Source organism: Saccopteryx bilineata, chromosome 1 (assembly GCF_036850765.1).
Source record: "Saccopteryx bilineata isolate mSacBil1 chromosome 1, mSacBil1_pri_phased_curated, whole genome shotgun sequence".
NCBI lineage: Eukaryota > Metazoa > Chordata > Mammalia > Chiroptera > Emballonuridae > Saccopteryx > Saccopteryx bilineata.
The window spans coordinates 117,139,706-117,211,794 of NC_089490.1; positions in this window are offsets into that span (position 1 = coordinate 117,139,706).

The following is a 72,089-nucleotide window of genomic DNA, read 5'->3' on the forward strand; positions in this document are numbered from 1 at the left end:
ATTTCAACTTAGGTCCTAGGCCAGTTCATTCACTACCCTACAGCTGAAATTTTCTGAAAAACAATAGGCATTCTTTTATCGTGAGAACTTTGCCCTTGCTTTTATTCCATACTGGACCTCTTCCTCATAAAAAAGTTTCCATATGGACAACTCCTTCACTTCAAAATAACAGTTCGTTGGCTCTTGAATAATCTGGAAAACCTCCTCCAACACAAGGCACTCTCTAAATGAATACTCCTCTTCAGTTAGTCTCAAGCTTTCTCTTTTTGCTTTATTTTTCTTTATAGCACTTTACCACACTGCTTATATTGGTGTGTTATCAGTTTCGTCCACTAGAATGTAAACCCCATTAATCTGAGGCTTTATTGTATTCCAAACTGGTGTCTGGCATATGATAACTCTTCAATTAATATTTGTAGCAGGAATGAATGATCTAAATTGAGAAAGAAAGAGAGAGAGAAGAGAGAGATTTGCTTTGTAAGTAATTGGCTCACAGATTGTTCAGGAGAAGTCAGTCTTTGTTTTATTGATTTGTCAGCTAATTTAAATGAGGGCCACCTGTGTATGGAGTGTAATCTGCTTTATTTAAAATCCACCTATTTAAATATAAATGTCAGACAAAAACACCTTCACTGGAACATTCATAATTATATTTGACCAACTAGCTGAGCACTGTGGCCAATCCATGTTGACACATAAAATTAATCATCACAGTAGGCTTGGAGAAGTAGCCATAATAAAATTGGTAAGGACCCAGAATATGAAATAAAATAAGCTTTAAAAACACAAGACTCTATGGTTTGGCAAAGCATTAGTAGTAGGCAATTGTAGTCCTCTAATATAATGCTAGTGTTATGTGGATTTAAGTAAAAACTTGGTTGTTATAACAAAAATACAGTTAACATGCAGTGGCTTAAATAAAATAAGAATATTCTACCATTTTCTTTTCCTTTTTTTTTTTTTGTATTTTTCTGAAGTTGGAAATGGGAGGCAGTCAGACAGACTCCTGCATGTGCCTGATTCACCCAGCACGCCCACCAGGGGCCGATGCTCTGCCCATCTGGGGCATTGCTCTGTTGCAACCAGAGCCATTCTAGCACCTGAGGCAGAGGCCATGGAGCCATCCTCAGCGCCCGGGACAACTTTGCTCCAATGGAGCCTCGGCTGCGGGAGGGGAAGAGAGAGACAGAGAGGAAGGAGAGGAGGAGGGGTGGAGAAGCAGATGGGCGCTTCTCCTGTGTGCCCTGGCCGGGAATTGAACCCAGGACTCCTGCACGCCAGGCCAATGCTCTACCACTGAGCCAACTGGCCAGGGCCCCATTTTCTATAACAGTTCAGGAAAGGGAAGTAGATTCTGTTCTAAAAGTTCATTAAGGAACCTAGGCTTCTAGGTTGAGGTACTTAACTTCCATTGTCAACATGCAGTTTCCATTTATGGACTTAAGATTTCTTATCTTCCTGTATACATTAGCATGTTAAAAAGAAACTCACCAAGACCACCTTCTTCTAGCCCAAGGGAAGGGAATAGAAAGAAACTGAAGAGTAGAAGCTTCTGCTTTAAGATAAATAACCTGGAAACTGAACACATAAATTCTATTCAAATCTCATTTTTCTCAACTTAGTCATATATACACTTAGCTTCAAGGAACGCTGGGAAATATAGTCTTAGGTTGCGCATATATGTGCTCCATTGAAAATAAGTGGGGAGGATTAATTATGAAAGGGATGAGTGGAAAAAATGCAACCAGAGAATGGCTTACAATTACCACTCTCTGTTCTCTTTGGTCTTAAAAATGTTGGTGCTCACTTTATTCCCCCCATATGCAATCACTCCACTGAGCAAGAGTAGTATATGAGAAATGCAGAACAGCTTACCATTTGACAAAGAAAAATATAGGAGACATGGCAGATACTAATTCATGTCAATGATAATATCATACATAACAAATATCGCACAAATTCTATGGGAACAAGTTCTTTTTTTTTTTTTTTTTTGAGGGGAGAAAGACCTTGGTCCATTGTTCTTTTTGACTCTTTACCTATTCTGTTAAATAGGTCTGTCTTGTTCATTATCATCTGGGACTGTACTTTTGCAGCCCACTTCTGCTAGTGCAGAAATAAACTTAGGACTCAAACAATCATATGTGTTTTGAAGGTTTGCCTGGATGTTTCTTTGACAATGTAATTTCCTTAAAACCTTCATGTTAATTTAGTTTCAATATAGTATGTATTATCAACCATACTGTAAAGCCAGTAGCCACGGCCACCATCACAGCCATCTGGCCAGTGCAGGTTTGCATTAGATTCGGAGAGGCAGTAATGAAACAACAGAGCCAAAAACTGGTGGGCCATTACCTTTAATCCTAGCTTGCACCCTGCTGGCAAGTAAAAACACACACTGGGCTCCAAAACCCATTCACATTCAGTGCTCACAAAGCTACTGACTTATCCGAATTTCCTAGAATCAAAGGTTTCTAGCTCACCAGACTTATTCACCTTTGTTCCCCATCTCCTTCTCTTTGCACAAACTGCTTTCTCCTTCAGCACTCTGCCATCTTGGCTGCTTCTTCTCTCCTCCACGTGGCCTTTTTCTGCTTCCCTCTCTGCTCTCCTCCTAGAACATAATCCTTCTTCTCCTGGAACAATGTAATCTCTATTCCTTTTAAAACCTTTTGGCGTGAAAGCCTTCCCCCAACACATATTAACATAATCACGCCCATCCCAAGCAATCACCTGGGTATGGTCTTCCACATGGGCAGTGCCATTTTTAACAAAGTGAGCACAATATATTTTATCTGCCCAACACATACCAAAGTTAATTTGTGGAGATAGTCTCTAAACCTGTATTAAATCCTAGCTTCTATTTCAGGATCATTTTCTTTCTCCTTTGATTTAATGGTCAAAAATAAAAATAAAATAAAACTGTAATGGGTTAAGAGCTCCTTAATCTCATCTTTACCACTAAGTTAGCTTCCATTTTTCTAGTTGAGAAGTCATAATGAGAGCTATTTGAGCAATGTCTGGACATTATTTTTTACTATTTGAGTTGAACAGGCAAAAGACTTTTTAACTCTGCCTTCTAAAATTACTGGACTGTCAACTGTGGCCAAAAGTAAATAAAATCTTCCTTATAGAATTCTAGCTTGTTCCATTTCTGCATGCAAAATTGTCAAATTTCGATGGGGCTCATCTCTTTCCTATAATACCTTGCTAAAAGCAGTAAAGTACATTCAACACACTGCAGCATTCTGCTTTTATCTCCAAGCCCCAAAATTACATTCTCTTTAAGACATGTAATCTGCTTTCCAAGTTATTGCAGATGACGGTTTAAGTATTTGGCCATGACATAACAAGGCCTGTAGCCTTCCAGTTTGCAGTATATGATTTTTTTTACTACCCTCTAAGCCAAAGCCCTGTATTTTAATTTAATTTTTATTTATTTATTTTTTTTTCCCTGCCTAGAGTGACTAGAAGACAATGGTCTGGAATAGAAAATGCAACAGAATATAAACAGGAGAGAATTGAACAGGGGCCATTGGGTTAACAGAAAAAAGCATACAGATGGTGCTTCAGAAAGGAATTTTAATAGAAGGGTAGAAGTGTAAGTAGAAGGTCAGAGAACTTGTGAGAGAGTGAGAGAACCTGTGGGTGGAAACAGTTTTTCAGGGAATCTGATTTTAAAAAGAGGGCGTGAGTGAAAGTGGCTCATAATTTGGATAGCCATTTTTGGTATGTTTCTTTTGGGCTATCTGTGTTAAAATTGAGCAAACCCAAAAGAAACGAAGCAATAGTTATTTAAAAACGTTCACTCGCCAATGTCTTCCAGAGTTATGCACTAGATGAATTTAAAGATTTTTTTTATCTCTAATATTTTTTTCAAGTTTCTGATTCATATGCTGACTTATTATGTTTTCCATAGACAAAGAGCAGGAAGAAGGTAGAAAATCCAAAGACCAAAGTAATTCACAATTTGGAAAATAGGTGCCTAAAAATTGTATCCATGGTTTAAGAACATTAGAAAGAAATTATAGCTGTCTTTTCTCAGGAGTGAAGTTACCTAAAATAAATTTATACAATGTTGGGCGTATATATCTGAATATAATAGATTTTTTAAAATCTTTGTCTTTCTTTATTTTTTCCTCCCTCCCTTCCTCCCTCCCTCCCTCCCTCCTTCCCTCCCTCCCTCCCTCCCTCCCTCCCTCCCTCCCTTCCTTCCTTCCTTCCTTCCTTCCTTCCTTCCTTCCTTCCTTCCTTCCTTCCTTCCTTCCCTCCCTCCCTCCCTCCCTCCCTCTCTCCCTCCCTCCCTATGTATGTATGTATGTATGTATGTATGTATGTATCTATCTATCTATCTATCTATCTATCTATCTATCTATCTACCATCTATCTATCATCTATCTATCTATCTATCTATCTATCTATCTATCATCTATCTATCTATCATCTATCTATCTATCATCTATCTATCTATCTATCATCTATCCCTATCTACTTAAACACAAACACATTCTATGTGGTATGTGTAGGTATATACATATATATGTATATATGTGTAGAAAGAGAGGACAGTAGAGACAGAGACTTTGATAACTATCACCATATTTTCAAGTTTGTATTTAACTGATGACTGACAGAATAATAGCATAAAAGTAAAAGAAGACATATAGTAAAGTATTTTACTGAATGGTCTGATGAAGATACCATAAAAGTGTTAATTATTGTAATATTGCAGTGTTACATTTTTGTCATCACTTTAGATTGCAATGCCTACTTGAAACATAGGATCAGCATAAAAATGATAAATTATGGACATTTTTTCTAAGACAATATAAACTTACTGTCACCATTCTTTTTGGTATATCAAGATGATCAGGCTATTATAGACTAATTTGTGGTCTCATAAGAGCATTTAAGACAAGATGGGGCGTGGTAAATTGAGCATTTATTATATTCTATTTAAATGGCATTTTCAGGTTTACATTACACTATAGCAGTAACCCAGTTTAATATATCATCAAGGATGTCTTTGCTGTCAGATCAACATCTTTGCAGAGGGTTTTATTATTTATTTTCCCAAAGAGGACCTAGAAGTTGTAAACTCTTAGATAATAGATTTTTTTTGTTTTGTTTTGTGTATCTCCCAAATAGTTGAACACACTGTTCTGCCCATAGGAGTTGCATAGTAGAAACTTATTTAGTGAGGGATAAATGAGTGAATAAATGAATGAATGAATGAATGAAAATATTTCTCAATAAATTTCCATAATAAAATATAAATAACAGTATAATTTAAAATCTTAAAAGAAAAGCTAGTGATCAAATTTCCATAACTTCTTTGGTCATACTATGTATTTCTGCATCTTTGATTCATGCATAGAAAATGTTACACATTTCTACAGTCTTACACTGAGTGATTGATTAATACCAAGTCTACATTTTTTTCTAGCCATTTTCTTGGTGCCAGTTTTACCAAGACAAACTTTACCTGTCATGTTACCACCTGGTGTACTCAGAATTCTTAATAAAAATCTTTAACTGCATTGTCTTCTGTGTTTCTAAAGGTACATTTAAACATTTTTTTTTACCAATGTTTGAGAAATAGTTACTTCTTTTCCCACATTTGATATACAGCTACACAAAACAGGAAATTTTCTGATTCCTTTTGATATTCTCTGTAGCACTTTGCATTGAACAAAATATTTATGTCTTCTCTAGTCTACCCATTCAAACATGCATCAGCTATGAATGATTTCCAATTTCCTAGTTTTTACTCTAAGAACTAGATGTAGTTAGGGTACATGATACAGGCACTTTGATGGGAGTTTCAGTGGTTTTTTTTTTAGCTTGTTCTCAAGACCTTCTCACCATAATATGTAGTGTAGCATTTTCTATTTAAATAGAAGATCCTGATACTCCACTTGAGAATTTATAAACAAATGTCATTAATTCTTTTGATATAATTGGTGATACTCTGACATGCCCACAGGACTACAGGTGATATTGACGTATGTAGGATATTGCTATTCTACCCCTACTCCCCTCGTTCCTGCCCGAGAAAGGGCTAGATTCAGGTAGTGATTTTCAGCAGGGGGTGCTACAGCTGTTTTGGTTGAGACAATTCATAACTTTACTAGAGAATTTTAAATGGCCCCACTAACACCCTTTCAAATGTCTCTAATGAGGTGAAAGTTGGAAGCCATTCAGCTAAAGTTTGATTATGGGATAATTGTGACAATGAAATGGGGACTGATGGTGTAGTTATGTTTGATTGAACATTTTAAACAGTTGATGATGGATTATGGTTGTGTTTCAAATTCTCTGTTCAATTTATGTTGCTCAGATGCCTTTAGGGTAAAAGATTTTAAAATCATAACAGAATTTCAACATATTAAAGTTATTGCAAATATAACTTTAGTTTTTTCTCACAATGTCAGTAAACAGTAGGGGGTTGCAAACCAGAATCTAGGTACTGGTTCCATTGGAGACATATTAATTTAATTAATAGAAATAAATACTTTAATAATATCCAAATCCAGAGCAGGGAAAAATTCACATAACAGTTTAGAGCACTTGAATGATTTTTAGAAAATATTGGGGAACATTCAAGGCCCCAGGATGTCTAATATCAAATAAAATATATATGCATTTTAAAAATTATAGTTGTTTCCTTTTCTTTTATAACCTCATTACAAAATATTTTTATTTATTTAATATACCTGTTTACGTACTTGCATGCTATGAGCTTTCTTTTCACCAGTTTTGTTCTTTATTTCTCCCTCAGTAAAAATGAGTCACTATGTTTTCCTTGTCTTATACCTCCTTTTATCTGTGTCTGTAGACTGTGATTGCCTGGGTTGACTTTACTCCCTCTCCTAGTGGGACATCACAGTCAATAACTTTAATGAGAACATTCAATGCATAAATATTACAAAGCTGGGATTTAAGTGATGAGATGGTAGAAAAATAAATAAATAGTGTAATTGAAGAAAGTAGGATGTTAATGGAGCTGCCGAAGCTGCTGTCTAGTTAAGGAAAACAGCAATCTATGCTGAAAGTTTAGTTTTCCTGATCAAAATGGAAGGTTTTTCAAGGAAATAAACTGTTTCCGGCAGCACATAAAGGAAGAAAGGTTGCTGTTTGATACATACTCTTCTTTGATTATTGGTACATTGCCTATTAAGCATAGAGTAGCCTGAAGAAAGAATTAAAAAGAGAAGAGCCATCAAAAACTTAAAATAATTACAAAATAGAAACTAGCACAAACATTTTACATGTATCTTGACAGACTTTTCAAACAATATGTGGACCAAAAAAGCAAACAGAGCTCCCAACCGTGTTGGAACAGATCTGATCCACATTTCTCCTTTAGTGAGCACAAAATATATCAACTCATGTGGGTAGACTTTCTTGGAAGTAAGCCCTTTTCTGCTACATTATGTGTAATGTTTTTGCACCTGTTTTTTGCTGTAATTTTACCAACAAGGGGTCTAGGAAAGCACTGCTTTATAGTTGGTCTACCGCCAAACCAATAAACAAAAATGTCATTAATCACTGTCACTTGTCAATTCTCCATTTAAGAAATTGTCTCTTTTCATTGTTGCTACTAAAAACACAAGGGAGATTGATAAATTTTGTTTTGTAGAATTAGGTAAGTTTTCAAAAGTGAAAATGTTTTTTCAAAAAGAAAATGTAGTATTTAAAGGTAGATTACAGCTGAAACTGAGTATATCTGTGAGAACACAACTATGCACGTGTATGTGGCTGGTCATGGAAGACATTGTGCTGAAAAGAATCTGCATTTAAACAGAGTGGTCTTCCTGCAGGCCATTTCTTCTAGGTGTTGAGTGAAAGATCAGGACAGCATTGTATACATGCTCCCCTGCCCCTCCTCTTACATTTAAAAATATAAAGGGATCACTGCTAAGAACAGAATAATCATAAGGTCTTCATAATTTCTACTACATAGCTTAGATCAACAGTCCCTGCCTCACTTTAAACAGAATAGTCATGTTAACATATATGCAAATATATTAATCCATATATAGGACAAAATGATAGAGCAAACAAGTACTATCTTCTCCAGTTTATCATGTTAGTAATTATATAGGAACTAGGAGACTTGAAAGGATGTTAATATGAAATATTCAAGTACTACCCCACATTTCATGGTATAGGTTTCAAGTGACTTCATAGTGGTTTAGACCTGTGGTCCAGTAAGGATGGAAGTAAAATAGTTAAGAGGTAAATAGGCACACAGTCTGCAGGCAGTATGATAAAGTGACTGAGAGTGTGGGCTCAAAAATCAAACCTTTCTGAGTTTGAATCCTGGTTCTCTTACCTAAGAGCTTAGTTAGTTTGGGCCAGTTATTAAATCTCTGTGTTTTAATTATTAAGTAATACTTTGCAACACACATACAAAATCACACACATATGCACATGTAACTCATAAAGCACAATGTCTCTGGTCAATAGTATATGTACAATAATGATACAAATAAATGCTACACACTCTCTCACACACACATATACATGTGCATTTTCTTAAATATAAGGACCGCTGACCTGTGGTGGCGCAGTGGATAAAGCATTGACCTGGAATGCTGAGGTCGCTGGTTCAAAACCCTGGGCTTGCCTGGTCAAGGCACATATGGGAGTTGATGCTTCCAGCTCCTCCCCCCCTTCTCTCTCTCTGTCTCTCCTCTCTCTCTCTCTGTCTCTCCCTCTCCTCTCTAAAATGAATAAATTAAAAAAAAAAAAAAAGGTGAGTTAAATATAAGGACCACAGGATTAAGGTTTAAATTTTTTTTCATTTTTTTACTGTTTATAAACATCAGTTTTGCAACTGTAAAATAAAGATAATGATAGTACATTTAAGAACTTTTATAAGAATTAAGTTAAATACATATTTTAGTATTAGGACCTAGCAAAGCACCTTGTACATAGATTTTGTTCAATCAACATTCACTGAATTTGAACTTGACAGAGTCTATGAAAGCATCTTTACAATGTATGCCACAAACTGTCAGGCACTTTGGGAAACAAAAACCAACATGTTAAACATAACTTGATAATGGATTACCTGGCCCTGGTGACACCAATAGGATTTCAGTGCTTGAATATTATGAAACACCCAGTTCATAACATTCTCATCAGTTTGGGACCTGGAAATGATGGTACAATCAAAATACTTGACAAATTTTAGTCAAGTGAACCTTTCCAAGATGGTAAAGTTTTTGGACTTCTCAGGTCATTATGGATCTGGGACTTTTTCTATGACATGTGATGCTGACAATCATATTCACCTTTTTGATAACCAGATGAGCTAATTAAACACAATGGGAGGGAAAATCTACGGGTTTTAAGAAGGAGTGGCTCAATAAGAAAAGCTTTTTATTTTTTTAATAATCATTCATTGAGATAATCATAACATACTGTGTTTTAAACAGAGGTCATATAATAAGTCCTTGAAAAAATAAGACAGTGGTAGTTCTTTTTTTGCTTTAACATATCTTTTGAAGAAAAAGTTTTTCAAATAAAAAAATGAATTTTATCCCATGTTTTCTGGTCATTATGCCACACTCAATAGATCTTGGCCCGATATCTATGGCACTATTATTATTGTATTTTTAATCATTTAACTAATCAATTAAGCTGTGTTGCTACAAGGTGTGGGAAGAATGAATACATTAGTGCAGTACCAAGAACATTTTTTAAATGAAACTCATTTTTTAATAAAGTGTGTACACATGACAATTTATGCCCAGGAAACTACAATCAACTATATTTTCATTGGTATTTATCTTAAAGTGAAATGTTTCCTTTGAGTTCATTTCAATCTCTTTCCAGTACTTCTGTTGTGGTGCCAGGATATTGATGTCCATTAACTAGTAGGGCAAATCAGCAGTAGAAGTACGTTAGAAATATTCCCAAAAGCAGTAAGTACCCTGATTCTTTATTTTTTTTCTTCTAGATATAAAGATGACAATCAGTTCTTTGGAGAAGCCAGCTATTAACTACCTGCTGAGTTTATTTGCACATGTCCTTCTCTGTTATATTCAGGCATCTTGAAATTAATTTGTTGCTAGATTACTTTTTGTATATATGATTATATTGAATAATATGAGATTTTGACAAAAAAAAAAGGGCTATTCTAAAGCATTATTTTAGGTCATTCAGTCTCTAATCTTTTGTAAGGCTCTTTTGCATGTAAAGTGTCTTTTTATTAAGTTATGGAAATTGGAACCCATCTCCTAGTTTCTAAAAACAATTATTATTTGTGTGTGTATACGAGAGGTATTTATGCGCTCTCCTTTTCCCATTATGATGCCTTTCTTATTATTATAGTGAATGTTCTGCTCTCTGACTGAAAATATCTGTTTTTTCAGATCTTGCTTTTATGTTTGTATTCTTTCATTTTCTCAGGTGCTTATGCTTTAATAAGGTTCTCTTGATCTGTGCTGCTTCAGTTAAAAGATTTTTCCTGCTTACTTCTCTGAAATGGTTCTTCCACTAAAGATAATATATGCTACATTAACATATTTACTTTGACCCTCATAAATATCTTTATTTTTCAACTTTTCAAATGTATGCCGTTGTACAATTTTATAGTATAAAACACTTTTTGAGAGAACAGTGAATGTTGGTAATTGCACTGGAAGGCAGTTGAAATTTTCTCCAGCTGCCCATAATTGTGATATACACAAAAATCCTTTTATTTGGCTAGACTAAGAGGTAAGAACTTTTGTGTTAGACTCCAAGGCTAGAAACAGAAGAGAGACTTTTTAAAAATTATTTTTGGTGCAATAATAGTGTCTCTGATAGAATTAATGAAATAATATGACTGTAATGTCTTCCTTTGATTTTGTTATTTTTTCCTATTACCTGAAAAACACATTCACCCCTTTGTGACTTTATTATTGAAACACATTTCTCAATGATTACTCTCCTTTTTATCTTTTTAAAATTTAGTCCATTCTATATACTGCTATTATATTAATTATCTTAAAACACTCTTTTATACAAACTATTTTTCTAGTGGAGTCTTCATTGACACTTCATTGCTTAGAGAAAAATATTCAAAATAGTTAGCCAGGCATTCTGAAGCCTGCAAAATGTAGCTCCAACTTTCCCCCCTGCCTAAATGGTATACTTACTCACCTGTGGGACGTAGCAGAGTGTTAAAAACACTGGCTCTGTAGACTATTTTGCTTCAAAGCCTGCATAAATATGGGCAAGTAATGTCTCTCTCTAAGCGTTATTCTCCTCAGAGCTATAATGGAGATAATGAGTATTTATCTCATAGGATTGTTAAGTTTTAAATGTGTTAATACATGTGAAGTTCCTAGAACAGAACAGGCATAGTGCTTAGTGTAGGTTATTTTAAAACATATTTTTTAAATTATTTATTTGGTTCAAAATTTCTTTCTTGCATAATATGTCTCTTATTCCCAAATCATTCTATGACAGATCCTAACTAAGCAAGAACACTTTTGTTGCATAAGATAGTGATTTCTCCCTTCTGTGAACTTGGAACAATCATAAATTTGTGCTAGTTACTTGATTTTTAATACTATTCTCCCTTTAATTGCTAGTACAATATTAAGATCTGTGTTTTTGTTTCCCTAAGCCACCTTATTATCATCATAGTAACTAGAGTGCCTAGCATACAGTATATATTCAACAAATAATTTTTGTTGATGATAATCATTATAAAAGTAACTAAGGAAACTGTAGTAGAATTATTATGTAATAAATTGTACCTTAATTTTTCCTCTGTATGGAGCCAAGGGTCTTGAAATAAGACACCAATATATAAAATGTGATTGAAATTTTGTTTAAAAAGTACATGTGCACATCTGTGTACTTTATATAAAAGTCAGAAAAGATAGACACTAAACAGAAAATAATAATTTTCCCTGAGTAGGGTGAAGTAAAAATGCTAATAGTTTGACTAGATGGAAGCACTCCATTTTTTATTTTATATAATTCAGATATAATAAGGATAAAATTATACTTGAATATTATATTTATATTCTACAAAATTTTAAAATAAAGCTATATAAGTGAATATATGTATATAAAGATCAGTTCTCTGTCATAAGAATAAAAACAATATTAAAAATAATACTTAGGACTTGTAGTTTCAGTTCTAATATGTAAACAGTGTGGCAGTCATCAATTTAAATTTAACAATAAGAAAAATGTTAAATAAGCTGAAAATCAATGACTACTCTTGGATTTATCAGATAATTAAGGTCAAGAACAAACTGCATTTGAAACCTAGAGAGACAGTTAACGACAGAACTATAGCAGAGATCTGCCTACTTGGAATAGCAGTATTGAGCCAGAAATTGGTAGGAATACTTAAATGTTCCTATTACCAGACACACTATATCATCACAAGCTTGCAGGATAAAATTACAAAAAATCCTAGAAGCACAATCTGAAAAGACAGTACAAACATCAAGGCCAAATTTAGATCTGACACATATTTTAGAGTTATCAGATATAAAATTTAAAATAATTGTACTAATATGTTAAGGCATTAATGTAAAATGTAGACTGTGTAAGAGCAGATGGACAATATTAGCAGAAAGATGAAAACTAGAATAGGAAATGCTGTAAAAAATATAACCAGATGGAGATTGTCTTTAATGGACTCATCAGTAGGTTGGACATAAGAAAGAATAAGTGAGCTTAAAGATATGTCTTAGAAGTTCCTGAATAAATAAAAGGAAGAAAAAAATAAACAAAATGGAACAGACTATTCAAAAACAGTGATGTGATTGCAAAAGATGTGAATGGAATGGGAATACTAGAAGAAGAACGAGAGAAAGGAGCAGGAAAAATATTTGTAGTAATTGCTGAGAATTTTCCAAAATTAGTGATAGAAACAAAACTACAAATCCAGGTGGCTTAGAGAATACCATATAAGAAATATATCTATATATATATCTATATATCTATATATATATATATTAAATATACACCTAGGAACATCATGTTCAGATGACAAAAAAACAAAGACAAGGATAAAATGCTGAAACTACCCAGAAGGAAAAAAAACACCTTAATTATAAAAGAACAAGTATAAGAATTATAGAAGAGACTCTTTTTCAGAAACAACACTAGAATAGAGTAGAATAAGACATATAAACTATTAAAAGAAAAAAATGCCAACCTACAATTTTGTACCAGTAAAATCATCTTTTAAGAATGAAGGAGACATCCCCACTGAAATGACTATTGGGTTGGGGAATAAGTTCGTAGCGTTTTTACCAAAGACTTTTATTTAAACAAAAAACAGGCCCTGGCCGGTTGGCTCAGCGGTAGAGCGTCGGCCTGGCATGCGGGGGACCCGGGTTCGATTCCCGGCCAGGGCACATAGGAGAAGCTCCCATTTGCTTCTCCACCCCCCACCCCCTCCTTCCTCTCTGTCTCTCTCTTCCCCTCCCGCAGCCAAGGTTCCATTGGAGCAAGGATGGCCCAGGCGCTGGAGTGGCTCTGGTCACGGCAGGGCGACGCCCGGGGGAGGGGGGCAGAGCATCGCCCCCTGGTGGGCGTGCCAGGTGGATCCCGGTCCAGCTCATGCGGGAGTCTGTCTGACTGTCTCTCCCCGTTTCCAGCTTCAGAAAAATACAAAATAAAATAAAATAAAATAAAATAAACAAAAAATAATTATATCAATAAGTTAATCAATTATATATTCGCTGTTGCTGTTTACAACCTCTTCCCACCTCTCGACCAATTTGTTGATGCCGTTCTGCCAAAAATTGCCTGGTCTGGAGTCAAAGAAGTTGTTGAGCCAGTTTTTAAGGACCTCTTTGTTATCGAAGGTAACGCCCTTCATATAGTTTGACAGGGAGCGGAAAAGATGGTAATCGGTTGGTGCAAGGTCCGGAGAATACGGCGGATGCTGAAGGACCTCCCATTTGAGCTCTTGGAGTGCGGCTTTGACGACTTGTGCAACATGGGGCCTGGCGTTGTCATGAAGGAGTATGGTTTGACCATGTCGATCAGGTCTTTTCAGTCGAATAGCCTTATTCACGCGGTGTAGCTGGGCAATGTAGAGCTCCTTGTTGACCGTGGCATTCTTTTCGAGCTTTTCCCAGTTCTTCATCGAGTTCAGAAGGCCTTCTGCTGCGGCATATGTCATCGATGTCAAAGTCGCCATTTTTGAACTTTGCAAACCATTTCTGTGCTGTAGACTCGCCTATGACACCTTCTCCATACACGTAGCAAATGTCCTGGGCTGCTTCGGCAGCTTTTTGACCTTGATGAAAAGCAAAGAAGAGCAGGTGTCGAAAATGTTGATTTTTGCCTCCTGGGTATTCCATTTCTAAGCCTCCAAACTAATAAAAAATTAAATAACTCAAAAATACAATTAACATAGTTTTGTAGAGCAGAAAGAGTTTTATCGAATGAATACTTACCCTTTGCCAAACAGCAAACAAATTGTTGTAAAATAAAAGAAAATATAAAAACTCTACGAACTTATTCCCCAACCCAATACTTAAAAAAAAGAAAAAAAAAACTGGAAAAAACAAGTGTTGGCAAGGATATGGAGAAAATAAACAATTGGGCACAACTGTTTGGATTATAAAATTATATGCCTACTATGAAAAACAGTATGGAGTTTCCTCAAATAATAAAAATAGAAAAATAGATCTACTGTATAAACCGGCAATCCCACTTCTAGGTATATATCCAGAAGAATCAAAAGATACATTTGCATACACTTGTTCATAGCAGCACTATTCTCAATAACTCTGAAACATGATGTTACTTCAAACTTTGTCCTTGAGATGTTTCAGCCCATATTCCCAGTCTCCTGCCTCATAATCTTAAAAATATGTTATTTTTTTGAAAAAGAACACTGACAATGAGATTAAACTATGTCTTTGTTCTTTATGCTTTATGAGACTATAGGGTATTTTACTTCGCCTTCCAGAAATTTTTTTTTCCCTTGCCACCCTAGATCCTTGTGGAGACCAAAATTCAGAAAACATCTAGCAGGAAAATCAGCCATAGATTTGAATGCTATTAACTTTCCAATTTATCCACAAACACCTCAGAAAAAGTAAGGTTCTTTTGGTTAACTATACACTCAACTGATTATTTTATATTACTGCAAGTCTGATTTTCAGTCATGTCCAAAATTGTTCAATAGGCAAAAATAAATAAATAAATAAATATAAAAACTGCAATATGTTTCCACTAGAAAGTCTCCTACAAAATTTGAGTTTTCTATTTTTTGTTGCTTTAAAAACTCTTGAATATCTTTAAAAACATGTTTAAGAATGTTATCCAAAGTCTTCCTGTTGTTTAAGCCTAGTAATTGGCCCATGTTGACTCATTTAACTCTTTCCCAAAAGCAGAGTTCTTTTCTTGGGTTTTGATATTAGTCCAAATTCTGAATTTCTTCTTAATTAGAAGTAATGAATAGTCTAATGGTTTGTTCATAGTGTCATTTGTGTCTCAGATTCTATGAAATGCAACCTTCCAAAAATTTTTCTTTTTTTTTTTAATTTTAAGTTAAAAATTTTTTTTCAAAGAGACATGTTATATATATATATATAAAGGTAACTAAATAGAATATAGTAGGTAAATATTTTAAATATAGCAGAAAATTAGATCTAGATATCTGTATGTTTGTAGAACTTTTACCATCAATTAAAATTTGACGTAGGTGTAAAAATTTCTTCTAATGACATTCAAACTCATCCTTAACCAGTGATCAGTATCACCGTTTTATGAAGAAATCAATAAAAATTGATTAATATATTTTAATATATATTAATAATGTCCAGTTTACTGACACATTTAATTTATTTCTAACATGTATCAAAATTTATATTACTACACAGTGTTTTATATAAAGGATTATGGGTTTGAGGAAAATCTTTCAACCTTCTGTTATTTTTCTAATGATTGAAATCCATACTTTAAAGTAATTTTTATATGAATAAACTGAATAATTAAATAATAATTGTGGGAGTGATTAGGAAACTCAAGAAGCTTCTTTTAGGGTAAGAATTCTATTTTTTTCACTATATGGTTAATCAAAATAGCTAACTTTTACATAGCACTTAAAATATATCAAGAACAGTATTTGTTCTATGTTAATGACAATTTTTTATCTGTATAATAATTAAAGGTGGTAAAATAATTATTTTGTTTTGAATATGAAGAAAATGAAGCTTAATAAGTTTAAATAACTATACCAAATTTATATAACTAATAAGATAGGCAAGATTTCTTTGGTAAATCTTATTAAATTATTTTTGTAATATGTAGTTAGTTAAAGATTGGACTCATTTCCCCTTTATCCTTATAAGAAGATGGATTAAAGAATTAAAAAAAATATGAAAAAAGCTTGATTAAAACTGTAAGCCTTTATTAGAAGCCTGGAAATTTGGGACTGGACCCAAACACCACATGTCACTGTGGTGTGATCTGTTTTGCAAGGATGATCAAAAGTGTCAGGCACCCTGGCAAGATAGCTCAGTTGGTTAGAGCATTGTTTCAATGTACAGAAGATAGGTTCAGTCCCCAGTCAGGGCACATATAAGAAGAGATGGATGTTCTTGTCTCTTTCTCTCTCCCTTCCTCTATCTTTAAAATAAAAAAATTAAAAAATAATTTTTTTAAGTTTCTGGCAATGTTAGAAGTCTGGTTTGACAGTTAAAGAACACTTCTACCTTTACCTAACTATATAAATAATATTTAATTATAGTTTACAAATCAAATCATATACAAATGCATATACATTGTTTATTGGTACTCTTTCAAAAGTTCATGGTTGATGTTATTATTTCTATTTTCCAAGTGGAATCAGTGTTGAAGGTTGAGAAAGCTGTATGTTAAATGGTTGTAAGAAATTATAAGGAACACTTCTTATAAACCACCATTTGGTTTATAAGAAAGAAATAATTGAAGAGTTCAAAGTAATCTCTATTAAGAGGCATAGAGAAAGCAGTAAATTGGCTATATCTACTGAAGGGACTTCAGATACTGCATTTTAATGGCAGATCTGAAACCCCATTCATGTGATTAGTGTTTTTTCCTTTGTGAAGGAAAACCTAGGGAGGCAGAGAAAAGGATCTTCCCACCTATGCCTTCAGTGCCTGACAAAATTAGTGTGAGTTCCTGAGTGAAAATGAGGTTCACCTTCTGGATCTAAACATCTATCTATCATCTATTTATCTGCACACATACTCAAACAGATTTGTAAATGAAGGAATGAATAATGCTCATGTGCTATCCTGAAGCATAAAGTGCAGGAGAGGTTTAGAGGTAGAGAATAGATCTGGGGACTCACTCTTTTATAACAACCTTTCCAGGTGATTGTTAAAATACAGATGTTTGGAAACACGGGTACTATCTCATAACTGGCAATAATATACTGAGCACATAGATTAATTAGTATCAGGTTATTATTTCCTCTTAAGCATCATTTCAGAAATGGCTATCTCTAACTTCTCTCTATATATACCTCTGTTTCTCTTCCTCTACTTCTCTCTTCAAGTACTTCTCTTCCTAATGTCTACTTCTGCCCACTCTTCTTATCCCTGTCACTCCCAGAAGAGTCTCTTATATTTTCTTTTTTTATGTAAGATGGTAGTTTTCCACTATACTCAATAATGTGCAAAAACTATTTTTAATTTTTCTAATCAGACACACAGATGTAATAGCCATCTGAGGCTTATATATAAAAATCAAGTGTGAGGCTCATGTTAATGAATACATAGAGTTTGGAGCATTGTACAGTTTTTCCTTTCCCCTTCCCAGCAGAGCAGAGCGTTGGTGGTATAATGGTGAACATAGCTGCCTTTCTTTCCCCTTCCCTCAGATTTATTTTGTTCCGATGTTGTTTTTTCTGACTCTCCTTATATCTGTAGAACTCATTTACAGGCTTATGAACTTAGTGAAATTCCAAGGTGGTTATTTCTTTTGAGAGAGAGAGAGAAATGCATTGGCTAAGCAGTCATCTCTCTTACTCTTCAAATTTGTAGTGAAAGATATTATTGCAGGGGCAGTAGGAATCCTTTCTCTTGGTGCTGCATATATATTATTTGATCTGGTAATAAATGTAAAATATAGTCTTACATAAACATACATACAGGCTAACAGTTGAAGGTGGCAAATGAATTATAGAATACAAAACTACTCCCTAGTAGCCTGACTGCCCTGTGTGTATAAAATTCATACTGTGTGAACAGAGCTTCTTTAAAAGACTTTTCCCGAATAATATTTCTAACAGTGTAAGAAACCGGGACCTTGAAGTAAACCTTTTCATTTTTGAAAGTGCATTTACTATTTTAAGATTCTGCCTGGAATCCTCTGTGCATTTATATGCTGCTTCCTACTTCTTGCCCTGTGTACCTGAGTTCTGATACAGTGGAACATGAGAAACCAGCTTATCCTCCAAAGCTCATTTCTGACTGTTGATAGGGCTACAGGTCAGTGCTAGTGTAGACTGCCGAATCTTATTGCTTTGTTCCTTAGATGCTGTGTATTGAAACTCAAGTGAAATTCAATATATATATTTAATTGTATTTACTTGTTTATTTTATAAAGAGAGGAATGGAGAGAGAGAGAAAAAGAGAGAGACAGACATCGATTCATTGCTCTGCCTAGTGTGTACTCATTGGTTTACTCTTATGGGCCCTGACCAAGGGTCAAACCTGCAACCTTGATATACCCTTGATAGCTAAACCAGGAAAGAAAAACACAAAAATAATATTATAAACTATCTTATACATGGATATAGATGAAAGATATCAAATAATTAACAAATTGAATATAAGAATGCATTAAAAAATTATATTGTGGTCACATTTAATTATCCCATGAAAAGTTATGACTCATGGAAGGATGGGTGCAAAATGTCTTCTAGGTTTATACATAGAAGAGACACTTCTGAGTTACACAGTTTACATGTCATCAACTTTATGAGTTTATGCCATAAACCAAAGTTGTACCAATTTGAAATCTTACCAGCAATATAATATGATATCTCATAACTGAAATATTTATTGATGGTTAAATATTTGTAGATTCTTAAGATAATAATTAAATACTGTAATTGTAGTATAATGTAGCCTAAATGAAATATTGAGAATTCTAGAAAATCATATATTTGAGTACTTCTAAGTATGTACCATATTTCCCAATGTATAAGACGCACCCTTTTCTGAAAAATTCGGGGTCTGAAAACTGGTGCATCTTATACAGTGGTTATGACATTTCAAATGCCATAGATAGAACTGAGGATGAGGCAACATATGAAGACAGTGATTTGTCATCAGACACAGATGAGGACAAGCTAATGGATGGGAGTTTTGACAGTGATGAGGAGTTATATGAATTTTATGATGAATAAAATTTGAATTCAATAACTTTATGCAATACATTTTTTTCAAATATCGGGCCTCAAAATTAGGATGCATTTTATACATGGCAGCATCTTATACATGGGGAAATATGGTATTTATACTCATATATATGTATACTATAGGAATCAGCAATCTTTAAAATTAATTTTTAATATTTTAAATTAAATATAGAATTTTTAGATATTAATATTGTTATTATATACTTGTAAAACCAGAAAAATCATACATTTATGTTTTTTCATGCATTATGGAAACTAGAGATTGCCAGTAACAAGTCAAGATACCTGCTCTGTACTAACTTTACAGAAAGCTTTGTTACAATAACCATAATGAGTATTTATTTTATGGTGGCTGATATACAACATCTTATCATTACCATAACAAGCCAGGGATCAAGTAGCCCATTGCCACAGAGCCAATCACTGAGATGAGAACAAAGTGGAATATGACTGTCTTTAATCAAATTGTCAGCAACCCGAGAAGGAAGGGGACTTTACCTCATCCAAAGCCTGCCTTACCAGTCTTGGCTGAAGGGCTGGTTTATATGTCTTGGGAAGTTAGCAATTCATTATAGAGATTGCAGTTAGTCATGCAGCATGCAGGAGGTGGGGGTCTAGATTGCAGGAATGCCTCCCTGGAATGTCCCTTTGACACTCGGACAGGTTATCTGATGTCTTTGATGTTGCTCCAGAAAGGCTGGGGTCTGGTGCCTCTGGGAGCCATCTGTGCATTTGGGAAACATCTGCAAGAGTGATTCCTGCATCTGCATGAGGGACTTCTTGCATTCTCTAGGAAACAAAGTAAAACTTAAATTTTATAGATGAAGCTTCTAGTTATCTACAGTGCCTTAACTCCTTATAGGAAATTCTGAGACTGAATCCTTACAAGAAATTATTATAATTTAACCCTTTACATTATGACTTAAAGATGCATCGCTGTTCTTTATGAAGAATAGTACCCCATAAACTACATAAATGCCAAGTCTAAAAATTATGGTTTCATAATAAATACCAGATATAGCATCAGGAATATTAAGAGATTAAGTCTGCTGTTTCTCAAATGCAATTCTGGGAAATATATGACCTCTCTGACCACCAGTTATTTCAATTATAAATCGATTATTTTAGAGTTCTTTATTAATTTTTATTTTTATTGAAATTATTAAGATGACATTGGTTAATAAAATTATATAGTTTCCAGGTGTACAATTCTATAATACATCATCTGTATATTGTATTGTGTGTTCACCACCCCAAGTCATATCTCCTTCCATCACCATTTATACCTCCATGCCATCTTCTACCTCCCCTCTGACAGCTGCCAATCTGTTTTCTATCTATGAGTCTGTTTCTATTTTCTTTATTAGTTTATTTTATTCATTAGATTCCACATAAGATTGAAATTATATGGTACTTGCCATTATCTGACTGGTTTATTTCACTTAGCATAATGTTTTCCAAGTCCATTCATGCTGTCACAAAGGGTAATACAGTATTTCCCTGTTTTTTATGGCTGAGTAGTCTTTCAATGTGTAAATGTACCATAGCTTTTTTAGCCACTCATTTATTGATGGACACATGAGCTGCTTCCAAATCGTGGCTATTGTAAATAATGCTGCAATAAACATAGGAGTGCTCATGTTCTTTCAAATTAGTATTTTGGTTTTTTAAAATATATTTCCAGAAGTGGAATCACTGGGACATAAGACAATTTCATATTTAATTTTTTTAAATTTTATTTTCATTGATTTTAGAGAGAGAGAGATAAAGGAAGAGAGAAAATAAAACACTAATTTTTTTTTTCACTTATTAATGCATCCATTGATTGATTCTTGTATGTGACCTGACTGGGGATGAAACCCGCATATTAGGATATTACACTTTAATTAACTGAGCTTCCTACCTCGCCAGGGAAATTTATAATTTTTTGGAGTAAACCCATAATGCTTTCCACAATGGCTGGACCAATGTGCATTCCTACCAATAGTGGATGAGGGTTCCCTTTTCTCTGTATCCTTGCCAATATTTGTTTGTTGATTTATTGATGATACCCATTCTGACAGGGTGATATTACATTGTGGTTTTTATTTTCATTTCTCTGATAATTAGTGATGACTATATTTAAGGTGGCCAATCATCCTCTTTTAGGGAGGAGAGTCCTTCTTTTGTAAGTTCTGTCCTCCCTCAAAAAGTGTCCTCCTAGGCCCTGGCCGATTGGCTCAGTGGTAGAGCATTGGCCTGGCATGCGGGAGTCCGGGTTTGATTCCCAGCCAGGGCACACAGGAGAAGCGCCCATCTGCTTCTCCACCCCTCCCCCTCTCCTTCCTCTCTGTCTCTCTCTTCCCCTCCCACAGCGAGGCTCCATTGGAGCAAGGATGGCCTGGGCGCTGGGGATGGCTCCTTGGCCTCTGCCCCAGGCGATAGAGTGGCTCTGGTCACTACAGAGCGATGCGCCAGAGGGGCAGAGCATCGCCCCCTGGTGGGCAGAGCATCGCCCCCTGGTGGGCGTGCCGGGTGGATCCCGGTCGGTCGGGCTCATGCGGGAGTCTGTCTGACTGTCTCTCCCCGTTTCCAGCTTCAGAAAAATACAAAAAGAAAAAAAAAAGTGTCCTCCTACATGTCCTCCTTCTTGATATTGAAAGACTAATCTGTAAATGTCCGTATTCGATCGATGCGGAGTCGATCCATTGCATGTGATGTGACATATTTGTATCTAAATGAGTACTTTTTTCATACAATTATTATTAAAAATTAATAGGCATGTAAGCATAATTATAATATAAAATATTTTAAATGTTTTTATTATGCATTTATCATATTATAGTGTATTATTGTTGCAATGAATAAAATGTTTCTTTTATTTATGATATTGTTTTCTTCAATTTATTTTTGTCCTCCTTTTCATTGTAAAAATGTTGGTCACCTTAGTATATTTTCACATGTCTGTTGGAAATCTGTAAGTCTTTTTTGCAGATAAGTGCAAAAAAATAAAACTAGATCACTTTATTACACCATACACATGAATAAATTCAGAATGGTTTAAAAAGTTAAATGTTAGACTTGAAACAACAAAAATCCTACAAGAAAACACAGGCAGTAAAATTGCAGACATTTCTGTTACATCACCTTGGGCAAGGGAAACAAAAGAAAAAATAAACAAATGGGACTATATCAACATAAAATGTTTCAGCACAGCACAGGAAACCATCAACAAAATAAAAAGTTGTCACTGAATGAGAGAACATACTTACCCACAATACTTCTGAGAAGGGATTAATATCCAAAATTTGTAAAGAAATGATAAACCTCCACACCAAGAAAACAAACAGTCCAATTAAAAATGGACAGAGGACCTGAATAGACACTTCTCCAACAGTAGATTGTTAATCATCATTGTGTTACTCTACTGGAGAAAGTAAATAATATGTAAGAAAGTTTTTCATAAACTCAAAACCTGTTACCTAAACTTGGCAGGCACCCAATTTACTATTTTTTATTATAGGTCAAGTTTCATTGGTGCAAGCAACATAAGATGATTTACCTATAGAAGAGGTATATTATAAAAAGTTTTGGAAAACCCAATGTATCATTTGGAAAGGGCAAAAACACCAGGAGGAAACCTAAAATCACACAGCAGAACTTGTTCAGCAATTATACCACTTCCTCCCCTTCTGCACTCTTGATGCCCACATACACATTGTTGACACCATGGGTATCAGGATGCTGCTGCCGACACTGCCAACCTCTGTCTCTGGGAAAGAGATGTAGCTGCTGCCACTTCTGTGAGATTCACCACTGCTTTGCACCAGTACCTGTAGCATCAACCTCTAAGGTGACTTTGGTGATAGGCAAATTTCAGATATGGTGCCTGCATCATAGTCACAAGGGAGGTTAGAAAAACAAGTAGAATATCTGGAATAACAACTTCAGTTAATGAGAATTAGGTCAGAGGCTGGGTGTAATACTCATGAATCTTTTCTTTAATCCTTCCAAGAATGTTGATTTTTAAAAAAAGGCACAGAAAAGTTAAGTGAGATATCCAAAGTCATAGAATTATAATGGGGCAGACATACAAATAGAAACTTGTGTGTGCTTTGACTTCAAAGCATACAACCATCAAACTATTCTAAATTGTTTCAATAAGAAACAAGCCTGTGATGTGTCAGTGTTTTTTTTTCTCCCTTTTTACCTGGGGACCAAGGGATAAATTGGATCTCTTATAACTGTACTGATGCCCTGGAATAGTTAATGATAAAGCTGTTAACTTAAAAAAAAAAAAATGCCCTAATGGTTTTCTTGGTTCACTATGGGTAAAGGTTTTTTATGTTTTAAACTGTGTACTATGTTATAAATCCTATATTCTGTCATAAATCAGAAAGAATGAAAACTCGATTATGAAGCTACTGTGATGCTGAGAAGCCAAGACAGATTTGTCCACTTAAGCACTACTCAAACCTGTCTACATTTCATTGACCTCTTTCCAAATATAAAGTGCTGCATCAATTCTTAATGATAACAACACTGCCCTAAGTTACTGATGTCTAATGGCTTTCAGCTTTAAATGTTGATGGTATAAGTTCCGTTCATGAGAGACTAGTGCCTACACCATGGAAACCTCTATCACAATCAGTGCTAATTTGCAGTCTAAGCAGAAAGGCCAAGGTTTGACTAAAGAGGCTAAATTTTCTTCTTTTTGTGTGACTATTCCTACTAGCTGGGTATTAGGAGTAAATTTTGAATAAAGTCACTTTGCACAAATTCATATTTTAGCATGAGATAAAGCATGACAGATCCAATTTGCATTGAAAAGACCGTTATATGTCGGAATGAGCTGATGGCTAAGAGACAGAGACCTAGGTTTGAGCACCAGGACTGTTGCTTTTTTAGTATTGTAACCTTGAATAACTCAACTAAACTTTGTGACTCTCAGTTACTTCATCTGTAAAACGGGGTTCATAACACCAAGTGTACACATTTGTAACATCTCAAAGAAAATGAATAATACAGCATTGTGGTTAAGCTGTTATTCAGATGTAGGTTATTATTTTACTTTTAAACTTTATAGTTAATTGGTTTGCCACACAATTTGGTAGCCAAAACCTACACTAACCAGAATATTTAAGGAAATTTCCAAAATATTTAAGGAATTTCCAAAATATTTAAGGAAATTAGTTAAATCTATATAAATTTATTTAATACAGCATATTATTTTTTGCAGCCTTATGAAGGTATACTTTATAAAACTGTAAGACATTTAAAATGTGCATTGTAATGATTTGATATATGTATACATTGTGAAAAGAGTCCTCTCATCTAGTTAATTAACACACCCATCACCACACACACACACACATACACACACACTAGTTTTTGGTGAGCACAATGTTAATTTATTTGAAAAAAAATAATGCTGTGAGTCTTTTTTGTCACTTATTTGGTGGGTATTTATTTTTAAAAACAGTAAGAGATATTTGGGCTTCTACCACTGAAAGGAGGGTGCTGCCCTTATTATTCAGTAGAGTTCCAAAACTGGTTTAAGTTTTCAATATTGCCTAAAATACAGCTCTTAGACTTCTCAGCATAGCCTATCAATTTCACTAGAAATTATAACTGAAATACGTTTATTTTCTCTATCTTGTCTTCTTGCTTCTCCTTTTTCTTAACTTCCTGTGCATTCCTTACTCATCTGTTCTTAAAGCCTTTTTAAAAACAATCGAGCCCTGGCCGGTTGGCTCAGCGGTAGAGCGTCGGCCTAGCGTGCGGAGGACCCGGGTTCGATTCCCGGCCAGGGCACACAGGAGAAGCACCCATTTGCTTCTCCACCCCTCCGCCACGCTTTCCTCTCTGTCTCTCTCATCCCCTCCCGCAGCCAAGGCTCCATTGGAGCAAAGATGGCCCGGGCGCTGGGGATGGCTCTGTGGCCTCTGCCCCAGGCGCTAGAGTGGCTCTGGTCGCAACATGGCGACGCCCAGGATGGGCAGAGCATCACCCCCTGGTGGGCAGAGCGTCGCCCCTGGTGGGCGTGCCGGGTGGATCCCGGTCGGGCGCATGCGGGAGTCTGTCTGACTGTCTCTCCCTGTTTCCAGCTTCAGAAAAATGGAAAAAAAAAAAAAAAACAATCGAATTATAGTTTTTCCAGACCTAACACTATATGTATAATGGCTTCTCATTGCATTTAAAATGGACTGAAACTCCATGCATGCATCATCTGGCACGTACCTTATTTCACATTTATATCTCATGTCATTCTTTTTTCCGACTTCAACCATAAAAGTGTTTTTTCATATCTTCGATTTGGTCAGCTCTTTGCTGCCTCCATGTCTTTTGCCAGTGCCTGCTCTCCTGAAATGCTCCTTGCCTTTCTTCTCACAAACCTTAACACCTTAAACTTAAAGTCCTGAGATAAATGTCAGCCATTCAGAAAAGCCTTTTTGACTGTGCTCAATATCTAACTTTTTACCCATTTTAATTAATTTATTTGACAACTTGCTTTTGGTCTGGCTTCCCTACTAGAAAGAGGCCCATATGAGGGCCAGAGCCATGTGTACCAAGGACACCAATGCATCTCATACCCTGAGCAAAACACCTGGCCTGTAGTTTCTGCTTAATATGTATTGATGGATGAATGAACAGATGTCTGCCTGGCCAGCTACCTGTCTGAATGGATAATGTTTTAGAATGTTGTCTCTCTCACCCCAAAATGAAAAAGAAACAAAAAACAAAACCTTGTCAATTAAGATACCAACACTGGGAGAGACAAGATGGCAATGGAGTAGGCAACTCCCACATCCCAGAACCAAAGTGGATTACAACTTAATTTTTAGAACAGTCATCTTGAAAGACCAACTTTGGACTAAAGTAAGAGGATCCTACAGCCAAGGACCACCAAAGAACCCACACTGAGACTGGTAGGAAAAGTGGAGACACGGAAAGGGTTGCCCAGCTCCTGGGAGTGAGTGGTGGCTCGGAGAGACTCACGAGGTGGGGAGGAGTGCACAGTGCGTTGTTAGTTGTGGATCCTCAGCCCCAGAACTGGAGTCCCAGCCTAGAGTCCTGGAGCCTGTAAGGGGCAAAGGGACTGTATTTGGCTGAGAAAGGAGCCTAGATATTGTATGAGAGAAGGAGGCAGAACTTTCAGACCCAGGCTCCACATTAAAGGGACCACACAGAGAGCTTCACTCACAGCCACCAGCTGGGGGCTCCAGGAGTGAGGAGCGCTGGGAGACTGGAATTGCCAGGGGAGAGAGTGTTCTAAGAGGCACAGTGGGAGACACTTTGAGGGATGGACACCCTAACTCCTGGGCTGAATCATGCCCGTAATCTAAAGTGAACATTTTTCCTCAGAGCAGCAACACCAGCAAAGGGAAGAAATTACCCTGCCCACCAGAGGCTCTCCAGCTCCCGTCAGAACAAAGAGGTGCTAAGACGCAGGCAGCACATTAGGGACACAGGTAGTGAGTACTGGGGTCTGAGCTACACTGCCTGCTCACACTGCTGAGTGCTCACTGGAGTCTGGTAGGCCAGTGATAGTGGGGCGTGGCTACAGATGCCAGGGAGGTCCTTGTGAGCAAGCACAGGCCTGCCCGATAAGGTGGAGATGCGGTGGTCACTGCAAAGGTCTGAGCAAACACGCAAGCCTGTCTGCAGCTGAGCCCGGGTGACTGCAGAGCCAGTTTGAGCGGGTGTGTGTGAGCCAGCAGCCACGGCGGCTGCTGTGGAGGTCCAACCTCCTGGGAAATCCTGCCCGCCTTTGGAGGTTAAGGGGGCCCTGGCGACAGCAGAGGTGGTCTGAGAGGCTGTGAATGGGCCCACCCATGGAGGCAGAGGCTGCAGGGGCTGCTGCGGAAGTTTGAGCTGGCACATAATCATGCCTGTGGCGTGAGTCCACCCTTGGCGGTGGCTGCCCACCCCAACCTCGGAGGAACTCCCAGAGGGTGCGAGCAGGCCCAGCAGGGGCGGTGGAAGCCACAGCAACCACAGAGGCGGGCTGGCACTGGCAGTGGATGAGCCCAAACACCTGAGGTGGCAAAAGCGGTGGCAAGGAGGGCAGGAGGGCAGACCATAAATCAGGAGAACAGAGGCCACACCCACTGCACCCCTGAGACCACACCCTTCAGAGTGCTGAAAAAGAAGAAAAAAAAATAAATATATAAAAAGTCTGTATAGAAAGACATCTGAGGCTAAGGGGCAAGTTACAACCAATACCATACCTAATCACTGAATTACAGTACTGAGCCTAACAAGTAGGAAGCAATAAGAGGCAGCAGAAAGTGGATCTCAGGGGAACGTTTTTTAATTTTTTTTTATTTTTCAGGGAAAGAGAGTCAGAGAGAGGGATAGATGGGACAGACAGACTGGAAAGGAGAGAGATGAGAAGCATCAATCATCAGTTTTTCCTTGCAACACCTTAGTTGTTCATTGACTGCTTTCTCATATGTGCCTTGACCGTGGGTCTTCAGCAGACTGAGTAACCCCTTGCTCGAGCCAGTGACCTTGGGTCCAAGCTGGTAAGCTTTTGCTCAAACCAGATGAACCCATGCTCAAGCTAGCGACCTCAAGGTCTCAAACCTGGGTCCTCCGCATCCCAGTCTGATGCTCTATCTACTGCACCACTGCCTGGTCAGGCTAATATCAGTGGAACTTAAACTTTCAAAGGAACTTTCCCCAGGTCAAGAGTAGATAAAAGCTAGCCTAGGAGTGCAGCGATATTTACAATGGCACTTGGGCCCAGCAGAGGCAGCCACAAGATCTGGATCACCTGTATCTTCAAAAGGGTTCATAAGAGCCAGTCATAGGCAGTCATCCCCACTGATCTGCACCAGGATCCAGGCAGGGAGGTCCAGGGAAGGCACATCCAGTGGCCAGCTATGGAGAGCATCAGTTCAGAACCAAACAATCCTTGTTAGAGTGGTAGCTTAAGGAAGGGCTCCTCATACTTGACCCAGCTAAGATATAAAAAACCAACAAAAATAGCAAAAAGAATAGTGACAACAGATAAGTAGTCCACAGAAAATTACAAACAATAGCTGATGCCAACCCAAGAAGACCTAGAAACAACACAATTGAAAATTGGAGGCAGATGATACCAACCCTAGACTCAGCTAGCTACACAGACAACACACTCAAAGGAAGAGTGTATACACAGACAAAATGGGAAGATAAAGAAATAAAAACAAATGAATCAACAAGAGAAATCCCCAGAAAAAGAACTGAGTAGATGGAAATAACCAAATTACTGGTTATTTGCAGAGTTTAAACTAATGGTTGTTAGGATGCTCAAAGATCATAGAGCAACAATGGATGGACATAATAAATGCCTAAAGAGATAATAAGCATCAAAAAGGACATTAAAATCATAAAAAAGAGCTAGATAGAAATGACAAACACAATATCAAAAATAAAGACTACACTAGAAGGGATTAAAAGCAGGATGGATAAAGCAGATGATTGAATTAGCGATTTAGGGGACAAGATAAGCAAAAGCACAGAAACAGAACAGCAAAAAGAAAAAAAAGAAAAAAATCAAAAAAGTCTGAGGAAATTGTAAAAGACCTCTGTGACAACATGAAGTGAAACAATATCCACATAATAGGGGTTCCTGAAGGAGAAGAAAAAGAACAAGAAGTAGAGAACTTGATTGAAGAAATTTTAGCTGAATTGATGCAGTAAAGAGTCACACAGGTTCAAGAAGCAGAGAACCCCATTAAAAAAGAACCCCAAAAAACCCACAACAAGACACATCATAATCAATATACCAAAACTAAGAGATAAAAAAATACTAAAGCTGCAAGAGAAAAACAATCAATCCTCTACAAAGAAACCCCTATAAAGATGACTTCCACTTTTAAACAGAAACACTTGAGACCAGAAGAGAATGGCAAGAAATATTCAAAATAATGCAGAACAAGAATGTACAACCAAGACTTCATTATCCAGCAAGGCTATCGTTTAAGATTGAAGAATAAATAACAAGTTTCCCAGACAAAACAAAAACACTCAAGGAATTCATTACAACCAAACAAATGCTACAAGAAATGTTAAGGGGAAGACAGAACAAAGGGGGGGGGGGGGATTCAGCACAAGAGAAATGTAGATTTAAAAATAAATGGCAATAAACAACTATATATCAATAATAACCTTAAATTTAAATGGATTAAATGCTCCAAGCAAAAGACATAGGGTAGCTGAATGGAAAAGAAAATAGGACCCGTACATATGCTGTCTATAAGAGACCCACCTCATCACAAAAAATACATATAGACAAAATAAAAGGATGGAAAAAATATTTCATACAAAAAAAATGAAAAAAAAAACTGGGATAGCAATACTTATATCTGACAAAATATATTAAAAAAAAACAAAGACAAAGTAAGGGATAAAGAAGGTCACTATATAATGATAAAGGGAACAATATAACAGGAAGTAAAAACCATTATAAATATCTATGCACCTAATATGGGAGCACCTAAATATATAAAACAGACTTTGATGGACATAAAGGGTCAGATGAACAGCAATACTATAACAGTAGGGGGTTTCAATACCCCACTAACATAACTGGATAGATCCTCAAGAGAGAAAATTAACAAAGAAATGGCATATTTATGGAACACACTAGGTCAACTGGATTTAATAAATATCTTTAGAAACTTTCACCCTAAAGCATCAGAATATACATTCTTTTCAAGTGCTCATGGTACATTCTCTAGGATAGACTACATATTAGGGCATAAAATGAGTCTCAAAAAATTTAAGAAGATTGAAATCATATCAAGCATCTTCTCTGACCACAATGGCATTAAACTAGAAATGAACTACAATAGAAAAACTGAGAAACATTCATACACTTGGAAACTAAATAGGATGGTATTAAATAACAAATGAGTCAACAATGAGATAAAGAAATAAATAAAAAATTTCCTTGAAACAAATGAAAATGAGCATACAACAACTCAAAATCTGTGGGACACAGCAAAAGCAGTCCTGAGAGAGAAGTTAATAGCATTACAGGTATACCTTAAGAAGCTAGAAATAGCTCAAATAAACAACTTAATTCTGCAACTTAAAGAACTAAAAAATAATAGCAAGTAAAGCCCAGAGGAAGTAAAAGGAAGGAAATAATAAACATGAAAGTAGAAATAAATAACATAGAGACTAAAAAAAAAAAATACAGAGGATCAATGAAACCAAGAGCTGGTTCTTTGAAAAGAAAAACAAGATGGATGAACACTTAGCCAGAATCACCAAGAAAAAAAGAGAGGACTCAAATAAATAAAATTAGAAATGAGAGTAGAAAAGTAACACTGACACTGCAGAATTACAAAGAATTGTAAGAAAATACTATGAAAAACTGTATGCCAAAAAATTAAACAACCTAGGTGAAATGGACAAATTCCTTGAAAAATATAATCTTTCAAAAATCAATCTGGAAGAATCAGAAAACCTAAACAGACCAATTACAACAAATGAGATCAAAACAGTTAAAAAACTCCCAACAAACCAAAGCCCTGGGTCAGATGTCTTGACAGGCAAATTTTCTCAAACATTCAAAGGAGAACTAACTCCTATATTTCTCAAGCAATTTCAAAAAATTCAAGAGGAGGGAAAACTTCCAATCTCCTATTATGAGGTGAGCATAATTCTGATTCCAAAACCAGGCAAAGACAACACAAAGATAGAAAACTATAGGCCAATATACCTGATAAATTTAGATGCTAAAATTCTCAACAGAATATTAGCCAACCAGATACAGCAGTACATGAAAAAAATCATACATCATGATCAAATGGGATTTATTCCCTGGAGGCAAGGCTGGTACAACATTCACAAAATAATCAATGTGATTCATCACATAAACAAAAGAAAGGAGAAAAGCCACATGATAATTTCAATAGATGCAGAAAAAGCATTTGATAAAATCCAGCACCCATTCATGATCAAAACTCTCAACAAAGTGGGAATACAGGGAACATACCTCAACAAGATAAGGGCCATCTATGACAGGCCCATAGCCTACATCATACTCAATGGGCAAAAATTAAAAGCAATCCCCTTAAGATCAGGAACAAGGCAGGGGTGCCCCCTTTCACCACTCTTATTCAACATAGTTCTGGAGGTCCTAGCCACAGCTATCAGACAAGAAGAAGAAATAAAAGGCATCCAAATTGGAAAAGAAGGAGTAAAATTATCATTATTTGCAGATGATATGATACTGTATATAGAAAACCCTAAAGTCTCAGTCGAAAAACTGCTGGACCTGATAAATGAATTCAGCACGGTGGCAGGATATAAAATTAATACTCAGAAATCATAGGCATTTTTATACACCAACAATGATCTGCCTGAAAGAGAAATTAAGAAAACAATCCCCTTCACTATTGCAAAATAAATAAATAAATAAATAAATAAATAAAGTACCTAGGAGTAAATTTAACCAAGGAGGTTAAAGACTTGTACTCCAAAAATTATAAAACATTGATTAAAAAAATCAATGAAGATAAAAACAAGTGGAAGTATTTACCATGTTCATGGTTAGGAAGAATAAACATCATTAAAAATATTACCCAAAGCAATTTATAAATTCAATGCTATTCCTACTAAAATACCAATGATATACATCAAAGATATAGTACAAATATTCCAAAAATTCATATGGAACCAACAAAGAACATGAATAGCCTCAGCAGTCTTGAAAAACATGAATAAATTGGGAGGTATCACACTTCCTGATATCAAATTATACTACAAGGCCATTGTACTGAAAACAGCTTGGTACTGGCATAAGAACAGGCATATAGATCAATGGAAGAGAACAGAGAACCCAGAAATTAACCTGCACCTTTATGGACAATTGATATTTGACAAAGGTGGTCATAGCATACAATGGAGTAAAGACAGTCTCTTTAACAAATGGCGTTGGCAATATTGGACAACTATCTGCAAAAAAATAAAACTAGACAACCAACTTACATCATACACAAAAGTGAACTCAAAATGGATAAAAGACTTAAATATAAGTCATGGAACCATAAGCATCCTAAAGGAAAACATAGGCAGTAAGCTCTCCGACATCACTCGCAGCAATATATTTGCTGATTTATCTCCACAGGCAAGGGAAATAAAGGACAGAATAAACGAATGGGACTATATCAAACTAAAAAGCTTTTGCACAGCTAAAGATGATATGAACAAAGTAAAAAGATATACCACACAATAGGAAAACATATTCGACAATACATCTGATAAGGGGTTAATAACCAAAATTTATGAAAAACTTGTAAAACTCAAAACCACAAAGATAAACAACCCAATCAAAAAATGGGCAAAAGAAATGAATAGACACTTCTCCAAAAAGGACATACAAATGGCCAATAGGCATATGAAAAAATGTTCAACATCACTAATCATTAGAGAAATGCAAATTAAAACCACAATGAGATATCACCTCACACCAGTCAGAATGGTGCCCATTAACAAAACAACACAGAATAAGTGCTGACGAGGATGTGGAGAAAAGGGAACCCTTCTGTGTTGTTGGTGGGAATGCAGACTGGTGCAGCCACTGTGGAAAAAAGTATAGAGATTCCTCAAAAAATTAAAAATGTAACTGCCTTTTGACCCAGCCATATCACTATTAGGAATATATCCCAAGAACACTACATCAGTATTTCAAAAGGAGAAATGCACCCCCATGTTTATGGCAACATTGTTTACAATAGCCAAGATCTAGAAACAGCCCAAGTGTCTGTCAGTGGACAAGTGGATTAAAAACCAGTGGTACATATACACAATGGAATACTAAGGGGACATGAGAAAGGAAATCTTACTTTTTGTGACAAGATGGGTGGACATAGAAAACTATTATGTTAAGTGAAATAAGCCAGGCAGAGAACAAAAAATACCATATGACTTCACTCATTTGAGGAATCCAATGAACAATATGAACTGAGGAACAGAATAGAGGCAGAGGGGCAATCAAAGGGTCCAGAGGGAAAGCAGACAGAAGGAAAGGGGATGAGAGGATGGGATAGAGCAGAAAAGCAAAACTGGGGGGAAGGCGTTGTGGGGAGGAGAGTAAGGGGGATGTGATGAGAAGCACAGGGGAGGAGGGAGGAACTGAGGAGACACTAGAATCTATGTACAACCAATAAATTAAAATAAAATAAAATTTGAAAAAAGTTATCAACACTGTTATTTGGAGTCTGAATAAAAATTTTAATTTTATTTTAAAAACAAGATTTCCAATTAAAATTTCATGAATTATTTATTATTCGATTTAAGTGATTTTGGTAAGCATCTGTTCTGAACAATTGCAAAGTATCTGTCTTCAAATTCTTTTTTTTTTTTTTTTTTGCATTTTTCTGAAGCTGGAAACAGGGAGAGACAGTCAGACAGACTCCCGCATGCGCCCGACCGACTGGGATCCACCCGGCACGCCCACCAGGGGGCGACGCTCTGCCCACCAGGAGGCGATGCTTTGCCCATCCTGGGCGTCGCCATGTTGCAACCAGAGCCACTCTAGCGCCTGAGGCAGAGGCCACAGAGCCATCCCCAGCGCCCGGGCCATCTTTTGCTCCAATGGAGCCTTGTCTGCGGAAGGGGAAGAGAGAGACAGAGAGGAAGGCGCGGCGGAGGGGTGGAGAAGCAAATGGGCGCTTCTCCTGTGTGCCCTGGCCGGGAATCAAACCCGGGTCCTCTGCACGCTAGGCCGATGCTCTACCGCTGAGCCAACCGGCCAGGGCCTCAAATTCTTGATTAAACAATTAATAGCATCTGGGAATCAGGAGGTTTGAAATCCATTGATCTCATTCAATATTCACCCACCCACCCTCAATTCACAGCCTAAAATTGTCTCTGTAATATCCAAAACCATTTTCAATTTTTGAACAGCTCTGACTGCTGAAAACTATCTTGTTTATCTTAACTAAAATATTACTTTTTTTCTATACATTTTTTACAGTTCCATAATTTTTAGCTACAAAAATTAGGCTAATTTGTTTGATGCGTTAATCCATCAAATATCTGGAAATAGACATATTGAATTCTTCCTGTCCCTTTCTTCTACTTAAGCACTACCATTTCTTTATGCTAGTAACTTCAAAATAAGTATAGAAAATAAGTTTAAGAAAACTTTTTTCTATATATCTGTAATGTAAAAATCATTACATTAATCAGAAAAACTTGTGATTATGATTAAATAGGAAACAAACTCACATTGCAAATAAATATTTAAAATATAATTAATTGCAGGAGTTACTTCAGAGAAACGGCACCATGAGGAGCATTCCCAATACCTCTCCTCAAAATTTCAACAAGTTCTACAACTAGAGACACAGAAAAACGATCCCAGGAGCGTCTGAGTCCCACACACTGAAGGTATGATTGGGTGAAAACGTGGCTAAATATATAATCAACACTGAAGAAAATAAGATGGAGAACAGAACACTCTGCCTTCCTCACTGACCTGAGCAAGGGCTGCTTTCACTTGGAACTGAGAGAGAGTGAGGGCTGGGGGCATGGAAAGAGCTGGACAGGGGCAGAGACGTTTAATCCAAGGAAAGAGTGTGCCCACCGCGGCTCAGCCCACGCAAGCTAACGCTGGCATCAGACACTGGCAAAGGCAGGCAAGCGGTGGCCTTCATTATCGCCAATATTCTGATTGGAGAGCGTGGACAGTGTGTGAGTGGTTCTTCCTAGCACCCGGGGCATGGGCGCCCACGTTCCCAGACAAAGGGGCAGGGTTGGAGACTTCTGCTTGGGCTGCGACCAGAGTCTTGGTGTAATCCCTGCTCCCCGAACTACAGCACCCAGGGAGTGCAGAAAGTGAATTTCCCTACACCCGGACCTCTCTGGGCGGGCTGGGCACCTTTGCCAAGGCTAACAAAACAAAGCACATTCCCAGGGGAAAAAATACAGAAGTGCTAGGGAGAGGTGTGCACAGGCAGCTTGCAGACAGTCTCTGGAGCAGATCTGCAGATCCAATTGCTGAAATTACCTTAACCCACAGTCTGCTCACTGCCCAACTGGCCTATGCTGGCAGCGGCTCTGGCTGACAAGGTCTTTTTCTCAGGTCAGCGATCTAAGACAAGAGACGTGATATTTTTTAGGGCCACTGGCTCTGCACGTAGTGGCTGGGGCAACTTCCTACCAGCTGATACAGGGTGAAAAACATATTCCTATGGAACAGGCTTCAGAGAACACTGCAGAAGTTGGACAGGCTAGGCTGTAGGCTTTTTAACAAGGAAGAAGCCTGTAGAGAGCAATCCCACAGAATGCTAAGGCAAATTTAACTAGATATATCTGGGGAACCTTAGAAAGGAGCCTGAACAGAAGTCAACACACCCCCCTACCTGCTTAAGCTGGTGGCTCTGACTGGCAGAGCTTTCATACTCAGGGCTGTGCACTAAAATGAGGGACTTGGCAGCTTTTAAGATCTCCTGTTCTGCAGGCAGCGACTAGGGCATCTTCCTGCCAGCCAACACAGGTTACAAAGTGCAAAAAGCCTGGGGAGAGTGGTCCCACAGAGTGCTGAGGCATACTAGACACGCCTGGAGGCTCATAAAAACACACCTTGAGAGCAATTGGCTCCCAGCCCTGCCTGATTACACTGGCAGCTCTGACTGACAGAGCCTTACCCAGAGCCCTGCGCTGAGTGGAGATAGAGTAGGGATTTGCAAGCTCTTTGAGCCTCTTACTCTTCAGTCAGTGGCAGGGGCAATCTGATAGCTAAATCAGCAGGCTGCTAATTCAGGAAAAAGAGACTAGAAGAGAGGCTCCAGGAAAATGGACTCTCCCATTGTTGGAGATTGCAAATGCTAACAAGCCCCGACAACCAACGAGACAGGCCTAGTATGTGACATCGCCATAGCAACACATAAACTGCAAATCTCTACCTAAGCATGACACAGGGGTAGAGCCTGGGGTACAGTGCCACCAACCAGGAAGAGGAAGAAGAAAGAAAAAGGGAGAAAATAACCTCTCAAAATCAAGAATAATCCACAGTTTTTATAACTTTTTCCACTTGTTTTTATTTCTTTCATTTTCTTATCTTTATTTTTTTCTTTCACCTTAGTCCTTTTATCCCTGCTCATCCTATTCTTTTCTCTTTATCTTGAATTACATTACCCATAGGTGTTACATTTTTTCATTATTTTTCTTTTCTTTTTTCTTTCTCTCTATGAGGGTTACACTTCAAAACCATTAACTCTCTTTTTTTTCCTTTTCTTCTTTTTTTCTTTACTTTTTTTCTCCCTTTCTCTTAGTTTTTTCTTTTCTTTCACTTTTCTTCTAATTTGATCTTCACTCATGAACGAATTATTTTATTTTGGATTCAAATTTTCTTTTTGTGGCACTTTGTGTGCTTTTTACTTTGCTTTTTAACTCATTAGCATTCCCCCAACCCCAGCTCTCCATTCTATGTAATTTTTGTTCCATGTAATGCAATAGTATGTTTTTCTTTTTCTTGTAACCTTCTAATCTCTTTCACTATATCTCTCATTTGACCATCATTTACAAGCAAATTATTTTATTCTTAATCCAAATTTTATTCTTTTTTGCATTTTTTGGGTCCCTACCTCATTTTTTCCACTTTGTCACTTCTCTGCAACTCAGGCCCTTTGTTATAGGTGGTTTTTGTTCCATTTAGCACAATATAATTTTCAATTTTTCACAGTATTTTCTCAAAGAAATAATTTTTTAAAATAATTTTTTTTATTATTGTCTATTTTTTTAATTTTTATTCTTAATTAATTCTCATTAGTGTTATTAACAAAACCACCCTCAGATATCATTAAGGAAAAGAAAACCAAATATGATGTATACAAAAGACAGAGATGTAGCACAGATAGATGAGAAAAAAATCTATAAAGAAAAATTTTAGTAGATTGCAAACCTTGGAGCTAAATGACAGAGAATTTAAAATAGAAATCCTAAAAATACTCAGAGATAAATAAGAAAACACAGAAAGGCAATTTAGGGAGCTCAAAAAACAACTCAATGAAAACAAAGATTATATTACCAAGGAAATTGAAACTATCAAAACAAAAGAAATAGAAATGAAAAACTTAATTTATGAAATAAAAAACAAGGAAACAAGCTTAGCTAATAGAATAGGCCAGATAGAAGAGAGGATTAGTGACATGGAAGACAGGCCACTTGAGGCACAACAGAGAGAAGAGACTCATAAATTTTAAAAAAATGAGAAAGCCCTACAGGAATTGTCTGACTCCATCAAAAAGACTAACATAAGAATAATAGGTATATCAGAAGGAGAAGAGAGAGAAAATGGAATGGAGAACATATTCAAAGAAATAATAGATGAGAACTTTCCAAGTCTGTGAAAAGAACTAAAGCCTCAAATTCAAGAAGCAAACAAAACACCGAGTTTTCTTAACCCCAACAAACCTACTCCAAGCCACATCATAATGAAAATGGCACAAACCAATGACAAAGAAAAAATTCTCAAGGCAGCCAGGGAAAAGAAGAATACAACATATAAAGTAAGGACTATTAGATTATCATCAGATTTCTCAGCAGAAACTCAACAAGCTAGAAGAGAGTGGACCCCAATATTTAAAGTTCTGAAAGAGAGAAACTTCCTGCCAAGAATACTATACCCATCATAGCAATCTTTCAAATATGAAGGAGAAATAAAAACATTCACAGATACAGAAAAGATGAGGGATTTTTCATCAGAAAACTCCCACTTCAGGAAATATTAAAGGGGATTTTCTGACCAAATACAAAGAACAAAACAAAACAAAACCACAAGTAAAAGCTCCACCAAGAACACAATAAAACTGCCTGACCTGTGGTGGCGCAGTGGATAAAGTGTCGACCTGGAAATGCTGAGGTCGCTGGTTCGAAACCCTGCTTGCCTGGTCAAGGCACATGTGGGAGTTGATGCTTCCAGCTCCTCCCCCTTCTCTCTCTCTGTCTCTCCTCTCTCTCTCTCTCTCTCTGTTTCTCCCTCTCCTCTGTAAAATGAATAAATAAATTAAAAAAATTAAAAAAAAGAACACAATAAAACCAAATTTAAACTGTGATAACAAAAACAAAAATGGGGAGAGGACAAAGATTAACAGTAGCAAAGGATGATGGAGTGCAGAAGAAATCATAAGATAGTGTACTACAGTAAACATGGTAGGTAATCTTTCCATTACTTAATGGTAACCACCCCTGAGAAAACCACCACAGAAGTACATTACTTGAAAAAGGAAGAAACAGAGGAAAGAAGTATGGATTACAACCAAACAAAAACAAATGATAGAAAAACAAAAGAGAAGAATCAAACAAGATACAAAACTAACAGAAAGCAATATATAAAATGGAAATAGGAAACCTTCAAGTGTCAATAATTACACTAAATGTAAATGTAAATGAATTAAACTCACCAATAAAAAGATACAGAGTAGCAGAATGAATTAAAAAAGAAAACCCAACTGTATGCTGCCTCCAAGAAACACATCTAAGCAACAAGGATAAAAATAAATTCAAAGTGAAAGGCTGGAAAACAATACTCCAAGCAAATAACATCCAAAAAAACCCAGGTGTAGCAATACTCATATCTGATAATGCTGACTACAAGACAGCAAAAGTAATCAGAGACAAAAATGGTCATTTCATAATGATTAAGCAGAAACTGAATCAAGAAGACATAACACAACTTAATATATATGCACCAAACCAAGGAGCACCAAAATATAAAGACAGCTACTGAGTGACCTAAAAACAAAAACTAACAAAAATACAATCATACTTGGAGACCTCAGTACACCACTGATGGCTCTAGATCGTTCATCCAAACAGAAAATCAATAAAGAAATATTGGCCTTAAACGAAACACTAGAGCAATTGGATATGATAGACAACTACAGGACATTTCATCCCAAGATGACAGAGTACACATTTTTCTCTAGTGTACATGAAACATTCTTAAGAATTGATCATATGTTGGGCAACAAATATACATTGGAAAATTCAGAAAAATTGAAATTGTACCAAGCATATTATTGATCATAAAACCTTGTAACTAGAATTCAGCTGCAAAAAAAAAGGTAAAACCTCACAAAAATGTGGAAACTAAAGAACATACTTTTAAAAAATGAATGGGTCAAAGAAGAAATAAGCGCAGATATATACAGACAAATGAAAATAACAATACAATACATCAGAATCTCTGGAATGCAGAAAAAGCAGTGATAAGAGGGAAGTTCATATCACTTCAGGCATATATGAACAAACAAGAGAGAGCCCAAGTAAACCACTTAACTTTACATCATAAAAAACTAGAACAAGAAGAACAAAGACAAACCAAAACCAACCAAAGAAAGGAAGTAATAAAAATCAGAATAGAAATAAATGAAATAGAGAACAGAAAAACTATAGAAAAATTAATAAAACAAGGAGCTGGTTCTTTGAAAAGATCAACAAAATTGACAAACCCTTGGCAAGACTTACCAAGGAAAAAAGAGAAAGGACTCATATATACAAAATCCAAAATGATAGAGGAGAAATCACCAGAGATATCATAGATAAACAAAGAATTATTGTAGAATTATATGAAAAACTATATGCCACCAAATTCAACAACCTAGAAGAAATGAATAAATTCCTAGAACAATGCAATCTTACTAGACTGAGTCATGAAGAAACAGAAAGCCTAAACAGACCAATAAGCAGGGAGGAAATAGAAAAAACTATTAAAAACCTCTCCCAAAATAAAAGTCCAGGCCCCGATGGGTATACTAATGAATTCTATCAAACATTCAGAGAAGACTTGGTTGCTGTTCTACTCAAAGTCTTCCAAAATTGCAGAAGAATCAATACTTCCAAACACATTTTATGAAGCCAACATAACCCTCATTCTGAAACCTGGCAAGGACAGCATAAAAAAAAGAAAACTACAGACCAATATCTCTAATGAATACAGATGCTAAAATACTAAAAAAAATACTAGCAATTCAAATACAACAACATATTAAAAAAATAGTACATCAAGATCAAGTGGGATTCATCCCAGAATCTCAAGAATGGTTCAACATATGTAAAACGGTTAACGTAATACACCATATCAACAAAACAAAGAACAAAAACCACATGATCTTATCAATAGATGCTGAAAAAGCATTTGATAAGATACAACACCATTTTATGTTTAAATCACTCAACAAAATGGATATAGAATGAAAATATCTCAACATAGTAAAGGCCATTTATGATAAACCGTCAGTTAACATCATATTAAATGACATAAAACTGAGGACTTTCCTCCTTAAATCAGGAACAAGACAGGTTTGTCCACTCTTTCCACTCTTATTCAATGTGGTGCTAGAAGTTCTAGCCAGAGCAGTCAGAAAAGACAAAGAAATAAAAGGCATTCATATCAGAAAAGAAGAAGTAAAGGTTTTGCTTCTTGCAGATGATATGATCTTATTGAAAACTCCAAAGACTCCACAAAAAGATTACTAGAAACAATAAACCAATACAGTAAGATTGCAGAATACAAAATTAATATACAAAAGTCCATAGCCTTTCTATATGCCAAAAACGAAACATTAGAAAACACACTCAAAAAAATAATCCTCTTCATAGTTGCAACAAAAAAATAATAAAATACCTTGGAATAAAGATAACAAAGAATGTAAAAGACCTATATAATGAAAACGACAAAGCATTGTTAAGGGAAATCGAAAAAGATACAATGAGATGGAAAAATATTTCTTGTTCTTAGAAGAATAAATATAATCAAAATGACCATATTACCCAAAGCAATATACAAATTTAATGCAAGTTCCATAAAAATTTCAATGACATTTTTAAAGAAATGGAACAAAAAATCTTCAGATTTATATGGAACTATAAAAACCTCCGAATAGCCAAAGTAATTCTAAGAAAAAAGAACGAAGCTGGGAGCATTATAATACCTGACCTCAAATTATATTATAGAGCCACAACAATCAAAACAGCATGGTATTGGCAGAAAAATAGACACTCAGACCAATGAAACAGAAAAGAAAGCCCAGAAATAAAACCACATTTATATGGTCAAATAATTTTTGATAAAGGGGCCAACAACACACAATGTAAAAAAGAAAGCTTCTTCAACAAAGGTGCTAGGAAAACAGGAAGACCACATGTGAAAGAATGAAACTGGACTACAGCTTGTCCCCTTGTACTAAAATTAATTCAAAATGGATTAAAGACCTAAATATAAGACCTGAAACAATAAAGTACATAGAAGAAGGCATAGGTACTAAACTCATGGACCTTGGTTTTAAAGAGCATTTTATGAATTTGACTCCAAAGGCAAGGGAAGTAAAGGCAAAGATAAATGGATGGGATCACATCAGACTAAGAAGTTTTTGCACAGCAGAGAAACTGACAACAAAATAAACAGACAGCCAACTAAATGGGAAATGATATTTTCAAACAATAGCTCAGATAATGGCCTAATATCCAAAATATACAAAGAACTCATAAAATTCAACAACAAACAAACAAACAACCCAATTAAAAAAAATGGGAAGAGGACATGAACAGACACTTCTCCTGGGAAGAAATACAAATACGGATATATAAAAAGATGCTCATCTTCCTTAGCTATTAGAGAAATGCAAATCAAAACTACAATGAGATACCACCTCACACTTGTTAGATTAGCTATTATCAAGACAGGTAATAGCAAGTGTTGGAGAAGCTGTGGAGAAAAAGGAACTCTCACCCACTGTTGGTGGGAATGTAAGGTAATATAACCATTATGGAAGAAAGTATGGTGGTTCCTCAAAAAACTAAAAATAGAACTACCATATGACCCAGCAATCCCTCTACTGGGTATATACCCCTAAAACTCAGAAACATTGATACGTAAAGACACATGCAACCCCATGTTCATTGCAGCATTGTTCACAGTGGCCAAGACATGGAAACAACCAAAAAAGCCCTTCAATAGATGACTGGATAAAGAAGATGTGGCACATATACACTATGGAATACTACTCAGCCATAAGAAATGATGACATCCAATTATTTACAACAAAATGATGGATCTTGATAACATTATATGGAGTGAAATAAGTAAATCAGAAAAAAACTTTAAGAACTGCATGATTCCATACATAGGTGAGACATAAAAACAAGACTAAAGACATGGACAAGAGTGTGGTGGTTTAGGGGAGGGCAGGGGAGGGTGGGGGAGGGAGGAGTGGGGCAAGGGGAGGGGCACAAAAAAAACCAGATAGAAGGCGATGGAGGACAATTTGACTTTGGGTGATGTGTATGCAACATAACTAAATGATAAGATAACCTGGAAATTTTTTTTGAACATATGTACTCTGATTTATTAATGTCATCTCATTAAAATTAATTAAAAAGAAGAAAATGTAATTGCTAGCCTTAAAATTGTATTAATACATTGTTTTGTTTGCTTGTACCATTTCCATGTTTTTTCAAAAGTAGATAGGTCTTTGATTATGCTTAGCATAAAATTATTTAAGTATGTAAAATTTTTATATTTATAGATAAATCTATATAAATAATTAAAGCAGTCATTTCTTCTTAGGAATAGCTAAACTTAATTCACTCCCTTTTCCTCTCTAGTCGTATCATGTTATAAGTATGTGTATATATATATATATATACACACACACACACACACACACATATATATACACACACACACACACATATGTATTCCCTATATTCACATTGTAAACTTTGATTTACTGTATTTTAACTCTTCCATTTGTCCATTTATGTTTTACAAAAGTTAGTATTCTGGATATTAAACTTGAGGAAAAGAGTGAAAAATAACTTTTAAAATTCTACTTCTGTAGTAACATAACCATCTCTTGGCTATTTAATTGTTTTAGTGACTTTAAATAAAAAGATCTAATTATTAATTATGGATTTATGATGATAATAGAGGAAAACAATTAGCTATAAACACAATTAGCTATAAAGCATATGTGAACAGTTTTATGAGTTTACTAAATTTAAAATATTATCTTGTATAATATTAAAAACCATGGAATCTTGTTTGGTAATAAAATTTGTGTATGTCCATGAAAAATTTCATCTGTGTTATGAAATATGATCATATAAAGATAACATAAATTTGCAGAGGTAAAAATGTAAAAACAGGAAGCTACATATATGCTGTTGATAGTTAGGAAAAAAAAATTTTCCTTATTCATTATTAATATTGTAGCTTTCCAAAAATGGAGTCATGGATCATTGGGAAAATTATCATTAGTCAAAGAGGAACTGACCAAATCCATGTGGATGAAACAAAGTTCAAAACAAATTAAAACTCTTTGTTATGATATTTGAGATTAGGCCTCTTTCTGGATTTTAGACTAGAGGAGAATTACTGTAAGATTCATATCTGTATATCAGTAAATACACTAGCCGGTGGTCGGCAAACTCATTAGTCAACAGAGCCAAATATCAACAGTACAATGATTGAAATTTCTTTTGAGAGCCAAATTTTTTAAACTATATAGCTAGGTATATTCCTTGAGGTAGCACCTGCACGTGGTATTTTGTGGAATAGTCACACTCAAGGGGCCAAAGAGCTGCATGTGACTCGCGAGCTGCATTTTGCCGACCAGGGCACTAGACTATTAATCTAAAAAGACTTTACATTAGCATTCCTGGTCCTATTTGTTTTTCTAAATGATTTTTGGAGTCTTACATTACTGTACTGATTGGATTAAGAATGGACACATGGCCCAAGCTGAGACAATGGTGTTTTTGCTGACAGTTTTAAGAATGAAATTATTTTCTCCTTGGGATAGCTACAAGTGACCGTTAATACCACAACAGGCGGAGGTCTACCTTAAAATGAAGACAACACACTGAAAAGCATTGCCTAAAGATGAAGGATAAATAAATAAGTAACATGATGACTCTATTTGAGCTATTGAATCTTAAAGCTGTTTAGTTTACCAGATAAAGTGGCCAACATATTTGTTTTGATATATCTGTTAGTATGTATTTGCTTTAGACACTTGCACTTAAATAGTCCTTTTTACATATATTTTGTATTTAGTTTATATTTCATATTTCAACTCTGCAGATAAAATGGAATCATAAGACCAGAAGGCTTTCTGCCACATTTGAGTCCCATTTTTGAGACCTAGGTTATAACTATATCTATGTGTGTAGCTCTACAAATGTTTAATTCAGTCTTTCTATTTTTTTAGAAAAAAAAATTTAATTATGTAATCAAATATCAGCTAATGCCTTTATATACACTAATATTTAAATTAAATTATCTAGATACCCCTGTTTAATATCTTAAAAGACTGCCATTTCTTCCCCAAGAATGTTTATAATTCTTTATATCTATTTCCTAAATTATTTCCATAATCTTTTAATCTCCCCATTTTACTTACAGAACTCTTTGTTTTCTGTGTTTATTATGCCTGATGAGATTTGTGACTAAGGCTCTTTATTTTCATTTTACTCAAATCTCTTATAGGCATATTTACAGATCAAGCTTTCAATGGTATGGAGAGGCAGAATGGTTTGCTCGCAGTCAGAAAATTAGCACTGGCCACCCGTTCAAAATATACTGCTCACAAAAATTAGAGGATATTTTATCACTTCATATTCATTTTGAAATATCCCCTAATTTTTGTAAGCAGTATAGTTAGAACTTTCTTACATATTGTCCAAATTTTGATCTTTCCTTTTTGTTTTTTATTTTTTTGTACTTTTTCGAAGTGAGAAGCAGGGGGGAGGCAGACAGACAGATTCCCACATGTGCTTGACCAGGATCCACCCACATGCCCACTAGGGGGCGATGCTCTGCCCTTCTGGGTTATTGCTCTGCTGCAACCAGAGCCATTCTAGTGTCTGAGGTGGAAGCCATGGAGCATCCTCTGTGCCCAGGCCAACTTTGCTCCAGTGGAACCTTGGCTGTGGGGGGGGAAGAGAGAGAAAAAGAGAAAGGAGAAGGGGGAGAGTGGAGAAGCAGATGGGCGCTTCTCCTGTTGCCCTGGCTGGGAATCGAACCTAGGACTTCCACATGCCAGGCCAACGCTTGACAGCTGAGCCAAGCAGCCAGGGCTGCTCTCTCTCTTTACTTTCAATTTCTCTCTCTGTGTGGCTCTACCTTTCTCTCTCTCTCTCTCTCTCTCTCTCTCTCTCTCTCTAGCTCTATCATCAATCTATCTATATCTATCTATATCTATCATCTATCTATCTATCTATCTATCTATCTATCATCTATCTATCTATCATCTATCTATCTCTATCTATCATGTCTCTGGTCTTTGCCTTTAATTCTTGTTCATTTTATGTGTGGGGTAGTTTGTTTTCTCCTTTTTCCTTCCTTCTCAATTCTGTTGCTAAAGCTTCACCTTCCTTATTAAAATCAATATCAGACTATTAGCCCAAATAACAACCCTACTCCTGAACGAAGTAACATTGTTGCTCTCTTGCTACACTTTAAGAAGATACGCAAATGACAAATATGTATCCTTTCAATCATTCTGCACATGGCCTTTGCTCTTTCCTTATACCAACATATTTTAAGTAAAGGAGTTCATGAGAAAAAGAAAGAGAGGTAATACCAATGCAATTTCTTCACAAGTACCCACACATGAAATTTCACCCTGGGTAACCCAACACCAATCTGGTGGTAAGTGGAGCACAAGTCTAATTAATATTTAAGTCATGCTCCAGTTTTCTCAGAAACAAGGGCAGTGATTTAGAAGTCCATTGATTAATATATAAACAGGAAACCTGTTTTTGAAAAGAGTGAAAGTTTAGTTTTATGACAGGATGGAAATTTTGTTCTATCTTCCTAGACTATTTGTTAGAAAACCATAATAATTTCTAGTACAAGTTTGGCCTGAATAAGTAATATAAGAAATTAAGGCCTGACCAGGCAGTGGTGCAGTGGATAGAGCATCAGACTGGAATGCAGAGGACCCAGGTTCGAGACCCCGAGATCTCTAGCTTGAGTACAGGTTCATCTGGTTTTAGCAAAGCTCACCAGCCTGGACCCAAGGTCGCTGGCTCGAGCAAGGAGTTACTCAGTCTGCTGTAGCCCCCCAGTCAAGGCACATATGAGAAAGCAATCAATGAACAACTAAGGTGTCGCAACAAAAAACTGATGATTGATGCTTCTCATCTCTCTCCGTTCCTGTTTGTCTGTCCCTATCTATCCCTCTCCCAGACTCTCTCTCTCTGTTGCTGTAAAAAAAAAAAAAAAAGAAATTAAGTAAATCTCCCAACTGGCTGATTCTTAGATTCTTAGTGTTATTGTAGAACCAAATCTGAGTTTATTTTTGAAACATATAGACATTATTTACTTTAGTAATGTTTTCAACTGATACCTGTAAATTGTATACCAGCAGGATTGTTCTAGAGGTAACAAAGACATGCATACTTTTGTAAGACACATTTTTTTTCACCATGGACAGTTTATTATGCTAATGTTTCCTTTTCCAATCTTAAAGGAACTATTAGAGAGTAGTTGAAACTGTTTTTAGTTCCATGGGACATAAATCTCTGCCAATCATGAGGTTCCTGGAATTGACTCAAACAGAATTCCTTTTTAAAAAATTACTCCTTTGTAATTGTTCTTGAGTTGCTTTTTTAAAAACTAAAATTTATTATTTTTTTATAATTTTATTTAAATTTAATAAATTTTATTTTATTTTTTTATTTTATTTTTTTATAAGCTAGCAATAAAGTCCCTGATAAGTAGCCACGGTACTATTTAAACCTTGCAGACCAGTGACTAGAGCATGATTTGATGGTATAAGTCTTCAGGGTTCTCTTTTAGTTGACCAGTGAAAAATGAAAGGTAGCATTTTATCCTTGAAAGACATCCCATGGTAATAATCACATGAGAAAATTTACCTTCAAGTTTATAACCAAACAGGTGGAAGCTGTCAGGACACACCAGCAAAGAACTGAGAAGCTAATTCCACTCAGTTTCTTTTTCATTATGGCCCTTCTCCCACACAATCTTATTTTTTGCCTGATCCACTTTTCGGTAGAATACTGAACACAGCTGTGGATTAACAAAGTCATTTACACATTCACTGCATAGGTAAGATAAATAATAGATTAATCTAAGTTCTCTTAGGCTTTATTTTTGGAACATATTTAATGGTAACTGAAATTCTCTACTGGGGCTTCCTCAATTGTTGTCTCCTCTCTCTCTCTCTCTTCCAATTTTTTTCTTCCTAAATTTAATGCTTTCTGTTGTTAACATTCAATTATTGCTTCCATGTTAGTCCAGTTCTCCAAGAGCTATTTAGGAACATTGATTTCTATGACTAGCTATGGGTCTTTCCTACCACAAAGATAAAAGGCACAGACCTTTATCACATAGGTACCAAATGCTAAAATAATCCCATGAGTAATTTATCTTTTCAGAACTATAGGAGGCACAACTCAACTTAGCACTTGATGTCATTAATATTGGTGTTGAAGACCAAGAAAGAAATAAACAAGGAACAGGAAAATCGAGGAAAGAAAATCATTGTTAATTTTTCTAGGGAATCAAACTATGTGGTACAATAATGATTAACTGAAAATAATGAAGTATGAGTGCTAGATTGGTGTCCTCATTTTTTATCAATCCTGACAATCTATGAAGCATCATTTTGCTGGTGGTGATGGTGGTGTTGGATTAAGGGTTTTATATGTATTATCTCATTCAATGGCAAGGTAATTCTAAGAAATAGATATTCCTAATGTTCCCATTCTATAGGTAAACCACGGCTAAAGAAAAGAACCTCTCCAAGGTTTCACAGCCAGTAAAGAATTGAATTGCCACTGAATTCACGATGTAAATGGCAACTAATACCCCTGGGAGATAACACTGAAAACACCTGCACTATCTATACTCAACAAAATGTCTGAAAAAAGGTCTTTTCTCTTATTTTCTATGCATTCAGGAGTATAGGACGTTGTTTATCCTTAGAGTTAGTTAATTAAGAGTATCTTGTTTTCTTCCTTAGAATCAGCTCTTCACCATCAAATGAAAGTATCCTTTATGTGGCCAATTTCCTGAAGCTATTATATTTTATGAATTTAAGTCTATAAATGCATCTTAGAAGATACATTATTTGATGTCTGTCTAGATTACTAAGAACTAAGTCCAAGAGAATGAGAATATCTTACAATATGGGGGTAAGGACGGAGCTACTGGGAGGGAGTGTTGCTCATCATCGTCCAAGGGATGGCCAGGACCCAGTCTTCACATTCTGGATGCAGTGTGTTGGCAGTGGATATCTTTTCAAATGTTAATATCTAGTGACCTCTTTCCCTCTCTTTCTCTCTTTGTTTATTCTATTTTTTTTTTTTGACAGAGACAGAGAGAAAGACAGAGAGGGACAAATAGGAATAGATAGATAGAAAGGGAGAGAGATGAGAAGCATCAAGTCTTCATTGTGGCTCTTTAGTTGTTCATTGATTGTTTTCTCATATGTACCTTGACCGAGGCACTACAGTGGAGCAAATGACTCCTTGCTGAAGCCAGTTACCTTAGGCTTAAGCCAGCAACCTTGGTTTTCATGCTGGTGACTTTTGGGCTCAAGTCAGTGACCATGGGGTCATGTCTATGATCCCACACTCAAGCCAGTGGCCCCATGCTCAAGCTGGTGAGTCTGCGCTTAAGCCAGCTACCTTGAGATTTTGAACCTGGGTCCTCTGAGTCCCATTCCAACACTATCCACTGTGCCACTGCCTGGTTAGGCCTAGGGAACTCTTCCTGTTATGTTTTTCATTTGTTATATAGCAGGTTATTTTGCTAGAAAAATCTTCAGAAAAAGCACCTTTTCTGTCATTTTATGCTCATTTATTTAATTAATTTAAAGAAGTGAAATTTAATTGTAAGCTAAATCCAGTCAGAAACACTGTCTTATGCATTCTGAAAAAGTTTGTTGTTGTGCATATCTGGTTAATTGAGGAAGGACTGCACTCGGTTAATTGAGGAAGGACTGCCGGAATTATTGACACACTTGCCAATTCTTCCATTTGCCTTTGATTGGGAGACCTGACATGAAGCCATGGCGTTGGAATAAATCTAAACTAAAATATATTTTATGTAGGCCTTATTTTTTCAAGGTGCTCCTTGGGTTGTAAATTTATCCTACACAATTTGGTTCTGTCTAGTTCAGGCACTCCTTGAAATATTGAAAGAATTATTTCTTATTGGAAATTTTTAGAAGAAAATAAAAAGATTTTGAAAATGTTTGAATACACAGTATGGAACAGAACATTTACCAGTATAAACAAATTCATTTGAGCATTATTAATTGTATGTGCATGTGTATGTAATATAACATCTCACACCTGATCTCACACACATACACAGAATTAGGTCATTAACTTCCAATATTTGTCTTTAAAGAATCGGCATAAGCCCTGGCTGGTTAACTCAGTTGGTTATAAATAAAAAAAGAATTGGCATAAGCTTTGCTCAAGCGGGTGTGTATGATACATCACAGTCCTGTCCAGATCCTTGTTTTCCATCCTCCTTGGTCCTGCAATGTACATACACACTTTTCCCTTAATGTTGATCCACACTTTACAAGAATGTGAGGAGAGGTCACTCCCTGGTATAATAAAGGTTCTATGGTAATACAGAAAATTCTCAGTATCTGTTTGCTATTAATCAAAGTTGGTTTTAAATTTTTATTATCTATATCAAACTATTATATCTATTAGTAATTTAATATTGCTACTTACTACCACACAAATCTCTGGAGCTCGTGAAAGATATGTCTTCTAATGTCATATTTCTCAAATATTATGTGCTACAAGTTGCTTGCTAATATTGCTAAAATGTAGACTGTGAGTCAGTAGGCCTAGGGTTGGTCCCGGGTTGATCATAAGAGTCTGCATTTCTAACAAGAAAATGCTAAGGCTGCTGGTACCAGAGTATCTTCCGAGTAGTAACATCATATGCACACTACACACAGCTCTCCACTGGTGCTACCAGAGATTGCCTTTTCTCTGTGTTTTCTGTGGTGAGTAAGCAAATTTGTGTGTGTGTGTGTGTGTGTGTATGTATGTGTAGGCATAAGAGATAAGAGGGATGTAAGTTAGAGAAAGTTGTAGTTTACCTTGGTTGTTGACTTCTGCTAGTATAAAATATTTTGCCTTATTATCCAACAATTTATTTACCTTATAAACCAACATCTTCCCTAACTAAAGCAGTTTGGGGTGTTACTGTTTAACCATGTCATGCTACAGATATACTTTCATTAATTTAATTACTCAACAATCTACTATGTACTACAGTATGTTAATGCTGTGAATAGTTTCTGCAACTTTAAGCAAATGACATTTAACAAAACCAATCTTGTGATAGATTTTTGTCTCATAAGCACTATAAAAATACTGAGCCTATAAAGAGATTTTCAGTAGCAATATGAAATGCTTAATTGCAAAAACATAAGTATTGGGGTATCAAATAAATCTAAGAGAGAATCAGTGATTTCTGATCTGAGGCTGAATCAGTGAGGATAGTGAAAGTATTCCAGAGGTAGAAATGACCAGACTTTATGGGAATTTGGACATTGGAGGAAGAGATGGGTTTCAAATTTCATGTCTGATTAATTAGGTGAAATATAATGGTATTTGTTAAAGAACTCTATAATTATGAGAACTGTTTTGAGGGTAGTGATGACGTCTTTGATTTTTATCTTGTTGAGTTCTGAGCATTCTGTAGGAGGATCAGGCAACTGTGTAGCAGGTAGTTGAGTATATACAGTTTAAAAATACATATAAAATATGGAAGTCAGCTCTTTCTATTGGTGTGGATCATCTTACATCATCTCTTTGTAACTAAAAATACTGCTTTGGTGAATGACACAGCTGAGAAATTGAAAATGAAACATTTATAGTCATTGTTCATTTACAATCGTTGTTCTTCTGACTTCCTTTGGAATTTGAAGAGACCAAAGACAAATTTACAATAGTTATTTTCATGATGTTATTTAACAGCAAGAGTTGTTAGCTATTTTAGATCAGTACTACTAAAATTTAAGCTAGAGAAATTTTCTGATGTCTTTGATATTTACATATTTTGGGTTTTATGTTAGTTTCAGATTTTTTTATTAATTGCTTTTAGATACACAGAAGGAGCGGGAGAAAGAGAGCACTTATCTGTTGTTTCTTATATTTGTGCATTTAATGGTAGCTTCTTGTAGGTGTCCTGACAGGATCAAGCGTGCAACCTTGGTGTTTCAGGATGATGCTCTGAGCTAAGGCTGATATGTATATATTTTGAATGTCATTAAGAATTAACTGCTTTTTAGTTATAAGACAATAAGACTAGGTCTCATGTTCCTGAAAAAGACACTATGAAGTATATTTCCCTTGTAGATATTTAATACTATTACTAAATATTATTAGTCATCATATTTCAGATCAGAGATTTACATCAGGAAGTTTAACGGAACTAATACATGACATTAATACATGACATTACTTGATCATATATCAATAGATGAGAATGAGTGTGATTTGGTCCCAGCTAACAAATGACCAGGTAGAATGAGAGCTTCTAGAAATTTTTTTTTTTGGCCTCTTCCTGTAATTCAAGAAAAAAGTTGGCTCCTCAGGTAACAATTAGTTTATATGGACATACTACATATACTACCTATACAAAGACTTCTGAAAAAGTGTGACTGTTGAGGTGATTCCATTTAAAACAGTAAGGAAACTGAAAATGGAAATGGCTGTAGGGAAGATTAAATATTTTGGAACAAAATACAAGGGTTTCATACTACTAGTGTACTAGTAGCTCATCTGTAGTCATCATGTAAAGTGAAGAGTTACTATAGCTTGTGATTATTTTTATTTACATACACATCAAACTGATGAGATGAGGTTGACATTTGTTCTGCTTTGTTTCCATCTGACTATTATTTACTTTTAAGATTAACTAGAAAATTTATTGAACTGTAACATCAAATACTTATTAGTAAATTGCCGGATATTATATATTTATATATATCTTACCTAAATCTGCAACCAAAGCCTCTAGGAACTTTGTATAACTCTGCACCATTAATTTCTTCAGAGTGACATTCTGATGTGAGCTGAACAGATGGAATTGCAGGATTGTTCTAGCAAATTTATCATAAAAAATGCATCCGACACCTGTGTAATTTGCCTAATCATTTTCCTAATAAGCTCCCACCATTAATTATGCACAATTTCCACAATGCAATCAAGATAAAAGTAAATCTGATGACTTAATACCCTTCAAAATAATTGGTTCACCCAACACAAGGCCTCCTTTGCTTTCCATAGCCATTTTAGTTAATTAGAAAAAGGGTGCACCCTGTTGGAGTCAGCAGAACAGAGGCTGATCTCTTGGTGGGGGGTAGACCTGCTGGGTTTTTGGGCAGAAGTCAAAGGTATTAACTTGTGAAAGAATAGAAGAGGATTTTGCCCCTTCCTTTCCTTTTCCTCCCTTCACAACCCCCGTCCCCCAGCCTGCAACTTCCCTACCTCCCCCAGTCCCACCCCAGTAGCAAACAGATGCGATTCGTGTTCTTCAGCCATCAGAAAACTGACTGCAGGACTCTGCGGGTCTAATGAGAATCAACTTCTCCGAAGCTGCTGTCTTGCAGTGCAGTCCACCTGTCACATCATTAGGTGCAGCGTGTGCCTTGAATTCACTTCACTAAATGAGATTTACAGGCCCCAGTGAAACCCATCCTACAGCATCCCTGCTTCAATTAGCTAAAGATTAATTGTCTGAGAAAGGGAATGAAAGTTTTACTCCAACTGACCTGAAAAAAAAAGGAGAAAAAAAAAGTCTGGTTCAGGTATTCCACATAGGCCTGAGGCAGTGTGGAAAAACGTGATAATTTAAAGGTGCTGCAAATTTCCTACACCTCGCCTGGATGAATGAAATTAACTAGCACTAAAAGCTGTCAAATTAAAGGTTGGCTTCCAGATATTAGCACCTTAAATGTCACCGAATATTCTCTCTTTCTTGCTTCCTTTTTTTTTTGGCAAACATTCTCGTCAGCACACCTGCACATGCACACAAACATTTTCTTACTACTGTTCCTGCTAACTGCTTGTTCGTTCCCAGCCTGGAGTTACTTTGCTATAAATCTTTGATGTAACCATGGCTACAGAACAACTGGCAATGACAACATTTCTTCAATTTTAATGTTATACTAATTATGTTTGAATATGTGTTAATAGAGATGAAGGGAAGGAGGTGAGGGAAGCTTCTGGAAGAAAGGCAGAAGGGGGAAATCTCTGCTTCCATCTGCTACAGCTTCCCCGCCCTGCTCAGACATACACAGTTTGCAAGTGGAGGTAGATCACTGGTAGCTTAAAAACTCCTACTTTTAGCTAAAATTTATTTGTAACTAATTAATGAGAATAAATTTAGCATTCTTAATTTTTTTGATTATTATTATTAATTTTAATGAGGTTACATTGATCAATCAGGGTACATAGGTTCAGAAAACACATGTCCAGGTTATTTTGACATTTGATTATGTTGCATTCCCATCACCCAAAGTCAAATTGTCTTCCGTCTCACCTTCTAGCTGGTTTTCTTTGTGCCCCTCCCTCCCCTACTCCTTTTTCTCCTCCCCCCCCTCCTATAACCATCACACTCTTGTCCATGTCTCTGAGTCTCATTTTTATGTCCCACCTAAGTATGGAATCATATAGTTCTTAGTTTTTTTTTTATTTACTTATTTCACTCAGTATAATGCTATCAAGTTCCATCCGTTGTTGTAAATTATCCGATGTCATCATTTCTTATGGCTGAGTAGTATTCCATAGTATATATGTACCAAAGCTTTTTAATCCACTTGTCGACTAACGGACACTTGGGTTGTCCAAGATCTGGTTGTTTCCAGATCTTTGCTATTAAACATAAGGGTTCATTTCTCCTTTTAAAACAGTGCTATGGTGTTCTTGGGATATATTCCCAAAAGTGGGATAGTTGGGTCAAAAGGCAGTTCAATTTTTAATTTTTTGAGGAATCTCCACACTGTTTTCCATAGTGGCTGCACCAGTCTGCATTCCCACCAGCAGTGCAGGAGGGTTCCCTTTTCTCCACAGCCTCACCAGCACTTATTCTGTGTTGTTTTGTTGAAGAGCGGAATTCTGACTGGTGTGAGGTGATATCTCATTGTTGTTTTAATTTGCATTTCTCTAATGATTAGTGATGTTGAGCATTTTTTCATATGCCTATTGGCCATCTGTATGTCCTCTTTAAGTCATTTTATTTATTTATTTATTTATTTATTTTTGAGACAGAGACAGAGAGAGAGTCAGAGAGAGAGATAGATAGGGAAAGACAGACAGGAACGAAGAGAGAAGAGAAGCATCAATCATCAGTTTTTTGTTGCGACACCTTAGTTATTCATTGATTGCCCTCTCATATGTGCCTTGACCATGGGCCTTCAGCAGACAGAGCAACCCCTTGTTCGAGCCAGTGACCTTGGGTCCAAGCTGGTGAGCTTTTGCTCAAACCAATTGAGCCAGCGCTCAAGCTGGCAACCTTGAGGTCTCGAACCTGGGTCATATGCATGCCAGTCCAATGCTCTATCCACTGTGCCTGGTGAGGCTGTATGTCCTCTTTAAAGAAGTGTCTATTCATTTCTTTTGCCCATTTTTTAATTGGACTGTTTATCTTTCTGGTGTTGAGTTTTACAAGTTCTTTATAAATTTTGGTTATTAACCCCTTATCAGACATATTGTTGAATATGTTCTCCCATTGTGTAGTTTGTCTTTTTACTCTGTTCTTTTTGTCTTTAGCTGTGAAAAAGCTTTTTAGTTTAATATAGTCCCATTTTTTTATCCTGTCTTTTATTTCACTTGCCAGTGGAGATAAATCGGCAAATATAATATATTGCTGCGAGAGATGTTGGAGAGCTTACTGCCTATGTTTTCTTCTAAGATGCTTATGGTTTCATGGCTTACATTTAAGTCTGTTATCCATTTTGAGTTTATTATTATGAATGGTGTAAGTTGGTGGTCTATTTTCAATTTTTTGCAGGTAGATATCCAATTTTCCCAAATCCATTTGTTAAAAGGCTGTCTTTACTTCATTGTATGCTCTTACTTCCTTTGTCAAATATCAGTTGTCCATAGAGCTGTGGGTTTATTTCTGGGTTCTCTGTTCTGTTCCATTGATCTATTTGCCTGTTCTTATGCCAGTACCAGGCTGTATTGACTACAATGGCCTTGTAATATAACTTGATATCAGGAAGTGTGATACCTCCTACTTTATTCATGTTTTTCAAGATTGCTGAATCTATTTGTGTTCTTTGTTGGTTCCAAATGAATTTTTGAAATATTTGTACTATATCTTTGACATATATCATTGGTATTTTAATAGGAACAGCATTGAATTTATTAATTGCTTTGGGTAATATAGACATTTTAATGATGTTTATTCTTTCTAACCATGAGCATGGTATATGCTTTCACTTGTTTGTACCTTCCTTGATTTCTTTTATCAATGTTTTATAATTTTCCGAGTACAAATCTTTAATCTCCTTAGTTAAATTTACTCCTAGGTACTTCATTTATTTGGTTTCAATAGCGAAGGGGATTGTTTCTTTAATTTCTTTTTCTGACAGTTCATTGTTAGTATATAAAAATGCCTCTGATTTCTGAGATTAATTTTATATTCTGCCACCTTACTGAATTTATTTATCAGGTCCAGTAGTTTTCTGACTGAGACTTAGGGTTTTCTATGTACAGTATCATATCATCTTCACATAATGATAGTTTTACTTCTTTTCCAATTTGGATGCCTTTTATTTCTTTTTCTTGCCTAATTCCTTTGGCTAGGAATTCCAGAACTATGTTAAATAAGAGTGGTGAAAGGAGGCACCCCTGCCTTGTTCCTGATCTTAAGGGGATTGCTTTTAACTTTTGCCCATTGAGTATGATGTTGGTTATGGGCCTGTCATAGATGGCCTTTATCATTTTGAGGTATGTTCCCTGTATTCCCACTTTGCTGAGAGTTTTGATCATAAATGGGTGCTGGATTTTATCAAATGCTTTTTCTGCATCTATTGAAATTATCATGTGGTTTTTCTCCTTTCTTTTGTTTATGTGATAAATCACATTGATTGAATTTTGAGTATTGTACCATCCTTGCCTCCCAGGAATAAATCCCACTTGATCATGGTGTATGATTTCTTTCATATATTGCTGAATCCAGTTTGCTAATATTGTGTTGAGGATTTTAGCATCTAAATTCATCAGGGATATTGGCCTATAATTTTCTTTCTTTGTGTTGTCTTTGCCTGGTTTTGGAATCAGAATTATGCTCGCCTCATAAAAGGAGCTTGGAAGTCTTCCTTCCTCTTGAATTTTTTTTTTATTCATTTTAGAGAGGAGAGGGAGAGACAGAGGGAGAGAGAGAGAGGAGAGACAGAGAGAGAGAAGGGGGGGAGGAGCTGGAAGCATCAACTCCCATATGTGCTTTGACCAGGCAAGCCCAGGGTTTCGAACCGGTGACCTCAGCATTTCCAGGTCGACGCTTTATCCACTGCGCCACCACAGGTCAGGCCCTCTTGAATTTTTTGAAATAGCTTGAGAAGGATAGGAGTTAGTTCTTCTTTGAATATTTGACACTTTTACCCACTGCGCCACCGCAGGTCAGACTATAGCACATAGTTTTAACTAAAAAAAAATCACAGAATATGAACATGCCTGGGGATAATCTTTAGCAAGACAGCACAAAAATAAGGTAATAATAAATATTTAAACACAAGAAAACAATAAGAAAATAAAACTAGCAATCCTCAACTCTGAATATGAGTCTCCTATCATCCACATTAAAAGATTGAAAACACAAGAAAAAAATAATGATATAATTTCCCAAATATTCTCGAATGAATTCTTTTGTAAGTATCAGAGTCTAATTAAAACATGTATTTGAATACATTGTGATTAACAATGACCCTCGTTCTAAGTGTATATTTTATTACGTTAATAACTAAAAATACTATGAAATAGATTATTTGAGTCACCTAAAGTATTATTTTTCTTTTAATTTGTACTTATGTTTTATAATGCATATTTTATTAGTAACATTATGCATATGTACTTGCAAATAAATGTGTACATACATTTAAATAGTCATTTTTAAATTCAATTTTTAAATTTAACTCATTTTTTTTTAAAAAGATACATATCCAGAAAGTTCAGAGTCTTATTCCAGGATTGCACTCCTCAATTATAAAATTAAACAAAACGTGGAAAAACCATGTGGCTACTTTGGGGTAAAACCTTGTTGCTATTAGCTTTTCTATGCCTAACTTTCATAGTTGGAGGTTCTACCTGACTTAAACCCTAGGCAGAAGTTAATCAAATAAGATGAGATATAAAGAATATTCCTAAATACAAAAGCTTTCTTCATGTTCTCTTTCCATGTTTGTAGAATTATGTGCTATGTTCTTTAAAGAACTCTTTGCAAAAGAAGGCCTCACACTGGTCAATGATCTGCATTTTTACTAAGTCTTGCCATTAGAATTATAATATAAAAGAAAGGTATTATACTCTTTGTGTCCCTTTCTCCTTTCCTATATGCCAACATTTGGATAATATTATCCAAACTGTATTAAACCTTCACTGGATTCCAGACTCTGTTCTAAATGCTTTCCCCAGTATTATTTCAATTAATCCTTAACACAGTTCTGTGAGTTAAGTTTTATTATGTTGTCTCTTCTACTAATAAGAAAAATTGAGTTATAAAAATTAAATAATTTGCTCAAAAGCACCCTGGTAAAATCAAAACGAGGATTCAAACCACACTCTTTAACTTACACTCCATTTGAGCACTGCAAAATTAAATCAATGAATTATTGTTTAAAATTGATACCCTGCTAGACCTTGACAGTATTATGTTAAGTGAAATAAGTCAACAGAGAAAAATACCATGTGATTTCAGTTCTCTGTGAAGCCCCCCTCCAAAACAAAATAAACAAACAAAAAAATAAAACAGCTACATAGTTAGAGAGAACAAACTGATGGATGCCAGAAGGGAGGGGAATGAAGGGATGAGCAGAAAATAGAAAGAGGATTAAGAAATACAAACTTTCAGGTATAAAATAAGTCACAAGACATAATGAGCAGCATAGATAATATAGTCAGAATACCATACTAACTAAGTAGCATGACAAATGGTTACTAGACTTATTGTGGTGATAACTTCATAAGGTATATACATGTCAATCACTATGATGTTGTAATGCTGGTGACCGAGGTCAGGCAGGTTCTCACTGAATTCAGGCAGATGGTAGAGGAACTGCAGAACTAGAAAGCGTCAGGCAATCTATACCATTTTATTGGAGGCTCGCAAAGACAGGCGAGTGAATAAACAAAAAAGGAAAAGGGTTAATAAACAAAGGAAAGCCTGCTTTTTATAGTGAAGGGCAAGGGAGCAGGCAAACCACATCTCACAGTTGCAGGAGAGCGATCTGGAAGAATCACCACTGCGAACAAGCACCCATAACCTTACATAGAACATATACATGTGGCGTTGCCACATGCCTATGCACCAATTAGGCAAAGTGCTTGCAGCTGGTACAGCTTGCAGCTGGTACAGATAATACAAGCCTAATACAGCTGTTTCTCCACAGATGTACACTTGAAATTAGTATAATGTCAACTCTAATACAAAATTTTAAAAAACCAAATAAAAAATAAAATGGTATCTAGCTTGTTTCTATGGGGATTTGAAAAAGTAGAGAAACTAAAATAATTTCTGTTTTCATAAATTTGAGTCCAAAGCAATGGATATATATGTGTTTGTGTGTGTTTGTATGTGTGTACTTGTGTGTAAAAATTTCTGTGCGCTGGTTTGGTAGGGAGGCTAAGGTGCTGATGTGTGATTTTCTATATAGGTAAATTGATATTTAATTGAATATTGAGAGCCGTTCCTTCCATAGTTCTGATGTAATACCCATGGTTATGAGAGGATGTGTTTTACCACTACTTAGGTTGGGTTTCAGCTTATATCTTAAAAATATATATATACAGCATAATATACGGAGGTCTAATCTTGAAAAAGATTATCAAAAGTACTATGAACAAAACTGTATGTATAACCTTACTGGAAAACACAAAAGAATTCTGAATATTTTAAAGGTGTTGATTCTTCTTCATTAGATTATATGCTGAATATAATTTTGATTAAAACATTAGTGGAAGAGACAAAATAAGGTGATGGAGGATGATTTGACTTTGGGTGATGGATATACAACATAATCGACTGTCCAAATGATGTGGAGATGTTTGCCCAAAATCTATGTACTCTAGTTGACCAATGTCACCCTGTTAAATTTATCATCTAAATAAAACAAACACACAAACAAAAACATTAGTGGAGATTATTAGGATCTTGGCATTATACATCCAGAGCACATTTGTAAATTTAAGTTAATGATGCTGGCCGTTAGCATTTTGAAAAAATAAAGTAAAAATAAAAGACATTTCTTACTAATAATTCATACAAAACTGTAATAATAAAAAAGGTACTAATTATAAGAAATTGACATAAAGTTCAAAGGAACAAAATAGGCAGAAAACCACATACATAAATTTGTGCAAGTAAAGAAGTCGTCAAAATTAACCAGGGAATAGAAATATAAATCAATACATGTTGAAGTGGCAATTAGTAACAATGTTTTTATATTTATACTAAAATAGATTTTATATTATTTGGATAACCAAATACATTGGACATCAGCAAAAGTAGAATTATGTTCTAAGAAAGAATTTTAGGTATAGAGATAATGTAAGAGATACAGAGAAAAAAAATGATAAAGTAACTGCAAAAAGGCTAAATCTCCAATATGTCATCAAATATAAATAATAAACAAACTTAAAAGCCAAAATTAGGTTGGAATTAAATTGATTTCTGGAAATGCGGAGGTTGCCGTTTAAACTCCTGGTCAGGGCACATAGAGGAACATATTGATGTTCCTGTATCTCTGTCTCTTTCTCCCTGCCTCTCTCTCTCAAAAAAGAATTTATCTATGATAGAGAAATGTTATGTTTATAAATTAAAACAATAAGCTGTGAAAGGAAAACTCTGGGGAGTGGATTTAAACAGGCAATTTACAGAGAATAAAATTGTAATTAAAGATGTAAAAATAATGTTAAACATAAAAGTTAAAATATTGAAACACTATTGTTCACCATCAAGTGGAATTTAAAGAAAACGTTAATGCCAAAAGACAATCAAGGGCATCCATAATCAATACTATTATAAACAATGTTTCCAAGAGTAAAAATTTATACATTTTGAAAAAAAAAATTTGGCAAGAGAAACTAATGTTCACTTTCTTCCACTATTACCAGATAGTCATACTTCAATTTTACTCAAAATCATGTGTCCAACAAAGAGGGGAAATATTAAATAAGTATTTATCAATTTAAAAATAAAATTTTGAAGAATATGTAATATATAAAGAAATGCTCAAAATTAGTAACATAAAACAGTAAAAGAAGCAACTAAACATCTAAATAAATTACATTGAAAAATTGACATATGTAAAAACAAAAATATTTTAAAAATACATTGTAGAGTTAAAAGCTACTTTCTGCAAACATCCAATGTTTGGAATCTAGCTTTATCACTTTAACTATATGTCTTTGAAAGATTTCTTACCCTATTTGTATCCCAGTTTTTTAATGTAAAAATGTGGTGACAATAATCTATAGCTTATTGTTTTATGGGTCTTAAAATACATTTTGTGATGTGTTTAAGTAAGAGTGCGATAAATGTTATCAACTATTACTATATCTAGATGGTGGGATGGTATTATGAATAATCTTCTCCCTTTTAAGTGTATACGAGATATTTTTTAAATAAAATTTTCACATACTTAAGTTTCTTTTCTTTTTTCTTAATTTTCAATTTATTATGTTTACATAAATTCAAGTACCTCACTGAATATAACTCTCTCACCCCCTACCCCTGTGTCTCTTTTTGTACCCTCTTTGCCCTCCTCTCCCTAACTCCCTCCCCCCTTCCCTCTAGGATATGCTGCCCTGTTATCTATATCTCTGTGCTATGTATATACAGATTCACTAATCCCTTCACCTTCTCTGATCCCATCTCTTCATCCCCCTTCCCTCTGACAGCTGTCTCTCTGGTCCCTGTGACCCTGCTTCTGTGTCTATTCTATTCCTCAGTTCATTTTGTCCATTAGATTCCACATATATGTGAGACCATATGAAATTTTTTTTTTCTCTGCTTGGCTGATTTCGTTTGGCATAATAATCTCCAGGTCCATTCATGTTGTTACAAAAGGTAAGGTTTCCTTCGTTTTCACATCTGTGTAGTATTCCACTATGTATATGTACCACAGCTTTTTAATTCACTTGTCCACTGACAGACATTAGGGCTGTTTCCAGATCTTGGCTATTTAAACAATGCTGAAATAAACATGGGGGTGCATATCTTCTTTTGAATCAGTGATTTGGTATTCTTAGGATATATTCCTAAAAGTGGGATAGCTGGGTCAAAAGGAAGTTCCATTTTTAATTTTTTGAGGAAACCCTATACAGTTCTCTACAGTGGCCACACAAATCTGTATTCCCACTAGCAACACAGGAGAGTTCCCTTTCTCCACACTTATTGTGTGTTGTTTTGTTAATGAGTGCCATTCTGACAGGTGTGAGGAGGTATCTCATTATGGTTTTAATTTGCATTTCTCTGATGATTAATGACATTGAACATTTTTTTCATGTGCCTATTGGCCATCTGTATGTCCTATTTGGAGAAGTGTCTATTCAGTTCTTTTGCCCATTATTTAATGGGATTGTTTAACCTCCTGGTGTTGAGTTTTAGAGTTCTTTATAAATTTTGGTTATTAGCCCCTGATCAGATATATTGGCGATTATGTTTTTCATTGTGTGGGTTATCTTTTCATATTGTTCAAGGTGTCTTTAGCTGTGCAAAAGCTTTTTTAGTTTGATATACTCCCATTTTTTCATGCTGTCCTTTATTTCATTTGCTTGTAAAGATAAATCAGCAAAAATATTGCTAAAGGAGATATCGGAGGCCTGACCTGTGGTGGCGCAGTGGATAAAGCGTCGACCTAGAAATGCTGAGGCCGCCGGTTCGAAACCCTGGGCTTGCCTGGTCAAGGCACATATGGAAGTTGATGCTTCCAGCTCCTCCCCCCCCCTACTCTCTCTCTGTCTCTCCTCTCTCTCTCTCTGTCTCTCCCTTTTCTCTCTAAAATGAATAAATAATAAAAAAAAGAGATATCAGAGATTTTACTGCCTATGTTTTCTTCCAAGATGATTATGGTTTCACAACTTACATTTCAGTCTTGAGTTTATTTTTGTGAATGGTACAATATAAGTTGGTTATCTAGTTTTATTTTTTTGCACATACCTGTCGAATTTTCCCAACACCATTTATTAAAGAGACTCTCTTTACCACACTCTATGCTCTTACCTCCTTTTTCAAATATCAATTGACCATAAAGGCATGGGTTAATTTCTGGGATCTCTGTTCTGTTCCATTGATTTGTATGCCTGTTCTTATGCCAGTACCAAGCTGTTTTGAGTACAATGGCCTTGTAGTATAATTTGATATCAGAAAGTGTGATACCGCCTGACCTGTGGTGGCGCAGTGGATAAAGCGTCAACCTGGAAACGCTGAGGTTGCCGGTTCAAAACCCTGGGCTTGCCTGGTCAAGGCACATATGGGAGTTGATGCTTCCTGCTCCTCCCCCCTTCTCTCTCTCACTCTCTCCCCCCTTGCTATAATGAATAAATAAATAAAAATATTAAAAAAAAAGAAAGTGTGATACCTTCCACTTTATTCTTCATTTTCAAGATTGCTGAGGCTATTTGTGTTCTTTTTTGGTTCCATATAAATTTTTGTAATATTTGTTTTATGTCTTTAAAGTATGCCATTGGTATTTTAATAAAAATTTTATTGAATTTATAGATTGATTTGGGTAATATGGACATTTTAGTGATGTTTATTCTTTCTATTCATGAACACATTATATGCTTCCACTTGTTTGTATCTTTCTTAACTTCTTTTATGAATGTTTTATAATTTTCCGTGTACAAGTTTCTTACCTCCTTGGTTAAATTTATTCTTAGGTACTTTATTTTTGTTGTTGTTGCAATAGTAAAGGAAATTCTTTCCTTAATTTCTTTTTCAGACAGTTTTTTGTTGGCATATAAAAATGTCAATAAATTTTGAATATTAATTTTATATCCTGCCACCTTGCCGAATTCATTTATTAAGTCCAGTCGTTTTTTGACTGAGACTTTAGGGTTTTCTATGTACAGTATCATGTCATCAGCAAATAATGATAGTTTTACTTCTTCTTTTTTAATTTGGATGTCATTTATTTCTTCTTCTTGTCTGATTGCTGTGGCTATGACTTCCAGCACTATGTTGAATAAGAGTGGTGAAAGGAGGCACCCCTGCCTTATTTCTGATATTAGAAATTTTTTTAAAATTTCTGCCCATTGAGTATAATGTTGGCTGTGGATTGTCATAGATGGCCTTCAACATGTTGAGTCATATTCCCTGTATTCCCACTTTGCTGATAGTTTTGATAATAAATGGGTGCTGGATGTTATCAAATACTTTTTCTGCATTTATTGATATTGTTATGTGATTTTTATTCTTCCTTTCATTTATGTGATGAATCACATTGATTGATTTGTGAATATTGTAACAGCCTTGCCTCCCCAGAATAAATCTCATTTCATCATGATGTATAATTTTTTTCATGTATTACTAGATTTGGTTTGCTAATATTTTGTTGAGAATTTTAGCATCTAAGTTTATCAGGTCAATAGGGATATTCACCCATAGTTTTTTTGTTTGTTTGTTTGTTTTTGTAGTGTCTTTACCTGGTTTTGGAATGAGGATTATGCTTGCCTTATAAAGGGAGCTTGGAAGTCTTCCCTCCTCTTGAGTTTTTGAAATAGTTTGAGAAGAATAGGTATTAGTTCTTCTCTGAATGTTTGGTAAAATTTGCCTGTGAAGTCATCTGCTCCAGGGATTTTGTTTGCTGGGAGTATTTTGATAATGTTTCAATTTCATTTGTTGTAATTTGTATGTTTGGGTTTTCTAATTTTTCCAGATTGAGTTTGGGAAGATTATATGTTTCTAGGAATTTATCCATTTCTCCTAGGTTGTCCAATTTTTTGGCATACAGATCTTCATAGTATTTTCTTACAAACCTTTGTGTTTCTGTGGTGTTAGTTGTTACTTCTCCACTTTCATTTCTAATTTTATTTATTTGAGTTCTCTCTCTTTTTATCTTGATGAGTCTGGTTAAAGGTTAATCAATCTTGTTTACCTTTTCAAAAAAACAGCTCTTGGTTTCATTGATCTGTATTTTGTTTTAGCCTCTATGCCATTTATTTCTGCTCTGATCTTTATTATTTCCTTTCTTCTACTTCCTCTGGGCTTTATTTGTTGGTCATTTTCTAGTTCTTTTAGGTGCAGGGTTAAGTTGTTTATTTGAGCTTTCTCTTGCTTGTTAATGTATTCCTATAATGCTATGAACTTCCCTCTCAGGTCTGCTTTTCCTGTGTCCCATAAATTTTGAGTTTTTGTATGTTCATTTCCATTTATTTCAATGAAATTTTTATTTCTTCCTTGATCTCATTTTTAATCCATTTGTTATTTAATAACAGACTATTTAGCCTCCAAGTGTTTGAATGTTTTTTAGTTTTTCTATTGTAATTGATTGCTGGTTTCATGCCATTGTGATCAGAGAAGATGCTTGATATGATTTTAATATTTTTAAATTTATTGAGACTCATTTTGTGTCCTAACATGTGATCTATCCTAGAGAATGTACCGTACTTGAAAATAGTGTATATTCTGCTGCTTTAGGGTGAACGGTTCTGAAGATATCTATCAAATTCAGTTGATCTATTGTGTCATTTAAGGCCACTGTTTCTTAGTTAATTTTCTATCTGGAGGATTGATCCATTGATGTTAATGGGTATTAAAATACCCTACTATTATAGTATTGCTTTTGATTTAGCCCTTTATATCCAACAAAATCTGCTCTATATATTTAGAGCTCCTATGTTAGGTGAATAAATATTTACAATGGTTATATCCTTCTGTTGGATTATTCTCTTTATCTTTATGTAGTGAACATTTTTATCTTTTAACAGCCTCTGTTTTAAAGTCTATTTTGTCAGATATAAGTATTGCTATCCCAGCTTTTTTTTATTTGCATTTGCAAAAAATATTTTTAATCCTTTTACTTTTAGTCTATGTGTATTTTTTGTTCTGAGGAGGGTGTGTTGTAGATGGCATATGTAGGGGTCCTGTTTTGTTATCTATGCAACTACCCTATGTCTTTTGATTGGAGCATTTAATCAATTTACATTTATGGTTATTATCGATATGTAGGTTTTTATTGCCATTTTATTCTTTAAATCTTCAATGCTCTTTTTCTCTATTTTTTTTTTCCTTTGCTCTTTTTATAGCAAACCCCTTAACATCTCTTACACTACTGATTTGGTTGTAATGAATTCCTTTTGGGTTGTTTTGTCTTGGAAGCTTTTTATTTCTCCTTCAATTTTAAATGATAACCTTTCTGGATAAAGAACACTTGGTTGTAGATTCTTGCTTTGCATCACTTTGAATATTTTTTGCCAATCCCTTCTGGCTTCAAGTGTTTCTGTTGAGAAGTCAGATTTCATTTTTATGGGGGCTCCTCTGTAGTTAATTAACTACTTTTCTCTTGCAGCTTTTAGTATTATTTCTCTCTCTTTTAACTTTGACTGTTTTATTATAATGTGTCTTGTTATAGGCTTCCTTGGTTTCCTCTTAAATTGAACGCTCTGGCCTTCTTGAATTTGTGTGACTTTTTCCTTCATCAATTTAGGGAAGTTTTCAGCATTGTTTTTCTAAACCAGGTTCTCAATTTTTTGTTCATTCTCTTCACCTTCAGGAACCCCTATGATGTGAATATTGTTTCTCTTCATGTTGTTACAGAGCTCTCTTAAAGTTTTCTTGGTCTTTTTGAACCTTTTTTCTTTTTGCATCTCTCCTTCCATGTTTTTATTTATCATGTCATCTACACCAGTGATCCCCAACCTTTTTTGGGCTATGGACCAGTTTAATGTCAGAAAATATTTTCATGGACCAGCTTTTAGGGTGGGATGAATAAATGTATCATGTGACCAAGACAAGTGTCAAGAGTGAGTCTTAGACGGATGTAACAGAGGAAATCTGGTCGTTTTTTTAAAATAAAACATCCTTTAGACTAAAATATAAATAAAACAGAAATAATGTAAATTATTTATTCTTTCTCTACAGACCAGTACCAAATGGCCCACGGACCAGTACCAGTCCGTGGCCCGGGCATTGGGGACCACTGGTCTAAATTGCTAATTTGATCCTCTGCTTCATCCAGCCTGCTATTAATTCATTTGAGTGCAGTCTACATTTCTGATATTGTATTTGTCAATTCTGACTGGTTCGTTTTTATGATTTCAATGTCCTTTTTGATGCTTGCTATCTATTTAGGTGCTCATTATGTCCATCTATTGTTGCTCTATGTTCCTTGTGCATCCTAAAAATCATTGTTTTAAACTCTGCATCTGATATTTTGGTTACTTCCATCTCATTCTGTTTTTTTCTGGAAATTTCTCTTGTTGAATCATTTGGGTTGCATTTCTCTTTCTGCCCATTTTGTCTGTGTATTAGGTAAAACTGTCTGACTTTGAAATTTTTATGTGGCCTTTATGAAGAAAATGGGCTCAGTGGCACTATCTTCCAGGCTACTTGTTTTTATTGTTCTAGCAATGCTTCTTGAGGGTACTATTTTCTCTATTCTTGTATGTGAGTATTAAAAGCAGTTGGTCCTTTCATGGGTATGGTTACCCCTTCAGGCTGGCTGGCTGTAAGGGTGAAACTTGATTATATGTATTACACACTGTCCAATATCTGTCCCATTGGGCGTATTTATTCTCCACAGTGTCTGATGCCTGCTGGACTACACCTTCGGGTGTGCTGCTTGTGTAGGAAGTTGAGTCTAGGGTTGGGCTGTCTGCCACCCACTACCAGTAGTTTTGTCTCTAGTTCTTCTTGGGTTGGTGTCAGCTGTTGTTTGTAACCTGCTGTGGGCTAATAGTCTGCAGCTACTTTACTTTTTTCTGTTTGTGACTGTGTTTTCTGTATCTGGGTACTATGGGAGGGGCCAACCTCTGTATAAGGATCAGCTTCCTCCTGCTTAGAGATAACTACAGCTACGTAAAAGCCCCAAGCTCTGTAAAATTTGTCTTCACTTTTTAGTTGCTCCTCCTCCTCTTGCAGCTGCTTGGTCTTCCCACAGAGTCTTCTGGAATAAGACTGTAGTGTGGGCTCACACTGGCCTCACCCAACCAACACCTCTACCGGTTGCATGCTTGGTGGATTAGGGCAGGTGAGGTTGTAAATACAACATATTTGGGACCCTTACTTCAGGGGTCTCTTGGTGAGGAGCTCAGTATGGGGAATTTGGCCCCTATTCCAGAGCTTGATCCCTCAGCCACTGCTAGATACTCAGATTTTATTTCTTCCCAACAAGGTGAGTAGCAGGTTCAGACCGAGTGTGGCTGACAGTCTCATCTGCAGATGTTCTTTCAGCTGTTGAAACTCTGGTCTCAGGGAGGAAGACTGAGAGAGTCCTCTCCTGGGGCTGACTGTGCCCCCCCCAAAGATGGCTAAGCCCCTCAACCAGATCCAACAATAGACTCACAGGGACCCACACTTTACATCTCCATGCTCCAAGCCTTTCTCCCTTTCCCCTGAGGAATCTAGCCTAGCAGGACAGAATATCCAGCACCCAGACCAGCTCACTGTAAAGCTCCACCCTATCCAATGCACATGAGCCGCTGTGCCAGTGCTGATCAGAGAGAGTGGAACTCACCTTAGCTGGGCCTGGTGTGAGGAGCTTTTCCTTAGGATACTACTCTAGTAAGTACTGTTAGGTCCTGATCCAATGCTTTCTGCAGATGGCCCCTGGATGTAACAGCCTTGGGCCTCCTTAGGAGGAACCCAGTTCAGACCAGTGGGAGACACTGCCCGTGACTGGCCCTCAGCAACCTTTTTGGAGCTACAAGCAATTCAGAGTTTGTGGCTGCCTTGCTGGGCCCAAGTGCATATGGAAATACCAAGCTGCACTCCTAGGCTGGCTTTTACCCACTCTGGTCCTGGGGGAAAGTCCTCTTAAATGGCCAGGTTCCCCTGAGTCTTGCCTCCTGCAGCCTGTCTGCTGGCTACTTGTTGGGCTTAGCCACTGAAAAACCCTCTGCTAAGTCTAAAGCTGCACCAATTCAGCAATTAGGAAAAGTGGTGGATGTGGCTCCACCCCTTGGCCCGTGGTGTCAGTCTGTCCATACTTTTTTCACAGACCAATAGGGTGAGGCCCCAGGAGTCTGATGGGTGTTGTCTCTGAGACCTAGAGGTGTGGTCTGCCTGCCCACAGTTTCAAATGTGTCTCTTGTGAGGTAGAAGCACCAGTTATAGTCTTGAGAAAGTGTGTGGGCAGAAGCTCTAGTCTCAACATCAGAAAACTGAGTCACTAACACACCCCCTGCTTCCGGGCATCTCAGAATGACCCTTTGCCATGTCTGAAGTAGGAGAGACTCCCGAGGGCAGAGCAGCTGCTTTCCCTAGGCTGATACCACTCAGAAGGGATTGCTCCACTCAGAAAGATGGCGACTGCAGTACTAGAGAATGACTCAACACAGGGGTTCCAGTTTCCATCGCCCATAGTGTCTCTCCCTGGGCCTCCAACTTTACTCTCTCCTCCTGCAACTCCAGTCTTCTCAGCTCTCTCCTGTAAGCACCCCAGGTAAGTAGCTATGAACAAGCTTTTCTGCGTGGGCCCTTTAAAACAGTCTGCATCTGAGAGGCATGTCTGTTTCTCGTGGATCAAAACCCTGCTCTTTTCACAGCTAAATGCTGTCTGGGTGCCTCTTCTTGGCTCTGGGGCTGTAGGCTTAGGCTCCAGTCCTGGGGCTGAGGACCCACACCTCTCAGGTTGAACCTTCCCACCATGAGAGTTCCTCCAGACCCTCAGCCTCCACTCCATCCTGGGAGCAGGGCAGCCCTTTCCACGTCTCCACCCTTCCTACCAGTCTCAGTGTGGCTTCTTCGGTGATCCTTGGTTAAAGAGTCCTCTTAGCTTAGTCCAAAGTTGGTTTTTCAGAATGATTGTTCTTACATTACATTGTAATCCAACTTGGTCCTGGGGGGTGGCAGTTGGAACATCTGCCTACTCCGTTGCAATCTTTCCTTTCTTATTTAATTTTTATTAAAAGAAAGTCTAAGTTCTGGGAGCATATAAGTAAACATTTCCCTTCATTACAGCCTTATTCTGTTGGAAGAGACAAATTATTTAAAATAAACAAAACAAAACAAATCAGAACAATATCAGATGCCAATAAATGCTAATGAGACAAATAATAAAAGTAGAAAAACATTTTTTAAATTGAAGAGATGGATTTTAAATAAGTCCTGACTGGACATTTTATTAACACTTAACTTGTTAAATCAAGAAAATAAGAACTGTCTAACTGTCCAAAGGTCATAGCTAAATTTATAAGAAAAAAGTTAATGTAATGTTATAGTAAAAGGATAATAACAAAATTAAAGGTAGGTCATGCCCTGGCTGATTGCTCAGTGGTAGATCATCAGCCCGGCAATGTGAATGCCATGGGTTCAATTCCCAGCCAGGGCACACAGAAGCACACATCCTCTTCTCCCCACTTCCCCCTCTCCTTTCTCTCTATCTCTCTCTTCCCTTCCCACAACCAAGACTCCATTGGAGCAAAGTTGACCCAGGCATTGAGGATGGCTCCATGGCCATCTCCTCAGGTGCTAGAATGGCTCTAGTTGCAGCAGAGCAATGCCCCAGATGGGCAGAGCATTGCCCCCTGGTGGGCATGCCGGGTGAATTCTGGTTGGGTGCACGTGAAAGTCTCTCTGCCTCCCCACTTCTCACTTCAGAAAAATACCAAAAAAAAAAAAATGTCATAATCACATATATTTCTAAATGTATAGATAGGAAATATTTTTGTTGATATGTTTAATTTTACATATCATCTCTAAAAAATCATCAAAAAGCATTTTTGAATGTTGTTCTTCTGTTTTTATGTAACGAGGTAGATTTATGTATCTCACACATAATAGCAACAACAACCAATTATATTTATTGAACACTTATTATCAACTAAGATCTGCTAAACAATCCTATGAAGCTGTTGCCAGTATTATCTCTGCTTTACAGAACTGAAAACAGATAAAATATTTTTCCCCATAACTATTGGTTTGTAAGTGATGTAGTTGGCATTTGAACCAGGTCTGTCTGTCCAGTATCAAAATCAGTTGCTTAATCTTTTGGCAGCACTGCTTTGGATTTGAGCATCTGAATGCATGTGAGATGTTTTCATATTAACTAAATCTTCCCTAGTTATTTTTTATTTTAAAAAATCCAGACATTAAATCAGTCATTTGAAAAAAATTAGTAGATTTGGCTGCAATACAATAATAAACTTGTTCATTGGTTTGAAATATGTGTAAGGGTTTGAAATAATTCAAGTGTCAGTTTGTTCAGCCCTAACGCACAAACTCTGTGAGGAATTCTTGAAATTCTAGTTTTTAAAGGGAGAAAAAGTTGAGGTTACATGTAATATTCTATGAGAATATTTTATATATATTAAAAGGATATGTAGCAGGAGATAAATAAATGAATTAACTAATAAGTACCTCAGAATAATTATAATATTATCATGATAACAATAAACAAATATGTTATATTAATTATGGTAAGTTCTTACTGTGTGTTAGCAGCTGTACTTCTCATTTTTGTCACACATTCTTTCAAATTCACAACTTCATAAATTAAGTAGTATTTTCCAATCTGCAAACTGAGGTATTGGAAACTTAAATAATATGCCCAACTCCTCCAGCTGTTTAACATAGAATCAGACTTTAAAATCATATCTGCCTAGATAATAACACTTTTAGAATGAAACCAACATCTAGGGATACAGCATCATTATCCAGATACTTTAAAAGATGTCATATTTACTTCCCTACTATAGAAATTTTCATATAATGTCATGTTTAACTCTGCTAATTGAAAAGAAGAAGAATAACTCCAGGCACACTAAGAGTTATATTAATTTGTTTAATGATTAGATCTCAGATTTTGGGCAAACGGTCAAAATATGAACACATCTATGAGGGTGTGAAATGTCTGTAAATAGTATTGTAAAATTATAAAAAGTGTTCATTAATTATGCCTTTTTAACCATAAATAATATATAACATTACTGATTTTGGTTGTTTAGATAACCATCTGTCACAGAGTTCGAAAGTACTTATTCTTTTCATATATATTGGGTTAAAGTATGCAAATAGCATGACAATATTCCACTGGGATAGTTAATGTGGAACATTTTTTGTTCCTGTAGACTTGTATCATGTTTTGTATTTTTTTTTTAATTTTGGAAAGAAGTTTAGATAATTTTTCTGTCTTTCTATGGAAGTGTATAATTTTTTACCTCCTCTGCCTACCTAGACCTAACTTCTCTTTATGCAATGGAATTAAATGTATCTGGTAAGTAGATATATGATGTGCTGGTGGGTGTTAGATTCTATGAATAAGTGTTTATTTTCAAAAATACCATTACAGTTTACTCTCATGAGTCT